The sequence below is a fragment of the Archocentrus centrarchus genome, unplaced genomic scaffold (genome assembly GCF_007364275.1).
Source record: "Archocentrus centrarchus isolate MPI-CPG fArcCen1 unplaced genomic scaffold, fArcCen1 scaffold_63_ctg1, whole genome shotgun sequence".
Lineage (NCBI taxonomy): Eukaryota > Metazoa > Chordata > Actinopteri > Cichliformes > Cichlidae > Archocentrus > Archocentrus centrarchus.
This window is the reverse complement of record NW_022060280.1, coordinates 1058516-1130339: the sequence shown is the minus strand read 5'-3', so window position 1 is coordinate 1130339 and position 71824 is coordinate 1058516. Positions and strand designations below refer to the sequence as shown.

The following is a 71824-nucleotide window of genomic DNA, read 5'->3' as shown; positions in this document are numbered from 1 at the left end:
AGGAGGCACACACCTGGAAGTGTCAGGCCTGTGATGGCGCCCTCTTTCTCTGGAGGACTGGAACTGTTTTTGGAGCAGCACAAATAATTTGTGTACAAAAAACCGCCTGAGGTGTTGACTGCACGTTAATAACACTGTTGTATATAACTTTGCTAAATTTTTACATAAAAATTACCACATATATTTTTATTTCAAGTTATAAAAACAGTTCAATCAACATGTTTGTGGTTTTCACATTTAAAAAATCTAATTTTTCTACTTGGATTTCATTTTTTTGTGTGTCTGATTCTAGATCCAAAGTGTTAATGCAGGATGTCAAAATGAAAAAGTAGTCGTATAGTCACATGTGAGGTTGTGCTGAAACAAACTATACCAAACAAGGCAAAGTAAACCGTTATTAAGGTGAACTATGAAGGTCAAATCAAAAGTAGTCAAAAAAAGCCAATTATATCTCCACATAGGACAAATTTTTTAAAATGATATCTTCCTCCAAAGCTGTTGGATTCATCTGATATTTGTGCACAGTTGTGGAGGGCTGAGAACTAGTGCCAAACTCATCATCTGGATTTGATCCAGATTCTGGATTTGCAGGCTATTTGGATTCAACATGAAACACTCCAATTAGCAGCTGAAAAAATGTGTTGCATAAAAAGAATATCACTGTTGTCCATGGACATGTAACATTTGCTATGACCCAGATACGTGAATATATCACACAACTTTTGTCTATCAATCTGTTCACTCAGTTCTCCTGTTATTGCACGCCAGAGAGAGAAAGCTTGTACAAGAAAAAGTGAAAAGAATCATAAAATGAAAGTTACTTTACTTCAACTTTTTAAACCTTGGACAATTATGGGCATGGACAACAGGACCTCTGTGTTTGGAGAGAGACGTCTGCCGGGGGCGGGTCTTGTTGGTACCACTTCTTGTTAAATTTTCAAGCGTTCAGCTGATCTTTACTACTCTTTTCATGTGTGCAGGTGTGATCCTCGATCTGCACTGTGCTGAAATGGTGAGTACTTCCAGCATTCTTTTTGAAGGAATAACGGAGAAGCTGAATGATGCTTTGGGCTGTGAGAAGTCAATGACTCTGACAGTCAAGGACATGAAATAACAGACTCAGAGGGCACAAGGAGTAATTTGACAAGTCAAAAACTTGTTTGCATTTTCTGATTAAAGTTAATGAATACTTTGAATATAGAAGTAAATTCCACATCTTTTCTTAAGTTTGCCATTACTGGAAACAGCTCAAGAAAAAATATGCCACAGTTGGCATCACAAACAGATATGCCAACATGTGCCATCATCTGAAGATATCTTTGTTTCTGAGTTCAGGAATGGAAGAAGAGCTACAACAAGCCAATTTATGTAAAGACAAAATCACTCTCCTGCTCTGTCTCTCTGCACACACAGCAACACAACTACCCACCATCTATTGCATCTACTGAGCTGAGGATGGAGCTACGCAACAGCAGCTACAAAAAATGATTTTCAGTTGAAATGCTTTGTTTTGCTTTGAAAAGACCAAATCTAACTATGGGTACAAATACAGTCACCTGAAATCGACTGAAATGTCAGACTAAGAGTGAGGTCACTGACCACTCAAAATGTTAATACATATAAAAAAAATTAAATAAATAAATATTAAAATGACTCACAAAATATACGTTGGTGACCTTTAATACATCCACCAAAGTAATATTTGCATTTTATATCAAATTGCTGAAATCGCTACTAGCACAGTATAGAGTTGTTTTTGCTCCAGTAAATGTAAAAAGTAAAAATTATAACCAAAATTTTACGTTAATCAGTAGATGCTAAGTTAATAAATAATCAGTACGCATAAAAAAATGATAATATAGAGGTGATTAAAATAGACAACCAATATTTTTTGGGAACACAGTTTAAGTTTACATGAAACAAACGCAGGTTATTAAAGATTAATGAAAACCTCCATTAATCATTGTTGGTGGTTTTCATTAATCTTTGCCTAAATGCACTGAGTTGGTGCCGTGTGATTGACTGATTAGAAAACTCTATTAGCCATCAGTTAAAGAGAGTCTCTGATATGATGATTATCTAATCATAATCTATATGCATTGCTACACAACATCTCTAGATGTGATAAAGTAAAATATATACTACTACATTTCACATACAATTTTGTGCATGGGGCAATCTGTGTGGTAAGCAAAGTTTATATTATTGAAATAATATTTTCATGTGTAACAAATGGGCTGATATATGGACTGGACAAATGTGGATAATCTCTTCATCGGGGCATCTGTGGAGGTACAGCAAGAATGAAAGCCTGAAATGACTGATATACATAGAACACATGGAGAAATTGAATTCTCTCAGACTCCGAGGAATCTGCCACAACAGTGACCTGGTCAGCCTGCTGGTGTGGAAACAGGACAAGGCAGACCAGGTCTACCTGCTGAATGACTGAACTTTCAAAAATAAGAGGGAATAACAAAAATAAATAATCACTCACAAAATATCCAAAATACCAGGATGACCCACCCAGGGAAACAAAAATAATAAAATAATAACTATATTATTTGTAACAAATTGCAAATCATTAAAATCATAATTATTTGGCTTTAAAAAAAAAGACTAATCTTTAAAGAAAAAGGAAATAAAGAAGAATGCCTTTAACAGGATGCCATTTGCTATGTTACTAGAATGCCACTCAGTCATTGAAAGTGATGTATGTAACCACTTAAGTGTTACTATGTGGTTGCTTTGGTATTTGTACTGTAAACTACAGAAGCTAGTAAACTTAACTTTTTAGTTTTAATTTTGAGGCATTATAAGCATTAACCTTCCTATTTTTAATAAAATAATAATAATAATATATATATTAAACACCAAGATCCAAAATGTCATTAAATATTGGTGTATTCAAATGTTTGCTGTCATAGAGATGAGAGAAAGACAGAGACTGCTGGGTGAGCTCCACTGACTCATGTCAGCAGAGAGAGCCCGGCGCAGGCACACTGCTCTGTAAATTCACTAATTTATCCAATCAAAACCCGCCCGTGGTTTCAAGGAAAAAAGTGAAACAACTCTAAATTTTCAGCATACGGCTCAAGTCACTTTGACATTAAACACCCAAACCAAAAAGTTTCTATGTAGACAGTTCTAACAGTGCAAACATATCTGCCATTTCTTTTATGATTTTTAATGTTTAAAAGTAGCTGCACAAACTGAAATAACTTCTTCTTATTTTCAAAGAGGCCTGAGGGGAACTTCCCAAAGTCTGACCTGCATCGACCCTCCGCTCAGTGTCCTCCTCAGTCATGCTGGTTTCCACAATTGCTGCAGAAGCCTGGACCCCCAAAGCTCATTCATAATGCTGATGCTGCAACCTGTGACCCGCATGCTATGCAGCCAGGATAATTCCTACTGTAAATAAATTTGAAAAAAAACCCCACAAAAAAAAACCACGTCCATTAATTATTGGCAATCTATTTCTTGACAAAGGTGCCTACCCTCCAAACACATTTTAATAACTTTGAAGAAATATGATAAACAAGACAGCAGCAGAGGAACATATAAAATGGAGACAGTCAAATGTAATCCAGGGTCCACCCCACTACAGACTTATACTCTGACTCACCACTGTCAGACACTGGGACTCTGCTAATACTGTTTACTAGACTGTACTAGACTTTACCAGTATTTTACCAATCATAATACCTTTGGTTTACATAGGTCATTTTTTGCATTCTGCCACCAGACTAATAAACCCTCTGTGGGGCATACCTGCTGTGAGTATGAACATGACCTCAGCTCTGACACAGGCAGCAGGAATTATTAAACCAGAGATAAGTTATCAGATCGTTAACATATTTGGGGTGGCTTTAGCACAGGAGGAAGAGCAGGTCACCTACTAATCGGAAGGTCGGCGGTTTGATTCCTGGCTGCTCCGGGCTGCGTGCCAAAGTGTCCTTGGGCAAGGTACTGAACCCCAAGTTGCTCTTCGACACAAGCGTTGGAGTGTGAATGTTAGACAGTAAGCACTTAGCGTAGATAGATATACATGGAAGTGCTTGTATGAATGGGTGAATGCAAACATGCTGTATAAGCACTTTGAGTGCTCAATTAGAGTAGAAAAGCGCATATATATATATATATATATCAGTGACGTGCAGTCAGGGGAGGCAGGTGAGGCACGGCCTCACCTGTCATCGTGGAAATATAAAATTAAAAAATAAATTAAATGGTTATATTCATTCAGTGATTTGTATTTTAAAGTTCTTTTCCATTTAACTACACCATTTTTAGATTAGTTTTTCAAAATCGCTGAATTTTCGCATTTGCCGGTCAAATACTAAGAGTCGACCGGTGAGGCACCAGCCCGGCGAGCCGCACCACGGATTGCGCAATCCGTGGTGCGGCTCAGTATAGTCATTGCCAATGACTACTAACTGTGTTGGCATGCTATGCAGTGAGACCGGATTACTTTCCGGTCTCACTGCACTTTTACTATATGAACTAAATTTCCATATTTTAGCTGGTGTATATAATGCACAGTTTATTTTTTGTTTTTTTCATTAACAACTGTATGTGTGTGTAATGCATTCTTGTGTTGAGCGATCATGAAACTGCTGCGAAGAGACACTAGGTGAGGCACGCAGTTCTCGTGCCTCATGGTAGGGGGCGCTGGTGATCCCAGGGACTCTACGACTCCTCGGTGGCAAGCTACCATAAACAGTTAGCAAGGCCAGTTAGTTTTTCCTGTTGCTTGGCCTTATGTTCAACATGGAAGATTACATAACTCAACTGAAAGAATTTTCTAAACTGGACTTTCAATCGAAGCAGAAGATAATAATTAAAGGAAGACCAACACCGGAGCTAAAAGGTTTGCTTCAGACTATGTTAATGTTAAACAAAACAACTGTTGCCAATCAAATGGTGAATAAGCTATATGTTTGTAAATCTGATGTGATGACGTCAGTGCCTCACCAGTCACGACCCTCACCGCACGTCATTGATATATATATATATATATATATATATATATATATATATATATATGTGAGATAAGTGAGATAAGGTGGTGATACATGAGGGGCTCAGAGTAGAGCTGCTGCTACTCCACATCAAAAGCAGCCAGTTGTGGTGGTATCTGAATATGATGCCCCCTAAATGAGGTGTTTCAGGTATATTCTATTAAGTAAATAGGTAGGTGGACAGGTAAGTAATCAGGTAGTCCATCCAACCTCAACCCTATTGAAATTTGTGGACTATGCTTAAAAGTTGGGACTGTGCAAAGAAACTGAACAATTTGAATGAACTCAATCAATTCTGCCAAGAAGAGAGGTCAAATATCCAGTCAGGATTATTCAGTTTATTAACAGGACAGGTACATATTTTCCCTGCACTGCAACATGCAGCTCAATGAAAAAATATAATGCAATGTTTAAAGTTGTGCTTCATTTTAATGTTTTAGTTTAGTGTGTGTTCCCTGGTCACACACAAACACCTGCCCTCTCCTATTCCTGGTTTTTCCTGTTTCTAATATTGGATAATATCAATATCTAATATTTATGTTCATTTTATTCAGCATGCAGTCACTACAGACACAAAATATCATATATATATATATATATATATATATATATGGAATAAATGTTTTGAATTGTGGAACACATTCAGGATAATAACTCTAAACATATTTCTGAAGTTCTGAATGCTGTTTCAGAATAATAGCTTTTTGTTTCATTTATGGAACTTAAAACAAAACAATGACTGTATATTGATAACCAAATAGAAAAGACCAAAAGTACTTTTCTTGTTGACCATTAGAACTTGAGCATTAAAGTTTTTGAATGGTCCAGCCAGAGCACTGATCTGAATCCAAACTAAATCTGTGGAGTGACCTGAACAGTGCACAGGGGAGACCCTTGCTCTCTTGAATCAAAGCTGAAAGTCTGCATTTCAATCTCATCTTGATTGTTTGACTCAAAATCCACTGTGGTCGTGTGCTGAGGAAAAATTACAAAAGAGGTCACAAGAGGACGCCTTCGTCCAGCCAACAGGGATGCAGTAGGGTCACAAAAACATGAGCATGAGCAGACTTGGATAGAAACGAAACTAATAAAGCATTCCCTGTAAATGTCCTTCTAAGTGGCTACAGGCAAAGACTGTACTAATTTTCAAGACAAGCATAATGGGACTGATACTTAATTTCAGTTTCTCTCCTCCTGTTCATCAGAAAGTAGACACATCTGCACACTTATCTCCTCTCTCTCCCTCTCCCCTTCCCCTGCCCTGCTGTGTTTTGTTGTCAGCTGCATTGTGCAGAATAGGGAACCCTTCTCTGGCCAGTCGGATTTTTTTTTACATTTATGAACATAAGTACAAGCAAACATGGCAGTAACAATAGTGATTCATAAGATCAATATACATAAAGATAAGCATGAAAGAGAAAAAAAGAAGAAGAAAACGATAAGCATGAAATACGAGAAAATTAACACAGAAAAAAAGACAAGTTGTGAACTATGTCTCAAGAGAAGGAAAATAAATAGAGTAAAATAAAATTGAATTAGATTGGGGTCATCTTAAAATAGATAGAACCAGGGTTATTATAGTTAACGAAAACGAACGAAATAACGAAAACTGAAATTGAAAAAACATTGTCGTTACCTGAAATAAATAAAAACTATAATTAAAAGGAAAAAATTATAACTAACTAAAACTGAATTGTGAGTTTACAAAACTAACTAAAACTAACTGAAATTATCGATAAACTGACTTTCATTTACTTGTTTTTTTTTTTTTTTAAGCCTTGTGGATTGATATGAAATCATTTTTTCCGCTCTCCAAGTTTAAGCTGGGAGCGCCATCGGACAACTGTGTGAGTGTGTGCGCATGTGCGTGCGCTCACCGCGCTGGTCCGCAAAGTAATGGCTGCGGTCTGCCGAGAAAGCGGCAGCGTCCCGTATGGAGGCTCTTTGAGTACAAGAGCACAGATAGAATCAAAAGTCTTGTTGTGGATGATGAAAAATGTGCGGAACATTTCTCAGTCAGGAAAAACCAGCAACATCAAAGTCCACCTGAGAAGCGCACCACGGCTACAGAAACCGCTCTGATCCTACCAGGTAACCTGGCCTGCGCCTCTGAGAAACGGGACTACTTGTCGGGTCCACGCAGCCCAGAAAGTTGTGACTAAACTGTTTAGTCCTTGTGCGTTTCCGGCTACTTTATCAGTGAGAGAATAACAATCAGGAATAATAATCAAAGCATCAATATAAGGACTCACAACTGTCAGCAAATTCCTGGTAGGAGACTGCTGAAACTATGAGGATGGACGTGAAGGAATGAAGAAAGTGAAAAAAAAACAGGGACAAATATGTTTGCAGCCAAAAAACTGAGCACAAAGAGTGAGGACCAAAAAAGAAGTCCCAGCCTGCGCTGCATATAAAACACCTGCACACGACCACAAGGTAATAACACACACAATCCAGCTACACAAGCATAAATGTGGACATAAGGTCGGCAACTTCCGTGGGTTGTGTACAGAGGCCGCAAAGACCCTGCAAGTTTAATTAGCGAGCATCTAACCAAGCTAGCTCCAAAACAGAAGCAGCATCAGGTGGTGAGAACATCAGGATGCAGCTGGATTTGAGCTTTGACTCCTTCAAAGAGTTTGTTTTTGTCAAACAGCACATGTAGGTGGTGTTAATCTACTGCACTGATGCTGAAGTTTATTGTGGAGTTTATTGTAGAATTTATTGAGTTTGGGAATTCATGTTTTTCTTTGTTTCTCCCTGTTGATGTTCATGTGTGTCCTTAATATTACACACATTTAGCATGTCTTGTGAACAGCTGGTTGTTGAATATATTTCTTTAAACGGTATCTTTTGTCAAGTTTTCATTACACAATAGTCACTTTTGCGCCTTGAATCTTGCACCTGATTAGGTATGAAAATACTAAAACTAATACTGAAACTAACTGAAACTAACTAAAACTAAGCATGAAACCAAAAATAAAAACTAATAAAAACGAGAAAAACCACTCTGAAAACTAATTAAAACTAACTGAATTAGAGAAAAAGAAGTAAAAACTAACTAAAACTAAACTATAATGTAAAATCCAAAACTATTATAACCCTGGATAGAACGTATTGCACTGAGCAACTAATTTAAGGGCTTTCTTGTCATTTGCAATTTTTAGCAATTTACCCAGGAGTCTAAATTCGTTAAGCCATCTGTTTATACGTGGTTTAGGTATCGACATTTGTGAATATAAAATTTCCCTAATAACACCGTCCTGACAACAAAGTCCAAATTGGAATTCTCAATGAATGTTCCATATTTAACTACAGTAACTGATAACGGTGGTCATTGAATCCCCTTGGATTGCAGCCAGCTCCACATGTCATCCCAGAAAGTCTGCACCACCCCACAGTAGAAGAATAGGTGGTCCAGGATTTCAATATCACTTTCACAGAACACACAGGAGTTTACATCCAGATTAAATTTCAGTTTCATAAACTCATTGGTTGGGTAAATCTCATTAATGATTTTGAAGTTAACTTCTTTAACTTTAGGGGGAAGGGGAAGTCCAATGCATTTTCTTCGTATAGGCTTGACCTGCTCAATCTGAAATTCTTTCAGAAGATAATTTCTTTTAACTGGGTTAGGATAGCCATCATTCAGCAAAATAATTCTAATCATCTTGTTTGTGAATCTGCTATCACAAAAGTGAATTCCTGCTATGCAGAGCTGTCTCACACAATATCTTCTTTAATCATTGATCTTAAAGGGACTGGGATGACTTTGGTTAGTGCTTTATGTTTCTTAGCTGTACATCTGACATTAAACTTCTCACAAAAACACCTCATGCTGTAATAGATTACCCTTCTCATCCATAAAATGAGCTACGGCCCAAATCCCTTTGGATCTCCATTCATCAATGTACAGAGATTTTTTACAAAGTCGAATGTATCTGTTGTTCCAAACTGGTGTATTGTGAGGAGTAAAGTTATGTTTATAACAAAATCACAATGTAACAAAAAGTCTATTCCACCCATTGTATCAAAAATTGCATTAGTATTAATGCTCCAAAAAAGATTGCCTGTCCTTAATAAATGATCTTAACCAGTTTAGTTTTAACACGCCATTCATCAGAAAATGCTGGATAGATTAATCTGGACAAGCTGTCCATTTTTGGATAACAAGATCCTGCCAAATATTATGTCCCTCTGCAGCCACCTGTTTAAAATTGATTTACACGTTTCCTGTTTTCTGTTAATAACTTATCCTTTGAACTTACAATGCCCAGATGTTTTACTTCCTTTTTAATCTGCATATTGCATGGCTGCAGGGGACAGGTGCACAGCTAATATCTCACATTTATTTATATTCAGTTTTAGACCTGATCGAATAGAATCTTTATTGTCGTAGTACACGCAAGCTGCACAGTGACAGTTAAAGTGCAGTCCTTCCAGGTGCCTCAGACAATAAATGAAAGTATGAGTGGTAAAAGAATTAATAAAATACAATGCATAATAATAAATTAAAATTAGAAGACTCCAGCCCCGATACACACACACACACACACACACACACACACACACACACACACACACCCACACACACACACACACACAAAAGGCACTCCAGCATGCGCTTTCGAGAACGCGCTCGATCAGGACTATTTTATTTGAATCATCTCTAGCTACCTAGAGATGATTCAACAGGTAGATGGCTAGCCAGAGATGGAGAGGCAAAAAAGAAAGGGCACAAAATATAAAATGGAAAAGGGAGAAGGAGGATAAAAACGTTGTTAGGATGAAAAAAGCTTTTCAAAGTGGTTTAAAGACAGTCGGTATGTTATGTCAGTTGAAGGAATTTAAATAATAAGCGTGTGTGCTGCTTAAGCCTCTAGGTTTCTGCGTGTTCGTTTTATCGAACAGGAATGACACAAAACAACGGAATAAGGAGTCCAATTATTAAATTTAATAAAGCCATTTACAGATTAATCTGGTAGTTACAATATAACAGATCATAACAAGAAAAATAAAATAAAATAAAAAAGCTTGTGTGTGCGTGTGTGTGGATTTGGATGGAAGCGGGGGGTGCGCCTGAAAATGACTGAGAATCTTCATTAAACCAACCCTACGAAAAGCAAACTCATGCATAAGGAAATGAATAAGCTAAAGAAATGGATCATTTTGTGATGGCTCAAACTCTGCCTCATGGACAAGCTCCTGGATTTTAATTCTCATCCATGACTGCTTTGGTGGCGCAAACTCCTCGTGGCTGGAGTTAATTTGAGCAAGAAGTGTGTTGTGTCATCCCTCCGGGCTCCCTCCTTCTCTCTCTCTCTACCTCCTTTACTTCCTTCCTCTTCAAATACTCCTCCAACATCTCGTCACTACTCTTCCTCTGTGCCTTGCCTCGTCTGGGGGTCACTGCAACCTCTCTCCTGCACTCGCTGCCTGATCAGATAGCTCCCCTGCTGCTTCTACCTCTGTCTCCTCCTCATCCTGGCCATGTGGATTGCTCTATGTGGCCAGGATGAGGAGGAGACATGATGGACTGCAGACTGCAGCGCAGCTAACTGCCAAAACATCTACTTTCATAGGGCTGCTCATGACTTCTGGTGAGCAGTTAATCAAGTGTATTTGATTATCAGCTTCTGGCTGTCACTTTCCCACTTAATTGCCATGGAAAAATGAAGGCTATACTTATTATGACCCTACATTTTAGCTTTGTTTACTAAATAATGACACAGTCTAATGTCATGCTGTTAATTTGAACTTGGATTTAAAGAAGTTTACAACCTGAAAAAGACCAGAGGATTTTTCTTTTTTTTTAGAATATCCTGACATGTCAAACCTTTGAACTGAAAGAGGATGTTTTTCTTATTTCACATGAATATCTGTGGCGGCATCAAGCTTCAGCACTGCATCAATCCAGCTTTGTTTTGTGTTTGTTTTCTGTCTACAGAAAGGATCATGCCCATCCACAGTGAAACCCTGATGGTTAACATGGGTCTGCAAGCTGAACTGGTGACAACACGCAGTTTAAGTTCCAGCTTCATGAACATCATGTCCATATGTGACTCCATCCCATCCTGAGTACGCTCTTCAGTCATACCTGGACTCTGACACTCTTGATCAGACAAGCAAGTGGCTACTTTTTTCATGTTTGTTCAATGCACCATGGATTTTATTCATATTTATGCAGACACAAACTGTTTTAAAGAAGATCTCAACACTGCGGTACCTTCATACTTTAACATTCCGGGGTTTTTTTGTCAAAAACGCCTAAAAATGTAATCACAATTTTAAGTTAAAGCTGTTCCTAAACCCTTAAGACTGTGTGAAAAAGCTTGGGCATTTTGGAAAGGTAACATTCTATATTTTTTAATACAAGAGTAAGATTTTCTCTAAGTGTAACTATCAGAAAGTTATACTCTTTGGAACAGACAGATTTGAAGATTTTTTTTCTCACCTAGATTAAAAAAACAAAAAAACAAGAGTGTAGACAGTTGAATTTGGTACTTGTGGACTAAAACACATCATGATTGCAAAGAATAAGGTCTTGGCTAGTCCCATTTCAAATTTGAAAGCAATAGCTGTAAAACTGAGTATTTTACAGCATATTTCATAAGGTATAGGTTGTGCGTTTTTCAGAGTGACATTTTTGGACACTATAAATGGACACTTGGACAACCCTGAAAAATGCAATAACTTTTGAATGCTTCATCCTACAGACATCAATGAGGGCTCTAAAGAAAGCTTACACTTAGAGGAATTAGAATATAGAGCCAAAGCCACTCTCCCTGTTTTAGAAATTCATATTTTATCATAAAAAACAATAAAGAGTACACTAAACTTGTGCATTATAAAAAGTAGTCCAAACCAGTGCTATAGTAAACAAACATTTTAATAAACACACAAATATTACTATATTTTAAATAAAAACATTAAATAAAACTATTTACATATTTGTACATATTGTACATACATATCTGTGCCAGTCATTGTAACAGTCACGGTTTACAGACAACCGTCACAGTGTCCCAGTTGGTCAGGTTAAGATAAGATAAGATAGTGTTTATTTGTCACATGCGCAGTTATTCACAGTACAATGCACAGTGAAATGTATTTTGTACCTGCAACCATATATACAAACACATATAAATAAGAAGAATAAAAATAAGTAATTCACGCTATACACTATATACTATACACTATACACACTTTTACATGGAATTATAGAATATTATATTTACATAGTGCAATAATAGTCCAGTTAGGGCTCAGAGTTGAGCAGACGGATGGCTTGTGGGTAAAAACTCTTCTTCAACCTTTCAATCTTAGTCCTCAGGCAGAGGTAATGCCGGCCTGATGGGAGCAGGGAGAAGAGAGAGTGTCCGTGGTGGCTGGGCTGTTTTAGGATCTTCATGGCCCTCAGCTTGCGCTGCTTGGTGTAAATGTCCTGCAGGTTGGGAAGGGTGGTTCTGATGGTCCGTTCAGCTGAACGAACCACCCTTTTTAGGGCCATGAAGTCCTGCTTAGTGCAGTTTCCCATCCAGGTGGTGATGCTCCCACCTGCACAGTGATGGGCCCAGGCCCAGGTCCAGCAGCTTAGAGACCAGCCTGGAGGGAACTATGGTGTTGAATGCTGAGCTGTAATCTACAAACAGCACTCTCACATAGTTCCCCTTACCGGTGTCTATGTGCGAAAGGGTCTTGTGGAGGAGGAAGGTTATGGCGTCATCTGTGGATCTGTCTGGCCGGTATGCGAACTGTAGTGGGTCGAGGGTGGTGGGCAGTGAGGAGGTGATGAATGTCTTGATGAGTCTCTCAAAGCATTTCATCACCACAGAGGTGAGTGCTATGGCCCTGAAGTCATTGGGGCTGCTGGGGTGTGGTTTCTAGTTAGGTGTCAATCTAGGTGTCTAGTTAGGTGTCAATGAAAGCCTAAGACTCCGGGCTGCCATCTTGAAGCGTAAAGCTAGGGTAAAGCAGGGGCTACATCAGCTAAAGTCGGCAACAAAGTGTGTTTACGTTTTTTCAAGAAAAGTTTAGGCTCTGTTTTTGGTGCCCTTGTGGATGCGACTCCTGTTTTTGACCTCATGGATGTATTGGATTATATTCACTGGACTGTTATGGACAGAATGATGCCAAATTTGTGGGGAATTATGAAGATTTGGTCTCGAGACAAGCCTTCGTAGGGAAGTCAAATTACTAGTTTCGGGTATTAGTTTAAAATACCCTGTGCTGTATATGCTGTGATTGTTGTGCCTGGGAATGGCATACATGGTTGGAAAGAGGAGAGCCGTAGCTTTCTTTTGATGTGTCGCATGTGTCTTTTGACCACACAGGGACGGAGAAATTTGACTGTATATTTAAAAATGCTGCGTGACGGCCCGGATCCGGGCCACGGAATGTGAAAGGGGTGGAAGAGTGATTGGATCAGTTAAAACTTTTTCGCAAAAAAGTTTTTTTAAAGTTTAACAGTGTGTCTTTGAGTGCACTGGGCTTTATCTGTTATTTTCTTCTTAATTAACCAGAAGCAGTTGTTGGTTGTAAAATGCAAGCCAGCCAGGTGTCATTTCTCATTGTATTGTACCATATTTTTAATAGTGAAGTTCTGGCAACCACAGCTGCCGGTATTTTACCATAAAACAGGACATTTTTTACAGTATATATGAAAACATTCACACAGATACTTTGAATTTTTTTTAATTTATTTATTTTTTTATTAAATTTGGTCTCAGGGTCCTAAAAGTCATATTTATAAATAACCAAACGTGACTTAGCAAAGATGTTTTAAATGGATGATTCCTGACATCATGACAGTGTAATGTCATGATTGTGAGGAGTCATCCGTTTACATATTTGCTGAGTCTGAAATTTAATGCCAGTGATCTGATCAGTGGTTGGTTTAAAGAGCCCCCCCAACAATCAGAAGATCCCCTCTGAGCAAGCCCTTGGCGACAGTGGGGAGGAAAAACTCCCTTTAACAGGAAGAAACCTCCAGCAGAACCAGGCTCAGGGAGGGGCAGCCATCTGCCGTGGCTGGTTGGGGGGGCGTGATGGAAAAAAGGAATGATTTGTTACCGTACCACTGAGACGTTCACTGACATATTTAGCTGTGTATAAATGTGATTTTTAGGACAAAAAAATCAGATTTTTAGGACTTGTTTCTGTTGAAGAGCCTAAGCAGCCAATTGCGCTTCTTCTTCTTCTGTTTGGGTTGTTCCTCAAGCTTCTCCAGCTTGGCGATGAGGATCTTCTCATTTCCTTGTTTTGTTTTCAAAGACTCCTGCAAAGATCTCACAGTTTCCAGCAGTGAGTCTCCTTTTCCTGCCTTTTCTTGCTCCGTGCCTTGCTTCTCTTTAGCAGGCTCCTGCAAAGACAAGGAAGTCTGCGGCACCAAGTCCACTTTTCCTTCCTTTCCTTGCTCCATGCCTTGCTTCTCTTCGGCAGGCTCCTGGAGAGACAAGGAAGTCTGCAGCACCAAGTCCACTTTTCCTTTCTTTCCAGTCGAGTTCCCATGCTTCTCTTTAGCAGGCTCCTGCAGAGACAAGGAAGTCTGCAGCACCCAGTCCACTTTTCCTTCCTTTCCTTGCTCCCTGCCTTGCTTCTCTTCGGCAGGCTCCTGCAGAGACAAGGAAGTCTGCAGGCACCAAGTCCACTTTTCCTTCCTTTCCTTGCTCTGTGCCTTGCTTTTTCTGCAGAGGCTCCACAGTCTGCGGCAGTAATTCCTTCTCTGCCTCTGCTTTTTCCAGTCGAGTTCCCATGCTGCTCTTTTCTTCATTCTCCTCCTTCATGATTTTTAGGTAGAAAGCATGAAGGTCCTTGTAGTTAGCGAGCAGGGATTTTACCTCATTCATTTCAGACTGGAATTTCTCTCGCTCCTGTCTGTGTTGAATTGCCTGCTCCTCCAGTTGTCTCTGAGATTCCTGGAGCTGCTGTTGGAGCTGTTGGTTCTGCGCTTGTTGTTTGCCACACTTGAGCTCAAGGTCAGCCATTTTGGCAGATTTGAAGTCAGTCTGTGAAGCCTTCGTGGCTCGGCAGGAAGGCTCTGCACTCAGTTCTGCAGCAGGTTGGCTACTTTGTTCCTGCAGGTTTTGTGGTAAACAAGCCTCTGCCAGTTGTTTCTTCAGGTTATTAATGGTGATCTCTGAATCAGTTTTGTAGTTGTAGGAATCCATTGCAAGCGTATGATGCTTTTCTTTCAGATCATTAATGGTATTCTCTAAAATTGTTTTGTTGGCTTCGAGCTCATTTACTTTCTTCTCAGATTCGGCCAGTTGGGTTATCAGATTGTCTATGTTCCCTGAATTATTGGTGCTAAAGTAACATTTCTGAAGTTCTTTTAGTTTATTCTCAGATGCCTCCAGTTTCATCTTGAGACAGTTAATATGTACCTTTGTCGCTTTTTTGTATTCACTGGGATAGTACCGGCACCATTCTTCCGATTTGTACGACATATAACCAGCATCACCCCTCCTTTCACCGTTAAAATCTTCTGCCTTTTTCTGGGATTCCGGCATGTTTCGTTTCTGTGGTCTTTGTGCATCTAACATCGTACGTGCTTCAGAGTTCTGCCTTCTCATGTTTTCTTCTGTGTTTTTAAGCGTCTGATTGCTTTGAGTCTGACAACCGTCTTGTTTTGTGTTTCGTCGGCGATTACTAACTTTGTCTGAATGCTGAGCCTATTTATACCTTCTAAGATCAAAGACTGATGACATCATCTCTTCATATGTCTCTGACGTGCTCTGGAATGAATCTCTTTGATGTGATTCTTTATTCCTTTCAAAATAAAATGCCAACAGACCAACTGTAAGGAAGGGCCTTTATTTTGTAGTATATGCTGAATTGCCACTATGAAAACCACTCTACCAGAATATAGTAAAAAACAAAATCAAACCATAACACTCAATAATTGGTTCTTTAACAAGCCTAACCAAAGTAGAAGAAGAGTGTTTAGTGGAAAAAAAATAAAAAATCAAGAGTAGGGTTGCCACCCGTAAAATACGGAATCGTCCTTTATTTGGCAATTAAATGTTGCGTCCCGTGTGGAACCGATACGGGACGCGATTTGTTCCATATTTTTAAAAATGTCCAATACTCATGTCTGTCACACACAAATCAACGCTAAATGTAACAATTAAGCATAAAATACAGGAAAATACTAAGGCCAGCAAAATTGTCGTGGATCCTCTTAGGACCCCCAGCCTACTACGGACCGGTGTTGCCAGCTGACGCTGCCATAGACAAATGTCTATGGGTGCTGCTGTCACCGTTTCCTAGCGACAGAGGCCACACACTCGCGCCTTTTAAAAATGTCCGCTACTACACCCGACGCTCCACCACGTCCCCAGAAACGAGAACGTATGCAGAGATACAGACATGAGTGTGAAGACGCACATCCATGGCTGAACAGCGTCAGTGGGGATGTGTTTAAAGCAGACTGTAACATTTGTCGGCGAGTATGTTGAGTGCGCACGGCGGGCTGTCTGATATAAGGCAGCGTGAATCAGGAGAGCAACACTGCAGAAACATAAAGGCTCAGAAAAGCCAGGCAGTTCTTTATACCGCAGTCATCTCCGGACACTGATATGGTACAGAAGAACATTGTTATTATTGATTCAGTTTCCTATTGTGCTTTGGCAGACTATTGTGGTTTGACTGATTGTTTAGGGTGTTGAGTCTGAATGATCATTAATTGAATATACAGTAGTATTACTATACATATATGGCCATGGAAAGAACAAATCATGCCAATAGATTAACAGTAAACTCTGATTCTTGAGACTTTGGCAAAAATCATGTCCCACCAAATTGTCACCATGTCATGACAATTAGGGTGTAATCTCTTATTATCCCAAGAGATTACACCCTAATTTGGATTAAATTAGATTTTATTTATATAGCACCAAATCACAACAAGCAGTCGCCTTATACTGTAAGGTAAGGACCTTACAATAATTACAGAGAAAACCCTTGGCAACATTTGGAAGGAAAAACTCCCTTTAAAGAGCCTCTGAGCTCTATGCTGGCCATTTGTGGCCACTTCACTCTCTTTTTTTAACCATTTTAACTGTGTTAATGCATATGGAATAAAATTTTACAAGGGTCTAGATTTCATTCAGATTTTTAAATTTTCAACTTCAGCTACTGAAATATGTCAATAATGTAGTGTATACATTAAATTGTTCCTCTTGGCTCTATCGTGGCCACTTTTGGCCCATTAAAACCCATTGAAACTACATTTTTAAATCTCTTGTTATATGCAACATAAAAGCATGCATTTTGGGCACAACTGCTTTCATTCTAAACCCAAGACATGGAATTTGTAATTTTTAACAGTTTCTACCAGATTAGATAATTTATTAATTTTTGGCTGAGCAGGCAATTTTATGTAATATTCTTAGTTTCCAATGGGGCGTATGATGGCTTACAGTACTACACTCCAGTGGAGCAAATAAATCACACAATTTTGACATAGGAGTGATGTCACATAATTTTTTGTGTGTGTGCATGAAAATAATTATTCCTTTATGTGACATTCTAGCAGAAATATGTATTTGAAAGACAGACTGAAATAGATTATGACCTCCAAGTTACCAGCTATTCAGCTTTGAGTTTCCCAGGTAAACTTGGCTTTGATGCACATGTTCAAAGCACTTGTAGCTTTGTTCTTTTCATTAAAAAAAATACCACACCCAAATATCTAACCTCTAAAAAAAGTTATAAAAAAATTCACTGGCCATCTTGCAGAGTTCAAAGTTGCAGCTGCAGGGTAAACAACAACAACAACCTCTGGCACTGTTTGTAATCTGTCCCGGAGTTTGTGCAGGTGCAGCAAAGACTGCTGCCAGAAGTAAACTTAGCAGCTTCAAGATCATATTTTCTCCAGCAAGAAGGTCATATTCACTGCTTCAAGCACGTGACTATGTAATGTGCTCAAAGAGCGAAGATGGGGAGAAATCCTCTGTACTTGAAGACACATCAACTCCTGAAGATGAGGGCACACCTTCCTCAGAGGTTGACAGCATCAGCACTGATGATGAAGAGTACCAGCCAGTGCCTGATTCTACTTCTTTAGGGAGTGAGGACAATACAGACACAGCAGTTGGATCAGTGGATGTCTCATGATTGGAAACTTATGTGGTTTCCCACTGCTGAAGAGACCCTGCACTACAATCAAGTACCTGCTGGTCTCACCCCAGGGCCCACCTTGTATGCAATTGCCCACATCAGCAACTTGAAGTCTGCCTTTGACCTGTTTGTCACAGAAGAGATCATTCATCTTCTGTGCACCCACACAAACCTGCATGGGAGGAGGAGGTGTGAGGTTTGGGAGGATGTGGATGAAGTGGAGATGAGAGCCTACATTGGAATTCTGATTTGGGAAGTTAACCATGGAATGAGGGTCACATTCCAACTGACGGGAGCTACAAGGACACACTGTCACATGTGAAAACATCTTTACTTCATTTTTCTTGAAACTCCTCAGAAGACAACTGGCTCTGGTTGGTACAATCAAGGAGAAACAAACCAGAGCTACCTCCCCACCTCCTCCAACTGTGACAGCACAAGATTCTGTGCTGTCTTTCCTTTCACAAAAGGAAAGACTGCCATGTTAGTTTTCACAAAACTAACATGGCAGTATCCTACACGCCCAAGTGAGGGAAGAATGTGCTTCTTTTGTGCACAAACCCCAGGCAACCAGCAGTCAGCGACGGGGAATATAGGAAGCCTATAGCAGTAATATGATATAACTGGGATTTAAAGGGTTAAAATTCTGCGTTTGAATGAAATTTTAGTTTTAATGACAAGGACTGATGCAAATTTTAAAATTCAATTTTTGAAAATGAGAAAATCAGTTAAAAAATATTTATTTTAGAGCATTTTAGAACATAAAAAGGAGGTGGCCATTTTTGGCCACAAACAAGCTGAGAGGGAGTTTTTAGGTTTTTTTCATCACTGCACAAAAAGTAATGATTCATACAAATCAATGATACTGCTGATAATTGACATGCATTTAGCTGCAATGAAGGTTAAAAAAATAAATCAGGTTGCATGTGTTATTTGGTAAAAAAAAGTTTAATTTATAATTTTCTCATTTTATAAATTATTAGGACTACATGATATAACTGGGATTTAAAAGGTTAAAATTTATAGTTTGAATCAAATGTTGCTTCTAATGACAAGGACTGATGCTAATTTAAAAAATCAAGTTGTGAAACATGTTGTTTGCCACACTTGAGCTCAAGGTCAGCCATTTTGGCAGATTTGAAGTCAGTCTGTGAAGCCTTCGTGGCTCGGCAGGAAGGCTCTGCACTCAGTTCTGCAGCAGGTTGGCTACTTTGTTCCTGCAGGTTTTGTGGTAAACAAGCCTCTGCCAGTTGTTTCTTCAGGTTATTAATGGTGATCTCTGAATCAGTTTTGTAGTTGTAGGAATCCATTGCAAGCGTATGATGCTTTTCTTTCAGATCATTAATGGTATTCTCTAAAATTGTTTTGTTGGCTTCGAGCTCATTTACTTTCTTCTCAGATTCGGCCAGTTGGGTTATCAGATTGTCTATGTTCCCTGAATTATTGGTGCTAAAGTAACATTTCTGAAGTTCTTTTAGTTTATTCTCAGATGCCTCCAGTTTCATCTTGAGACAGTTAATATGTACCTTTGTCGCTTTTTTGTATTCACTGGGATAGTACCGGCACCATTCTTCCGATTTGTACGCCATATAACCAGCATCACCCCTCCTTTCACCGTTAAAATCTTCTGCCTTTTTCTGGGATTCCAGCATGTTTCGTTTCTGTGGTCTTTGTGCGTCTGACATCGTAGGTGCTTCAGAGTTCTGCCTTCTCATGTTTTCTTCTGTGAAAGTGTGAAAATCTGTTAAAAATGTTAATTTTAGAACATTTCTAGAATATAAACATGAGGTGGCCATTTTTGGCCACGAACAAGCTGAAAGGGAGTTTTTTCAATTTTGCCTTGTCTGCAAAAATATATTAATGCATAATAATCAGTGTTCTTATTAATCAGTTACATATCTCAGGCTGTACTTTTGATAATACAAGAGAATCCCATAGTACTGAGAATATATAAAGTATTCAGTTTTGAGGTAATTTGCCAACGAGTGCATTGTTCAAACAAGCTGGCATTTGAAGGGTTAATAAATAAAAAAGGAATGAACATTTTACATTTACATGAAGAACTGATGTTAGTTAAAAAACGTTATGCAAAAAAAAAATCAAAAAACAAGAAAAATGTAAAAAATTATGCCCTCTGTTTGTTAGTGGCCATTTTTGTCCACAAACAAGCTGAAAGGGTAGTAAAAACGAACAAGTTCAGAGGGTTAAAGAGGAAGAAACCTGCGGCAGAACCAGGCTCACCAGGAACCAGGAAATACTTGTGTTACCTGCATACATCTTGTTCACTCTGTCAGTTGTTTAACACCTGCTGCTGATTTAGGAAACACAACCATATTACCCAGTGATAATCACAGATTAACATGGGTAGCTGTCCTCAATATAAAGTTGTGCCATTATTTTGTATGAAGTAAGCAAATGTGCCTTATTTTTCATCAGCTCAGACAGCTGGGCTGCTGAAGGCTTGTTTTTACTGTTAGGGTAACTTATCTGATTTAAAATTGAATGACGTGATTTAAAATGAGGGGGTGATGGACAGTGAGCAGTGTATGAGTGAAGATTGAAAAAGGAAAGCAAAAATGTAATAAGGAACCAAGTTGATATTTTTTGTTTCCAGGTGATTGTAAGTGCTGTTTATTTAAGTAAAGCTATGACCTGCCTCCACATGAAACACATACCATCGTAAGTTTAGAGCACTTGCAGCGTCTTATAATAGAACTGCAGTGACTGTCAGTGTGTCTGAAGTTCAATGAGATTAAAGACTTCATGATCAAAATTCAGGAAACACACCTGTGTTAACTGGTGATACCCACAAGCAGTGGATAGTTATCATCAAAAACAAATGATTACCTTAAATAACCAAACCCAGGTGTTATAGGGAATACACAAACATGGAATCTGAAGGTGTTAGATTATTTCTTTTTACATTTATTAAGTAAATGAGTTGAGGGCACTGAGAATCTCATTCAGAAAATATTTGCTTTCACAATTCAGATGTAAACTGGTGCGTCCACTACAGCCACCTCAGAGAAAAAATATGAATTCTTTTGATGTATTTCAGTTAACATTCAGGACTGCTCCTGTTAATTAGTCAGTTCATGGGCATTTAAATATCTTTAAATCCTTTTAGCTGATCTTCAGGTTGGCTTTTTTTTTTCTTTTTCTTTTTTTAGCACATAGCAGTCACTCCCTTGCTGGACTTATTCTATCCTCCACAGTGAGAGTATCTCTGCTGGCCAAAACATTTTGCTCCTTTGAACAGATCAAATCATTATCTCCACTTCAAGCTTGTTTTAATCCACCCATACCATTCATTTTAATTATATTATTCAAAAGTACAGTGTCTTCCACTAGTGGCTGTGACTGTTAGCATCTCTTCAGTGAACTGTTGTATGGGACTATATAAAGAGAAGAAGAGGACTTGATGTCTGTAGAACATGACACTACAGCCAGCTTAATGTCTCCAAGCCGTCTGGTCCAGAGGGTAAAAAAAATGAAGGTTAATTACAGGCTCTGTCAGCTGCTTCTTTAGTTAGACAGAAGCGTCATTGTGCATTTTGTTGTGCCACAAAAAATGCAGATGAAATATCAAAAGCATAAAAAAAATCAACACAATCTTGGTGATATTCTTTATTTTGAATCACTGATGATATCACATATCAAAGACAAGGCTACAATGTGCAAGACTTTAATATAACTTTGTTACATTGTGATAAAAATTTGCAGTAAAAAATTAGACTTTTCTTAAATACAAGTATTGCTGACACATATTCAGCAAAGAGTGCACATTATTATTTTCTTAATTCCCTAAGAGTTAAAAGAGTTTGTAACAGTAACACACACACAGTCTATTTGAGTTATAAATAGCAGTGCTGACACACTCAAAGTGTTTCAGTGAATCAAACCCAACTATGGATTTTGATGAACATCAAGCAAGTGTCAGTACTAATAAAGATTGGACTTTTTTTTAATTTTACCTTATAGAAATACAGAAAAAGTCCCACAGTTTAAAATATTTCTATTAAAAAGTACTACCACAATTGAAAAAATGTAAAAAATAAAAATAAAAAATTAGGGATGCTGTGTAAATGTAAATAAAAACAGAATGCAATGATTTGCAAATCTCATAACTGCATCTACAAATTGTGGAACAGTTTCAGAGTAATGTTCCCAAACATAAAGTTGCAAAGACTGTGAATATCACATCAGCTACAGTGCATAATATCATCAAAAGATTCTGAGAATCTGGAGAAATCTGTGTGTGAAAGGAACAAGGCCAAAAATCAATACTGGATGCCTGTGATCTTCACGCCCTGAGGCACCACTACATTAAACACAGGAATGATTCTGTCATGGAAATGACTGCATGGGCTCAGGAACACTTCCCAAAATCACTGTCTGTGAACACAGTTCACTGTGCCATCCACAAATAAGGTTAAAGCACTATCATTTAAAGAAGAAGCCATATGTGACCACTATCCAGAAATGCTGCTGTCTTCTCTGAGCAAAAGCCCATTTAAAATGGACTGAAGCCAAATGGAAAACTGTTCTGTAGTCAGACAAATCAAAATTTGAAATTATTTTTGGAAAATATGGATGACACATCCTCCGGACTAAAGAGGAGAGGGACCATCAGGCTTGTTATCAGTGCTCAGTTCAAAAGCCTGCATCTCTGATGGTATGACGGTGCATCAGTGCCTATGGAATTGGCAGCTAAAAATGACAGCCCATAGAGCATACACATAAGAAGCAGTGTTCCCCTAAAGCCAGCCCCAGGCATAAATAATTAGCAATTAAGCCTTAATTGCTAATTAAAACTCTCCAAGAAACTCTTGCACTACCACAGCATGGCGAGCAGGGGTTGCAAACAGGTGTAACACTTCTCCTCTCAAAAGGGTTCTTCCAGGAGTGCTAAATAAAAGACTCCAGAGTGTCTTCTGGTCCTCGATTTCCCAGATCTGAAAAACAGAGTGGTGAAAGCTGGAAGACAAATTCAGCATGGATCAGCCATTAATGAATAACTCCAGCAGACAAATCACCAACTGAAGCAAAAGTCTACCTTAAAAGGAAGCCTGAGCCATGGAACTACAATATGTGAGAGATATAAATACTAGATATATTAAATATAAATAAATATATATTAAATATAAATATATATTAAATATAAATATAAATACTAGAGACAACTGCTTTGAATGTTTTAGTGTTTCCCAAAGACTTGCTTTGCTCATTACTAGACTCCAATTAGCTGCCAAGTTTTTTATGCATTGCAAGTGTAGCCGGGTGGAAAATGGGTGGGAAGATGTTTTCTTTTGCCACTAGTGGGCAATGATGTTTTCCGGGGAGTCTTCTTTGGTTTGTGAAGGCTGTAGCTGAAGGGGGAGAAAAACTACAAAATACCTCCACAGGAAACAGGAAATTAATTTGCTCTGCCTCATCAGACTAAGCAGAAGGCCACACTCAAGGCTTGTGGAACAAGCAGTGATTTTGAGGTAAACAGTAGTGATGATGAGATGAAGCTTCAGAAGCCTTGAAGCTTTCCATTCAATCAGTGAACCCATGGTTCATTTGCTCTTCTGCGCCATCAAGTGGACAGTCAATGTAAAACAGGCAGACTGATTATAATCACACCAAGGTTTCGGTGCATGAAACTTGGAACAGAATAAAGGATTTTTGTGATGTAATAAATAAATCCTGAACTTACTAATGGTGTCTGTCTTTATGATACAATGCTGGGGACAAGATGGAAAGTGGAAATAAATTGGGGAGAGAGTTGTGATGTGAATGTGATTGTGTTACTTGGCTTGTAACTGTGCTTACTAGGGACATTTTATTTATTCGTTTTTATTTAGAAATAACAGCTTTGCCACAGTGCTGGGCTTCAGGAGGTTTCTTTGGTTTGAAACACTTTCACCTGCTTTAGAAAATGCCCTTTCACAGGGCCAGTGGCACAAAAAGTGGGTGCATAGGGGTGCCGTGTGTGCGCGCGTGTGTGTGTGTGTGTGTGTGTGTGTGTGTGTGTGTGTGTGTGTGTGTGTGTGTGTGTGTGTGTGTGTGTGTGTGTGTGTGTGCGTGCATACACCTCAGTAAGTATATAGCTGCGCTCCTGCACAGAGCACAGATGAAGCTGGGGTAATAATTTATTACTATGGGCACACCTTATTAGGAGAGATCAGCTCAAAATGTTCCCAGGGGCAGTCATCTGCTGTGACCAGTTGGGGCTGAGGGGAGAGAGAAAAAGACATGCTGTGGAAGAGCGCCAGAGATTAATAATAATTAATGATTAAATACAGAATGAAGCATAAACAAAGTAATTAAGGTGAATGAAAAGAAACATTATGGTAACCCCCCAGCAGCCTAGGCCTATAGCAGCATAACTAAGAGGTGGTTATGCTGCTATAGGCACCACAAGTAAGCCAGCAGTCTGAGAGCGAAGTGCTCTGTTGGGGTGATACGGGACTATAAGGTCTTTGAGATAAGATGGTGCCTGATTATTCAAGACCTTGTATGTGAGGAGAAGGATTTTAAATTCTATTCTAGATTTAACAGGGAGCCAATGAAGAGAAGCCAATATGGCAGAAATCTGCTCTCTCTTTCTAGTCCCTGTCAGTACTCTAGCTGCAGCATTTTGGATCAGCTGAAGGCTTTTCAGGGAGCTTTTAGGACAGCCTGATAATAATGAATTACAATAGTCCAGCCTAGAAGTAATAAATGCATGAATTAGCTTTTCAGCATCAGTCTGAGACAGGATGTTTCTAATTTTAGAAATATTGCACAAATGCAAAAAAGCAGTCCTACATATTTGCTTAATATGTGCATTGAAGGACATATCCTGCTCAAAAATGACTCCAAGATTTCTCACAGTGTTACTGGAGGCCAAAGTAATGCCATCCACAGTAAGTATCTGGTTTGACACCATGTTTCTAAGATTTGTGGGGCTGAGTACAAGAACTTCTTAAATCAGAGTAATGAGTAATATCACGAGTAATGGCCTCTCGCTGTATGGAGTTTGCATGTTCTCCCCATGTCTGCGTGGGTTTCCTCCGGGTACTCCAGTTTCCTCCCACAGTCCAAACACATGAAGTTACTGGGGTTAAGTTAACTGGTCACTCTAAATTGCCAATAGGTATGAATGTGAGTATGAATGCTTGTCTGTCTCTCTGTGTTAGCCCTGCGACAGGCTGGCGACCTGTACAGGGTGTACCCTGCCTCTTGCCCTATGACAGCTGGGATAGGCTCCAGCCCCCCGCGACCCTGAACAGGATAAGCAGAGGAGAATGGATGGATGGATGGATGGATGGATGGACAAACTAACCACCTCCTATTACTGTTTTAAATTGGATTTTTTTTACATGCACATGGACTCCTTCAGTTCAGAAAATCACAGCCCATAAAAACAGTTAGACTTGCCCTTTCCTCACTGGTCCAGTGGCTGGTCCCAGCCTCTTGGCACAAGCTTCTTTCAATCAGCGGTGAAAGCGCCCTGAAAGAGGAAACGTCTACTCGCCCTGACCTTTCCCTAATAATGACATGGCAGTTTTATTCTACTTAGTAACAGGGCGCCATGACATCTATTCATGCTCCTTAGATATAGACATACATGTTTTGGCTAAACCGTCAAGGATGCACATAAGGGCAAACATATTTCATATTACATATTTCTCAGAGATTGTGAAGGTCAGTCTTGCAACTACTGGCCTCTTTGTCTGTCCTCTCTCTATTTCTCTGTTAAATTTAATTATTTAATCATTGCTTCAGCTACTACTTATTATTTAATACTTATTTCCTTCAATTTACCCTTAAGTGTTATCATTTTGTTCATAAAGCAGAAATAAAACCTAACATATTCATACAGCTTTCTTTATCATCTGGATTTGTAGATTCAAGATGGTGGCACTGTCCGTTTTTTGCCAAAGATGAGTGAAGTGACCTATCGGATACCTCATTTTATGTGAGCATGTATAATCCAGGCTATTCAATGGAGTATCAGATTTCCTATTATTTTACAGTTGTAGGTAGAGGTACTGTGTGCAGCTCTGCAACTTTCTTACCTCTTTACCCTGCTGTCCTGCTGGTGCCTGCAGTGCTCTTGTTTCCTCTGCATGCTGGAAACTTGGGTATTTTTAATATGAGTTACTGATAAACTTACAAAACTGTTCATATTAGAAACTGATACAGTAAGTTTTAATGTGTTGTTAGAGTGAGTAGTCATGTAGCTGTATGCACTCTGAAGCTGAGCCAAGTCCAACAGGCACTCACCAATAGATGAGCTTCTTTGGTTACTTAGCTTTCACTGCATGTTCATTTTGAATGCTGTCTGTTATGCTGCAGTGAGATGATAAAATCTTAGCAGGTTAGTGGCTAAACAGGCATGGCTGTCCCCCTAATATGGTGGTAGATGAAAAGCCAATCACAATGTGGTTATCCCTGAGAAAAATGTTTAACAACTGTTGTGTTTTCTGTTTTCATTTTCATATGAAGAAGCTTTTATGATGTTTGTTATGAACGTGGTGAGCTATGGAGTCAGTAGAGTTGAAAACCATAAATAAGCTTTGGTGAATTTCCCTGCACACATGTGACCCACACAGGTGCCCCCCCCCCCCCCCCCCCCCCCCCCCCCCCCCCTGTTTGTATAGGTATGTGAACGAAAAATTAAAACTCAGTGGATTGTTATGAAAGTGGAACCACTGGAAAGCCCTTGAAATACCCTTGAATACCCTTTCAATGACACCAAGATCAACCTCACAGGAGAATAAATAAGGAAGTTATCATATTTCAAGTTCCGCAATAAGTGCAGCTTCTTCAAACACTGATTTCACTGTACTTGATTTAACCTGCTGTAACCTTCTTATTTCTAGTTCAATTTTCATGATTCTGGTACCACTGGAAAGGTTCTTAGGAGGACTATACTGGGCAATATATAATAGTTTCATCTAAAACAGCTGAAAATACATGGCAGGGAATAATAAACAGATTGGTCACATGACCACATATTGCTTAATCACTGGCTGCCCCATGATGAATTCTGCATTAAAGAAAACAATCCATCCATCCAGCCATCCATCCATTTTCTTCTGCTTATCTGTGGCCGGGTCATGAAGGCAGAAGCCTAAGAAGAGAAGCCCAGACCTCCCTCTCCCCAGCCACCCCCCTTATCCAGGGGGACCCCAAGGCGTTCCCAGGCCAGCTGAGAGATCTAATCTCACCAGCGTGTCCTGGATCTGCCCTGGGATTTCCTCCCGGTAGGACATGCCCAGAACACCTCACCCAAGAAGCACCCAGGAGGCATCCTAGTCAGATGCGCACCTCAACTGGAGGAGCAGTGGCTTTACTCTGAGCCCCTCCCGAATGCCTGCACTCAATTCAATTTTCAACTCAATTTTATTTATATAGCGCCAAATTACAACAGTCACCTCAAGTATAGTATATGTATACTAAAGACCCTACAATGACCCTACACTCCTCACCCTATCTCTAAGGGAGAGGCCAGCCAGCCTACAGAGGAAACTAATTTCTTCTGCTTGTATTCACGATTTTGTTCTTTCAGTCACTACTGAAAAGGGGCCTGAGCCACTGCATGAGGTTGAGAGATACTGGCTAGGGTAACGCTTTCTTTTATGGACCGCCCCGAAACCTAATTACACATAATTCACATATAATGTAATATAATACATATAATACACATTATGTCTCTCAAAGTCAAAGTGTACCTACGATAAAAATACAGACCTCACCATTTTTCTGGGAAAACTTTGTCATGGTCCTGGGTGTGACCCCTTGTTTCTTAGTTTATGGTCTTTTGTATTTATGTTACCCTAATTGTTACTGTTTTGTTATATTTCATTTGTTCCCCTCATGTATTCCTAGGTAGTTTCCATTGCTTTATACCTTAGTTCTCCTTGTGTTCCATCCCGTAGAGTTTCCCTTCTGTGTGGAGCTTCCTTTGTTTATTTTTCACAGTCTGTCTCCCTGTGTTGTGTCTAGTCTGCATCCTCTTTATGTGGTGTCAAGTTTGCATTTGTGTATCCGTCTTCTCACTTCCTGTTTTATTATGATATGCCATCTCTTGTGCTTTGTGTTTTGATTTAATTGCCTGAGTCTTGTTGATGACATTATGTTCAGTTCTTTACAATTAATATTAAATAAAAATGTAAAAAAACCAAAAAAAAAACATGTATAGTGAAGGTTATTTGACTCCAGATTACAGCCTGCAAATAAAGCATATACAGAATGTAATGTTGGGAAATAATGTTGATTTTCCTGCTAAATTCCCCTAAATGATGCAGTATTTTAGGGGAATTTAGGGTATTTAAACACTTACAGGGTATTTAAATTAAACTTACCTACAGGGTAACTAGGTTTACTTAAATGGTGGTTATGATGTACGAGAGGAAAGTGTTTTTTTCTCTAAATAATGCAGAATTGTACTTAGAGGGCATGTCCCTGTAAAATACAGAAATTACGGCCTTAGTCTAAATAATACAGCCTTAGTCAAAATAATATGGCCTTATTAATTACAGCCTTATTCAAAATAGTACGGTCTTAGTCACAGCAATTATGGCCTTAGTCACGGGATTACAGCCTTAGTCCTGGAAATTACACAGAATTTAAATTTACTTACAGGGTTAATCCCTGTGAATTATGTGAAGTTACGGCTTTGGGGCAGGCCATAAGAGAAAGTGTTACCAATTTGCTCACGTTTTAGTTCAATGCCACAACATACTGAAAAGTCCTGAACATGTATTCAAAATTTTTATTAAATTAATTCCAGTCAGGAACTCAATCCAAGAACATGGAGGCTGTCCCATTACAGCCCAAACAGAAAACATGTTCTGCTTCAGAATAAATCAGAATTATTCCAGCCAACACAGAAAATACTAGTTATACTGGCAAGGGTGTGAGCTTCAGCCAGTTGAACAGACTGGCTGCATTGCCGAATGGTGCAAATACCACCGTGCAGCAAATCTGTGTTCATTTATGTATTAATCAGCATGCGGTTGTGTCCCAGTGTTTTATACGCGGTGCCGGCTAATATAAACAAATAAAATGCTGGGACATTTTCCCTCCTGGGTCCTCACTCTTTGTGGACAACTTTTTTCTTTGCACATTCCCTCACAACCATTCCGATAGTTTCAGCAATCTCCCTTCAGGAATCTACTGACATTTGTGAGTCTTTATTTTGATGCTGTGACTACTGATTGTTATTCTCTCACTGATAAATTCAAAATTCTGGGGAAAACTAACCAGAAATGCACGGGAGGATTTATGGTGCTGAGCCGGTCAATCAGAATCATTGCAGCTGCATCGACCCGACAGTCGACCCAACCTGTAGCTACATTTCTTGGGAGGTGTACATCAGGTTATGCCAAAACATAGAGAGGGGATGTAAATAACCTGATTGAGTCAGGACATAACCACACGGTAATTAACAGATAATGCACCTCGCACAAGCATAAATGTTGCTGACAACTTACACAGGTACATTGTAGGCCCAGAAGAGATTCAACACTGAAGCATAAATCAGTAATGAGAATATACATGCAGATCTTAACGTAACAAAAGAATTTTTAACTTTAATAATTTTTTGTTTATTACACTTTTGTGAATTGTAGTCTCTTGTCAGTGAAATTGCATGATTTGGGGCTTAAATACTGTAGTGAACTTTTGATAGCACAGGAAATGCCAAAGTCAACAGTCCTGATTTCCCAGTGTTAAAGCTGATGTGTTATAAGGGCACAGCGCCTGAAGCAGAAAGCAAGACTGAACAAAGTAAGTTTAGAACAGGGCTCTTCAACTCCAGGCCTCGAGAGCCCCTGTCCTGCAGGTTTTAGATGTGTCCCTGATCCAACACACCTGAATCAAATGGCTGAATTACCTCCTCAGTATGCAGTCAAGTTCTCCAGAGTCCTGCTAATGACTTCTATATTTGACTCAGGTGTGGTGAAGCAGAGACACATCTAAAACCTGCAGGACAGGGGCTCTCGAGGCCTGAAGTTGAAGAGCCCTGATTTAGAACCACTGTCTTAATAACCATTGATTCTGACTGCGGTTTTTGTAAACAGAACATCTGTCTATGGCAAACTTCAGCACGGCAGATGATTAGACTGCAATATATGTTTGTATTTTGGCTTTGTTTCTCTCTTTACTGATATATCATCATATTTTGTGCATGTAGTTGAGACTATTATAACACCTCATTTGACTCCTGAAATAACTACATTTTTATTATGTTAACACACAGAAGGTGGAGTAAAACACAGAGAACAGAAAGTCTTGGCAGGTGAGTTTTATTTTCGTATTTATAAACATATGTATAAAAATGTAAAAAGTTCAAGTCTATACAGTATATATACATGAGGGGGACAAAAATAGCAAAGTGATCATTAAGATCATTGCATCTCCAGTATTTGCTGTGAGGCTGAAGGAGTCCTTCTAACAGCAGTGGTTCACGTCTGCAGTGCAGTCCTCCAGTTTGAAGGCGGCGTCTTGTTTAGCTTGAAGCAGTACTCTGACCAGCAGTCGTCGTGCTCACAGCTCCGTTCTTCCCGTCCCTGAATAAACAAGTGAGTTGGTCAGTGAAAAGCAGCACAGACCCTTAGTTTGTCATGTTCACACAGAGTTGTGTGATGTGTGTAGTGGGAGCATTCAAGCTGAACTTAGCCTACCTGTTTTGATTTTTAAGAATGAGTCGTCCAAGTGGTGACTCTGGATTCACACACTTCTTTGTATCGGTTTTATGGTAACACTGAAAAAGAAGAAAGAGGTAAATTAGGAAGGAGCTGAAGAATGCAGCAGAATCATGGCTCAGGTCATCTCGTGAACTCACATGATCTCTGTACGTGGACAGAAGATACTCGGGTGGTAAATGACCGGCTCATCCTTGATGAGCTTTGGGCTGATCCTGCCAATGTAATTGTAACACTTGCATTTGTTAGATCTGCTGGCTGGTTGTGCTGTGGAGGGAAAAAAAGATCATTACCTCTTGATCCTCTTTAAGTCAGACAACAGCCAAAATACTCATTAATATAAACAGGGTAAGAAGAAAGAAGAAAAACTGAAGTTTTCACAGTACCTTGTGCACAGAGGACAAGCAGGCAGGTTAGGAAGGCAGTGATTGAGTTCATAGTTGCAGCTGGAGGCAGATTCACTGTTCACTGTCTGTCTTGAGTCTTGACTCCTGATGGTGTGAAGCTGGAAACAGCCTTCTTATATACAGTGACTGCACCAGTGACCCTCACCCCAACCGGAAGAGCTGTTTTGCAGCATCACACACTGATTTCACTTTCTTCTTCTTCTTCCCTCTACAAAGCCCATTTCCCAGAATCACAGACTCTGCGTCTGCAGCAGCTGTGGCTCAAGAACAAAAGCTTGCAGAGTTGTATCATTTGGGCACATAAATTACATTAATATGAATATCACTTTAAAGCTTCCAGCTACAGTTTTAATATGAGATATGATTAGTATATGAGAGGTTGATTTTAAAAATCAGCTGTGTTGCACAGAGCCATGAGTCAGGCCTTTCACTGTGTCTTCCTTTTTTTATTCAACAAGCCCATTTCCCAGAATCACAGACTCTTCTAGTTCAGCAGCTTTGGATAAAAAATATTATGCAGAGTGAGTTCTCTGTCATATTTTCTGCTCTTTTCCTTTAACATTTCATTTTTGGCATTTTTCTTTTTTTTCCCTCCAGTTCAGTTTCAGTTTGCATCAGAGAGTGGGCATGCAGGTGAGTAACAGGTATTGTTTCCTTTCTTTTGCAGGACATGATGGCTTGGAAGTTCAGGTGAGTGATTTCTGACAAAAACATTCAAGTTTGCAGGTTCCAGAGAATGAGTTCCAGTCTTTTTCAAAAGGGGCTATTTCACTAGGGATCAAATGAGAAAAAAGGATTTAGAAATGCACTGAGCAAGAGCAAAGAGTTAACACCAGGGGTGACAATGATCTGAGAGTGAATGAGCAAATGGAAAAAAAAAATGGTGCCTCCACCTAAAATTGGGGAAAAGCAGGACAAAGCCAGCCTAACTCTGCACCTGAGAAAAGAGAGAGGGAAAAAGAAGTTAGAGACAGAGGGAGAAAAAGGGGAAAGCCAGACCCGCCAGGACCATGGCAGGCTGACACATAATCAGCCATGTCAGTCGTTGGCATGTGTCCAAAGACACAACCAACATACCAATGATTTATTCATTCAGAGACCAGGTTGCCAGTCATCATTGTACGGTCATATGCTAATCTTAGTGCATAGTTAGCTCATATATCAGTCACTAACAACAGAAGCATTGCATTGTAAATAAAAAGACTGTGTGTTTTTTTACTCAGATACTGCAAAAGCAAAAAAAATGCATATATATATATATATATATATATATATATATATATATATATATATATATATATATATATATATATATATATATATATATATATATGTATATATACACATATATAAATTAATGACACTAAAATTTATTAAAGGTTTCTGCCAAACAGTTAGTTTTTTATATTTTCATGACCCTCTCCTTTAAAAAAAAAAAAAAAAGAGGATGGGCAGTCAAGCTCAGAATGGCAAAATAACCATAAATTCACCTTGGACATCCCTATAATTCTCACAATCAGATGTTGCAGATTTAGCACAGTGTTTACCTCACATTCTTGTCCAGTCCATTTCTGCTTTATTAAGTCTTCTCACATCTCTTTTCCCTTTCCTTTTTTTTTTTGAATCCATCCATCCAGTCTCTTCAGTTGGAGCCTATCCCAGCTGTCATAGAGCAAGAGGCAGGGTATACCATGTACAAGTCACCAGCCTCTCACAGGGTTAACATAAAAAGACAGACAACCATTCACACCTATAGTATAGGCAATTTAGAATCACCAGTTAACCTAACCCCACTAACCGCGTGTCTTTGGACTGTGGGAAGACACCGGAGTACCTGGAGAAAACCCACACAGACACAGGGATGCAAACTCAACAGAGAGAGGCCAACATGGTTTTGAATCCAGACCTTCTTGCTGTGAGGCAACAGTGCTAAACACTGTGCTGCCATGCTGCCCCTGTTTGAAGCAGAGTGTCTTTTTCTTTCTTTTTAACAAGCAAAAAGTCAAAGGCATTAAAAATGAGCCCATCTTTATGTACAGATCCTGGAGGCATTAAGATTAGTGATAATAATTTTCAGACATACATTAGCTACAATGAAAAAAATTATGTCAACTCTGCCTGAAAAACACTGCCATGCCTTGCAAGCTAAACACCTGCTGCACCAGCACTGGAAAAAACAAACTTCAGACTATCCAAGAAAACCTGCTGTGACCTGAGGTCTTCCTTGAGTGGTGATCAGATGCTGTCCACAAAAATTTACAGGAAAACAAACTCAACTTCAGTTCTTTATTGATTAAATCTAATGTTGTCAGTACTCTCCATATTAATAAAATTAATTAATTCATCCAAGAGAACACACAAAAGGTGGCGCAAAACACAGAGAACAGAAAGTCTTGGCAGGTGAGTTTTATTTTCATATTTAAAAAACATATGTTCAAAAATGTAAAAAGTTCACGTCTATACAGTATATATACATGAGGGGGACAAAAATAGCCAAGTGACCCTCACCCCAACCGGAAGAGCTGTTTTGCGGCATCACACACTGATTTCACTTTCTTCTTCTTCTTCCCTCTACAAAGCCCATTTCCCAGAATCACAGACTCTGCCTCTCCAGCAGCTGTGGCTCAAGACCAAAAGCTTGCAGAGTTGTATCATTTGGGCACATAAATTACATTAATATGAATATCACTTTAAAGCTTCCAGCTACAGTTTTAATATGAGATCTGATTAGTATATGAGAGGTTGATTTTAAAAATCAGCTGTGTTGCACAGAGCCATGAGTCAGGCCTTTCACTGTGTCTTCCTTTTTTTATTCAACAAGCCCATTTCCCAGAATCACAGACTCTTCTTGTTCAGCAGCTTTGGATAAAAAATATTATGCAGAGTGAGTTCTCTGTCATATTTTCTGCTCTTTTCCTTTAACATTTCATTTTTGGCATTTTTCTTTTTTTTCCCTCCAGTTCAGTTTCAGTTTGCATCAGAGAGTGGGCATGCAGGTGAGTAACAGGTATTGTTTCCTTTCTTTTGCAGGACATGATGGCTTGGAAGTTCAGGTGAGTGATTTCTGACAAAAACATTCAAGTTTGCAGGTTCCAGAGAATGAGTTCCAGTCTTCTTCAAAAGGGGCTATTTCACTAGGGATCAAATGAGAAAAAAGGATTTAGAAATGCACTGAGCAAGAGCAAAGAGTTAAAACCAGGGGTGACAATGATCTGATAGTGAATGAGCAAATGGAAAAAAAAATGGTGCCTCCACCTAAAATTGGGGAAAAGCAGGACAAAGCCAGCCTAACTCTGCACCTGAGAGAAGAGAGAGGGAAAAAGAAGTTAGAGACAGAGGGAGAAAAAGGGGAAAGCCAGACCCGCCAGGACCATGGCAGGCTGACACATAATCAGCCATGTCAGTCGTTGGCATGTGTCCAAAGACACAACCAACATACCAATGATTTATTCATTCAGAGACCAGGTTGCCAGTCATCATTGTACGGTCATATGCTAATCTTAGTGCATAGTTAGCTCATATATCAGTCACTGACAACAGAAGCATTGCATTGTAAATAAAAAGACTGCGTGTTTTTTTACTCAGATACTGTAAAAGAAAAAAAATGCATTTATATATATATATATAAATATATATATATACACACATATATAAATTAATGACACTAAAATTTATTAAAGGTTTCTGCCAAACAGTTAGTTTTTTATATTTTCATGACCCTCTCCTTTAAAAAAAAAAAAAAAAAGAGGATGGGCAGTCAAGCTCAGAATGGCAAAATAACCATAAATTCACCTTGGACATCCCTATAATTCTCACAATCAGATGTTGCAGATTTAGCACAGCGTTTACCTCACATTCTTGTCCAGTCCATTTCTGCTTTATTAAGTCTTCTCACATCTCTTTTCCCTTTCCTTTTTTTTTTTGAATCCATCCATCCAGTCTCTTCAGTTGGAGCCTATCCCAGCTGTCATAGAGCAAGAGGCAGGGTATACCATGTACAAGTCACCAGCCTCTCACAGGGTTAACATAAAAAGACAGACAACCATTCACACCTATAGTATAGGCAATTTAGAATCACCAGTTAACCTAACCCCACTAACTGCGTGTCTTTGGACTGTGGGAAGACACCGGAGTACCTGGAGAAAACCCACACAGACACAGGGATGCAAACTCAACAGAGAGAGGCCAACATGGTTTTGAATCCAGACCTTCTTGCTGTGAGGCAACAGTGCTAAACACTGTGCTGCCATGCTGCCCCTGTTTGAAGCAGAGTGTCTTTTTTCTTTCTTTTTAACAAGCAAAAAGTCAAAGGCATTAAAAATGAGCCCATCTTTATGTACAGATCCTGGAGGCATTAAGATTAGTGATAATAATTTTCAGACATACATTAGCTACAATGAAAAAAATTATGTCAACTCTGCCTGAAAAACACTGCCATGCCTTGCAAGCTAAACACCTGCTGCACCAGCACTGGAAAAAACAAACTTCAGACTATCCAAGAAAACCTGCTGTGACCTGAGGTCTTCCTTGAGTGGTGATCAGATGCTGTCCACAAAAATTTACAGGAAAACAAACTCAACTTCAGCTCTTTATTGATTAAATCTAATGTTGTCAGTACTCTCCATATTAATAAAATTAATTAATTCATCCAAGAGAACACACAAAAGGTGGAGCAAAACACAGAGAACAGAAAGTCTTGGCAGGTGAGTTTTATTTTCATATTTAAAAAACATATGTTCAAAAATGTAAAAGTTCAAGTCTATACAGTATATATACATGAGGGGGACAAAAATAGCCAAGTGATCATTAAGATCATTGCATCTCCAGTATTTGCTGTGAGGCTGAAGGAGTCCTTCTAACAGCAGTGGTTCACGTCTGCAGTGCAGTCCTCCAGTTTGAAGGCGGCGTCTTGTTTAGCTTGAAGCAGTACTCTGACCAGCAGTCGTCGTGCTCACAGCTCCGTTCTTCCCGTCCCTGAATAAACAAGTGTGTTGGTCAGTGAAAAGCAGCACAGACCCTTAGTTTGTCATGTTCACACAGAGTTGTGTGATGTGTGTAGTGGGAGCATTCAAGCTGAACTTAGCCTACCTGTTTTGATTTTTAAGAATGAGTCGTCCAAGTGGTGACTCTGGATTCACGCACTTCTTTGTATCGGTTTTTATGGTAACACTGAAAAAGAAGAAAGAGGTACATTAGGAAGGAGCTGAAGAATGCAGCAGAATCATGGCTCAGGTCATCTCGTGAACTCACATGATCTCTGTACGTGGACAGAAGATACTCGGGTGGTAAATGACCGGCTCATCCTTGATGAGCTTTGGGCTGATCCTGCCAATGTAATTGTAACACTTGCATTTGTTAGATCTGCTGGCTGGTTGTGCTGTGGAGGAAAAAAAAGATCATTACCTCTTGATCCTCTTTAAGTCAGACAACAGCCAAAATACTCATTAATATAAACAGGGTAAGAAGAAAGAAGAAAAACTGAAGTTTTCACAGTACCTTGTGCACAGAGGACAAGCAGGCAGGTTAGGAAGGCAGTGATTGAGTTCATAGTTGCAGCTGGAGGCAGATTCACTGTTCACTGTCTGTCTTGAGTCTTGACTCCTGATGGTGTGAAGCTGGAAACAGCCTTCTTATATACAGTGACTGCACCAGTGACCCTCACCCCAACCGGAAGAGCTGTTTTGCGGCATCACACACTGATTTCACTTTCTTCTTCTTCTTCCCTCTACAAAGCCCATTTCCCAGAATCACAGACTCTGCCTCTCCAGCAGCTGTGGCTCAAGACCAAAAGCTTGCAGAGTTGTATCATTTGGGCACATAAATTACATTAATATGAATATCACTTTAAAGCTTCCAGCTACAGTTTTAATATGAGATCTGATTAGTATATGAGAGGTTGATTTTAAAAATCAGCTGTGTTGCACAGAGCCATCAGTCAGGCCTTTCACTGTGTCTTCCTTTTTTTATTCAACAAGCCCATTTCCCAGAATCACAGACTCTTCTTGTTCAGCAGCTTTGGATAAAAAATATTATGCAGAGTGAGTTCTCTGTCATATTTTCTGCTCTTTTCCTTTAACATTTCATTTTCGGCATTTTTCTTTTTTTTCCCTCCAGTTCAGTTTCAGTTTGCATCAGAGAGTGGGCATGCAGGTGAGTAACAGGTATTGTTTCCTTTCTTTTGCAGGACATGATGGCTTGGAAGTTCAGGTGAGTGATTTCTGACAAAAACATTCAAGTTTGCAGGTTCCAGAGAATGAGTTCCAGTCTTTTTCAAAAGGGGCTATTTCACTAGGGATCAAATGAGAAAAAAGGATTTAGAAATGCACTGAGCAAGAGCAAAGAGTTAACACCAGGGGTGACAATGATCTGAGAGTGAATGAGCAAATGGAAAAAAAAAAATGGTGCCTCCACCTAAAATTGGGGAAAAGCAGGACAAAGCCAGCCTAACTCTGCACCTGAGAAAAGAGAGAGGGAAAAAGAAGTTAGAGACAGAGGGAGAAAAAGGGGAAAGCCAGACCCGCCAGGACCATGGCAGGCTGACACATAATCAGCCATGTCAGTCATTGGCATGTGTCCAAAGACACAACCAACATACCAATGATTTATTCATTCAGAGACCAGGTTGCCAGTCATCATTGTACGGTCATATGCTAATCTTAGTGCATAGTTAGCTCATATATCAGTCACTGACAACAGAAGCATTGCATTGTAAATAAAAAGACTGCGTGTTTTTTACTCAGATACTGCAAATGCAAAAAAATGCATATATATATATATATATATATATATATATATATATATATATATATATATATATATATATATATATATATATATATATACACATATATAAATTAATGACACTAAAATTTATTAAAGGTTTCTGCCAAACAGTTAGTTTTTTATATTTTCATGACCCTCTCCTTTAAAAAAAAAAAAAGAGGATGGGCAGTCAAGCTCAGAATGGCAAAATAACCATAAATTCACCTTGGACATCCCTATAATTCTCACAATCAGATGTTGCAGATTTAGCACAGCGTTTACCTCACATTCTTGTCCAGTCCATTTCTGCTTTATTAAGTCTTCTCACATCTCTTTTCCCTTTCCTTTTTTTTTTGAATCCATCCATCCAGTCTCTTCAGTTGGAGCCTATCCCAGCTGTCATAGAGCAAGAGGCAGGGTATACCATGTACAAGTCACCAGCCTCTCACAGGGTTAACATAAAAAGACAGACAACCATTCACACCTATAGTATAGGCAATTTAGAATCACCAGTTAACCTAACCCCACTAACTGCGTGTCTTTGGACTGTGGGAAGACACCGGAGTACCTGGAGAAAACCCACACAGACACAGGGATGCAAACTCAACAGAGAGAGGCCAACATGGTTTTGAATCCAGCCCTTCTTGCTGTGAGGCAACAGTGCTAAACACTGTGCTGCCATGCTGCCCCTGTTTGAAGCAGAGTGTCTTTTTTCTTTCTTTTTAACAAGCAAAAAGTCAAAGGCATTAAAAATGAGCCCATCTTTATGTACAGATCCTGGAGGCATTAAGATTAGTGATAATAATTTTCAGACATACATTAGCTACAATGAAAAAAATTATGTCAACTCTGCCTGAAAAACACTGCCATGCCTTGCAAGCTAAACACCTGCTGCACCAGCACTGGAAAAAACAACCTTCAGACTATCCAAGAAAACCTGCTGTGACCTGAGGTCTTCCTTGAGTGGTGATCAGATGCTGTCCACAAAAATTTACAGGAAAACAAACTCAACTTCAGTTCTTTATTGATTAAATCTAATGTTGTCAGTACTCTCCATATTAATAAAATTAATTAATTCATCCAAGAGAACACACAAAAGGTGGAGCAAAACACAGAGAACAGAAAGTCTTGGCAGGTGAGTTTTATTTTCATATTTAAAAAACACATGTTCAAAATTGTAAAAAGTTCAAGTCTATACAGTATATATACATGAGGGGGACAAAAATAGCCAAGTGACCCTCACCCCAACCGGAAGAGCTGTTTTGCGGCATCACACACTGATTTCACTTTCTTCTTCTTCTTCCCTCTACAAAGCCCATTTCCCAGAATCACAGACTCTGCCTCTCCAGCAGCTGTGGCTCAAGACCAAAACCTTGCAGAGTTGTATCATTTGGGCACATAAATTACATTAATATGAATATCACTTTAAAGCTTCCAGCTACAGTTTTAATATGAGATCTGATTAGTATATGAGAGGTTGATTTTAAAAATCAGCTGTGTTGCACAGAGCAATGAGTCAGGCCTTTCACTGTGTCTTCCTTTTTTTATTCAACAAGCCCATTTCCCAGAATCACAGACTCTTCTAGTTCAGCAGCTTTGGATAAAAAATATTATGCAGAGTGAGTTCTCTGTCATATTTTCTGCTCTTTTCCTTTAACATTTCATTTTTGGCATTTTTCTTTTTTTTCCCTCCAGTTCAGTTTCAGTTTGCATCAGAGAGTGGGCATGCAGGTGAGTAACAGGTATTGTTTCCTTTCTTTTGCAGGACATGATGGCTTGGAAGTTCAGGTGAGTGATTTCTGACAAAAACATTCAAGTTTGCAGGTTCCAGAGAATGAGTTCCAGTCTTTTTCAAAAGGGGCTATTTCACTAGGGATCAAATGAGAAAAAAGGATTTAGAAATGCACTGAGCAAGAGCAAAGAGTTAACACCAGGGGTGACAATGATCTGAGAGTGAATGAGCAAATGGAAAAAAAAAATGGTGCCTCCACCTAAAATTGGGGAAAAGCAGGACAAAGCCAGCCTAACTCTGCACCTGAGAGAAGAGAGAGGGAAAAAGAAGTTAGAGACAGAGGGAGAAAAAGGGGAAAGCCAGACCCGCCAGGACCATGGCAGGCTGACACATAATCAGCCATGTCAGTCGTTGGCATGTGTCCAAAGACACAACCAACATACCAATGATTTATTCATTCAGAGACCAGGTTGCCAGTCATCATTGTACGGTCATATGCTAATCTTAGTGCATAGTTAGCTCATATATCAGTCACTGACAACAGAAGCATTGCATTGTAAATAAAAAGACTGCGTGTTTTTTTACTCAGATACTGCAAAAGAAAAAAAATGCATATATATATATATATATATATATATATATATATATATATATATATATATATATATATATATATATATATATATATATATATATATATATATATATACACATATATAAATTAATGACACTAAAATTTATTAAAGGTTTCTGCCAAACAGTTTTTTATATTTTCATGACCCTCTCCTTTAAAAAAAAAAAAAAAAAAGAGGATGGGCAGTCAAGCTCAGAATGGCAAAATAACCATAAATTCACCTTGGACATCCCTATAATTCTCACAATCAGATATTGCAGATTTAGCACAGCGTTTACCTCACATTCTTGTCCAGTCCATTTCTGCTTTATTAAGTCTTCTCACATCTCTTTTCCCTTTCCTTTTTTTTTGAATCCATCCATCCAGTCTCTTCAGTTGGAGCCTATCCCAGCTGTCATAGAGCAAGAGGCAGGGTATACCATGTACAAGTCACCAGCCTCTCACAGGGTTAACATAAAAAGACAGACAACCATTCACACCTATAGTATAGGCAATTTAGAATCACCAGTTAACCTAACCCCACTAACTGCGTGTCTTTGGACTGTGGGAAGACACCGGAGTACCTGGAGAAAACCCACACAGACACAGGGATGCAAACTCAACAGAGAGAGGCCAACATGGTTTTGAATCCAGACCTTCTTGCTGTGAGGCAACAGTGCTAAACACTGTGCTGCCATGCTGCCCCTGTTTGAAGCAGAGTGTCTTTTTTCTTTCTTTTTAACAAGCAAAAAGTCAAAGGCATTAAAAATGAGCCCATCTTTATGTACAGATCCTGGAGGCATTAAGATTAGTGATAATAATTTTCAGACATACATTAGCTACAATGAAAAAAATTATGTCAACTCTGCCTGAAAAACACTGCCATGCCTTGCAAGCTAAACACCTGCTGCACCAGCACTGGAAAAAACAAACTTCAGACTATCCAAGAAAACCTGCTGTGACCTGAGGTCTTCCTTGAGTGGTGGTCAGATGCTGTCCACAAAAATTTACAGGAAAACAAACTCAACTTCAGTTCTTTATTGATTAAATCTAATGTTGTCAGTACTCTCCATATTAATAAAATTAATTAATTCATCCAAGAGAACACACAAAAGGTGGAGCAAAACACAGAGAACAGAAAGTCTTGGCAGGTGAGTTTTATTTTCATATTTAAAAAACATATGTTCAAAAATGTAAAAGTTCAAGTCTATACAGTATATATACATGAGGGGGACAAAAATAGCAAAGTGATCATTAAGATCATTGCATCTCCAGTATTTGCTGTGAGGCTGAAGGAGTCCTTCTAACAGCAGTGGTTCACGTCTGCAGTGCAGTCCTCCAGTTTGAAGGCGGCGTCTTGTTTAGCTTGAAGCAGTACTCTGACCAGCAGTCGTCGTGCTCACAGCTCCGTTCTTCCCGTCCCTGAATAAACAAGTGTGTTGGTCAGTGAAAAGCAGCACAGACCCTTAGTTTGTCATGTTCACACAGAGTTGTGTGATGTGTGTAGCGGGAGCATTCAAGCTGAACTTAGCCTACCTGTTTTGATTTTTAAGAATGAGTCGTCCAAGTGGTGACTCTGGATTCACGCACTTCTTTGTATCGGTTTTTATGGTAACACTGAAAAAGAAGAAAGAGGTAAATTAGGAAGGAGCTGAAGAATGCAGCAGAATCATGGCTCAGGTCATCTCGTGAACTCACATGATCTCTGTACGTGGACAGAAGATACTCGGGTGGTAAATGACCGGCTCAGCCTTGATGAGCTTTGGGCTGATCCTGCCAATGTAATTGTAACACTTGCATTTGTTAGATCTGCTGGCTGGTTGTGCTGTGGAGGAAAAAAAAGATCATTACCTCTTGATCCTCTTTAAGTCAGACAACAGCCAAAATACTCATTAATATAAACAGGGTAAGAAGAAAGAAGAAAAACTGAAGTTTTCACAGTACCTTGTGCACAGAGGACAAGCAGGCAGGTTAGGAAGGCAGTGATTGAGTTCATAGTTGCAGCTGGAGGCAGATTCACTGTTCACTGTCTGTCTTGAGTCTTGACTCCTGATGGTGTGAAGCTGGAAACAGCCTTCTTATATACAGTTGACTGCACCAGTGACCCTCACCCCAACCGGAAGAGCTGTTTTGCGGCATCACACACTGATTTCACTTTCTTCTTCTTCTTCCCTCTACAAAGCCCATTTCCCAGAATCACAGACTCTGCCTCTCCAGCAGCTGTGGCTCAAGACCAAAAGCTTGTTGTATCATTTGGGCACTTAAATTACATTAATATGAATATCACTTTAAAGCTTCCAGCTACAGTTTTAATATGAGATCTGATTAGTATGTGAGAGGTTGATTTTAAAAATCAGCTGTGTTGCACAGAGCCATCAGTCAGGCTTTTCACTGTGTCTTCCTTTTTTTATTCAACAAGCCCATTTCCCAGAATCACAGACTCTTCTTGTTCAGCAGCTTTGGATAAAAAAATATTGTGCAGAGTGAGTTCTCTGTCATATTTTCTGCTCTTTTAAACATTTCATTTTCGGCAGTTAAAGCCAGAGTAAAACATTTCTTGGATATTTTATTTTGTTGTAGTTAGTTTTGTAAGTCCACATTATTGTTTCAGTTTTCATAGCTGAAACATATCGTGTCCATGTGTCCATTTGTACAAGAAATCATTTCGTGCTCTGATATGAATGCTAGAAATGATCAAATTTTTCAGTTTTAATTTCACTGAGGTGACTTCATGCAAGGACCCAATACTACAGACTATGACTCATACTGATGCCATGCATAGTGAACAAAAGGCTTTAATACTGACTCCTAATATTTTTGCCCGACTCAAATTAAATTCAAATTAAAAATTGTTTAAAAATGTTAAACTATTTTCTGTATTTCACTGGTAACTAGTGTGACTGCACCAACACAAAAGTGTTGTTTTGTTTCCTTATACTAGTTAAAAGCATGTAAGACCTGGTGGTACCATGTACAAGGAGTTGCAGTAGTACAATTAGGTTTTGATAGGCTTGGATAACTCTATGTATGTCCTTATATGATAAAACTAGCTTGAATTTAGCTGTGGTTTTCAGCTGATAGAAGTGACCCTTCACAAAATAGTATCAGGCATCATAAAAAGTAGTAAGATCAGATTTTTGGTATATTAACAGATGGGGTCTACTTGCACTACTGTGAACCTGTCATGACACAGCTGCTCTACTAGCTCACACATTATTTCTCTAGCTACTATATTTAAAATGTATAAAGGCACATATACTGTTACTACTACAGCTGCGAATAACTAGTAAAGAGTGTTCAAACCCATCATTAATACAAAGCATATTATGAATACAAACTTTTATCATAAAATTTATGTCATGATAAAAGTAATGTGCCTTTGATTACAGTGTGTGCTTAACCAAGAATTCCCACAGATACACAGATGAGACTTTAATGAGTGATTTATGGCAGTAGGCAGATTTTGCTCAGTAACAACATCACCTCTGTTGTTTATTGGGTGTGTTGTTCTCTAACTTCTGATGATATATAATTCCCTGTTTGTTTGTTTTTATTTTCAGCAGATCCCTTAATGCCTTTAAAGAAAGGGAAGTGAAATTGAAGGAAACATGCTGAGGGAAAGCACCATTCACAATAAACTCTGCATTGAAAGTACTAACATGATGATGAAATCTGAATGGAGCTGACTTTTCACAGATGATGAAATCAGATGGTCACAGGTTCTGACAAGAAACCAGAGAAACGTGACTTATGAAATATTATGGCACCTGCTTTTCATGCAAATGTATAATTTCTGATTGGGGCATGGAAATGTGTGATATCAGCTTGTAATCCCTCTCACCTTTACTCAGCTTTTACCACTTTAATATAAACAAACTGTGAAAATCTTCCATGAAATAATAAAAAACTATTTAGCATTATCAGTGTTATTTTAAGCTTCATTTACAGTATACAACACCACAACACAGCACAGTTGTTTCTAAATGCTTTATATTGTACTTTTCAGAAGTTATATCTCCAGCTGTTGCACTGTAGCCCTCAAAATAAAGGCTCTACCTCTTTGTTTTCAGAAGGTGCAGTAAGTATACAAGTGAAACAAGGCAACACTATGATCTCACACCACACTTGTATCACTTGTATTGGTTGTTTTGATGCTATTTAGAATTTTGTAGGCGATTTTAATTGAGTAACAATTATTTAATGATTTTACACTAAGAGGTGCAGCACATTATTTTGTCTTATGACCAATGATGACAATAAAAAACTGTTGACATATTAAAGAAACGCTCTGCCTTTAAATAAGTGTTCTGGATTACAAAGTAACAGAGCAGTATTTTATTTACCTGTTTAAGTGCAGCTAAGTGGCCATAATTAACTCATTTAGGAAGCTAAAACAATTAAACTTCTCATGGTATTATCACATGAATCTATATTAATCTACAGCACAATAAAAAAGCATTTCCCCATAATAAAACTTACATCTTACTGATCTACACAAATTGTCTGATTATTTGGGGTGGCTGTAGCTCAGGAGGTAGTGCAGGTCATCTACTTATCAGAAGGTTGGTGGTTTGATCCCTGCCTACTCCATTCTGCATGCCAAACCCTAAGCTGCTTTCTGACGTATCCTCTGGAGTGTGATTGTTAGATTGTATGCACTTAGGCATAGAAATACCGTAAGTGCTTGTATAAATGGGTGAATAAGGCATGTTGATTAAGGTGCTTTGAGTGCTCAAATTAGAGTAGAAAGGCACTATATAAAAACCAGTCCATTTACCATGTGACAGGCTTGGCCTTGATGACCTTGTGCACAGAGGACAAGCAGGCAGGTTAGAAAGGCAGTGACTGAGTTCATAGTTGTGGTTTCACTCCCCCACTGTTGTGCAGGATGGCACACTGTTTTCATTTTCTCCTTCGTTTTCTCTCTAAGAAACCCATTTCCCAGAATCACAGACTCACTAGTAGCTTTAGCTAAAAAGAAAAAAAAATCTACAGACTGAATCTTTATCATATTGTCCACATGACAAGCAGAAGTCAGTGTGGAAAATAAATTATATCAGTTCATAATGCAGAATGAATAGCTTGCACATTTGAAAAGAGCCAAGTGAGATTTGCCTTGTACAAATGTCCATTTTCACATTTGTAAATCCATTGACACAAACTTTGCATGTCTTCATGCCTCAACAGCTCTTATAAGGCTATTCTTTAACTTTCAGTTGAGCGACTGACCAACCATATCATATCATGATATGGTTGCACCATGGGCCTGCTGTTTTGTTACTTTTTCTGTCTGTTTTCTGGAGGTGGGCTGGTGTCATTGTGGTGCTCTACTGCCAGACCAAGCACTGTAGAGTGAGTGTTATGTTAAAAGGTAACAAAGAACTGTGTGTGAAACTATAGCTAACTCTTTACACAGAGGAAAATCCTTTGATAGCTTAGCCATTGCTACACTAATTGTAGTGTTTTCCCCATTTATTCTCCAAACAACAGTTGACTCAGGGCGCTTTAGATTGTAAGGTAAAGACCCTACAATAACAAAGAGAAAATGACATCAATCAGATGACCCCCTATGAGCAAGCACTTAGTGACAGTGGGAAGTAGAAACTCCCTTTTAACAGGAAGAAACCCCTGACAGAACCAGGCTCATGAGCATCCATCTGCTGCAACTGGTTGGGGGTAAAGGGAGGGAGACAGGACAAAAGACACACTGTGGAAGAGAGACAGAGATTAATAATAACAAATGATGAAATGCACAGTGCATCCTCAGCAAGCCTAAGCCTACTGCAGCATAACTAAGGGAGGGTTCAGGGTCAAAAAGTCCAATTTTAAGCCAAATCTTAAAAGTGGAGAGGGTTCCCTGAATATGTCTCCCAACCTGGGATCTGGTTCCACAGAAAAAGGGCCTGAAAACTGAAGGCTTTGTCTCCCATTCCAACCACAACTTTGAGTTGATAGATAAATATGCTGGGGCAGCAGGTTAGCATGGTGGTTGACACTGTTGTCTCACAGTTAGAAAGTCTGGGTTCAAATCCACCTTGGCCTGGGAGTTTGCATATTCTTGGCCCAGGAATTTGCATATTTTGCCCGTGTTTGTGTGGGTTTTCTCTGGGTGCTCCAGTTTCCTCCCACAGTCCAATGACATGCAGCTACTGAGGTGTACCCTGCCTCTCATGCTATGACAGCAGGGATAGGCTCCAGCCATTACCTTCACATACATGGTAATGTGGTAAACATGGACACGTGTGTGGATTTAATGTGACTCCCACTTGTGATTATGACATGTACTTTACTGAGCAAGAGGACATGTTAGTTTATCAAAGTATTCATTTTTACATAAATACTGCATAAAAAGACACCAAGGACATCCCACCTTTGCTTCAGTTGCTTTAATGTTGTTAAAATCAACTTTTTGCTCAGTGATAAGAAGTATATGCACTTCTCTTCATTCATTCATATAGTATACAATGTTTACACTTACCACACTGTGTGTGGTTAGCTAGGAAACCACAAGGATGCAAAGTCAAGACTTCACTGCATTCCAAAGCAATTATTTCTCTTATGCATTGTCAATATGTGTCCCCCATTTCAAATTATTAGCATAGATTTCTGTGGAAATGGGATGTGAAACTGAAACAAACTGACCGAGAAAAACACCATCCCCATTACCTCAAATAAACTTTGTATAAACTCTATGAAATTAGGTTTGGACTCACAGTGCCTTGTGGAGAGAGAAAAAAAAGGAGTTTGACAGTTGAATCCAAAAATCTGACTGCATCAAAAATCTTCATTCAAGCATGTTTATTACAAAAGCTAAGACAGATGGGTTGAGTGATGAATTTTTAGGTACAGGTTAGATTACTTCCACATTGAAGACCTCTGATACATAGCAGATTAATAAAGAGAGATTGATCATATTTAAGAAATAAGCATTAATTAATGGTAGGACTTCTTTGAGCAGTCTTGTAGAAATGGAGTCTAACAGACAAGTTGATGGCTTGGAGGAAGCAACTACTGAAGTTAACTCAGAAAGATAAACTGGAGAGAAAGAGTCTAAATAAATATCAGTAGTACTGAAAGTAGCTGTGTGAATAATGTGCATAATGATATATCTGTGAGATGGTTATGAATATTATTTTTTCCAATGGTTAATTTTTATTTGTAAAGAAATTCGTGAAGTCATTACCATCCATCCATCTATCCATTTTCTTCCTCTTATTTGGGGCAGGGGCAGCAGCCCAAGAAAAGAAGTCCAGACTTCCCTCTCCCCAGCAACCTCCACCAGCTCGTCCGGAGGGGTCCCAAGGCGTTACCAGGCCAGCCGAGAGATATAATCTCTCCAGCATGTCGTGGGTCTACCCCGGGGCCTCCTCCTGGTAGGACATGCCCGGAACCCCTCACCCAAGAGACGCCATAGACCATAGGTGAGGGTAGGAACATAGATCGACCAGTAAATCGACAGCTTCGCTTTTATGCTCAGCTCCCTCCTCACCATGACAGACTGGTGCAGCGTCCTCATCACTGCAGACACTGCCCTGATCTGTCTGTCGATCTCCCATTCCCCTCTCCCATCACTCGTGAATAAGACCCCGAGATACTTAAACTCCTTCCTGAGATGGAGAGGGCACTCCACCCTTTTCCAGCTGAGGACCATGGCCTCAGAATTAGAAGTGCTGATTCTCATGCCAGCTGCTTCACACTCGGCTGTGAACCGTTCCACTGCGAGCTGGAGGCCACCCCCCGATGAAGCCAACAGGACCGCATCATCTACAAAAAGCAGAGGAGATTCTGAGGCCACCAAGGAAGAAGCCTTCTGCTACAGTACATGGCTACACCTAGAAAGTCTGTCAATAAAAATTATGAACAGAATTGGTGACAGGGCAGCCCTGGCAGAGGTGACCCCTACGACGCCTCCTGTGGGTGGTGGGCCTACAGAAGGGCGAGCCCATGTCGTCTCTTCGGGCTGCGCCCAGCCGAGCACCACAGGCTAATGACCGGCCATCAGACGCTCTCACTGGAGCTCCCTCCATAGACCTGGCTCCAGGGTGGGGCCCCAGTAGCCCTATCCCAGGCTGAATAAACAGTTCCCTCATTGCCATTTCCATAGGGGGTCTTCTGAATCGCTCTTTGTCTGCTTACTAGTTAAGTTTAAAGGACTATTTGGCTCAACAGAGCTCTGACTCATTGTCAGCCTGGCTATAGTGCTTTAAAAAAACCTGGGGTTACTCTTATTTTCGTCAATCAGTGATAAATAGTAAGGTGTCCTACCTTTACGGGGAGCTTTTTTTTTTTTAATAAAAAAACAAACTCTTTTTCCAGACTAAATGAATATCTTCTAAATTAGAGAGATGCCATTTCCTGTCCAAACTATGGGTTATCTGCTTTAAGCTGTGCATTTGTGAGCTGTACCAAGCACTTCTGATTTCAGGGTTTCTTTTTTCAGAGAAGCCACAGTATCCAGATTCTTACGCATTGAAGATCTAAAACTACTGATGAGATAGTTTACCTCTGTGGGAGTAGAGTTTAGATAGCTGCTCTACACTATGTTGGCGCATGGCATTGAAGAAGCCAATAATGGATTTAGTTACAGCACTTTCAGCAAGACATCTACTGTAATAAAATTTACTTCCACTGTTGTGTAATCCATTAAAGTAAATGTAAATGCTATTGAGAAATGATCAGACAGGAGGGAATTTTCAGGGAATACTGTTAAATGTTCAGTTTCTATGCCATATGCCATAACAAGATCCAGAGTGTGATTAAAGTGGTGAGTGGGCTCCTTTACAATTTGAGAGAAGCCAATTGAGTCTCATAATCAATTGAATGCAGTGTTGAGGCTGTCATTTTCAGCATCTATATGGATGTTAAAATCACCCAATATAATGATTTTATCTGAACTGAGCACTAAATCAGATAAAAAGTCTGAGAAATCAGATAGAAGCTTTAAATATGGGCCAGGTGGACATTAGATAACAACAAAAAGCTGTTTTTTGAGTTTTCCAATTAGGGTTTAAAAGGCTAAGTGTCAAGCTTTCAAATGAGTTCAAACTCTGTCTGGGACTTTGATTAATTAATAAGCTGGAGTGGAAGAGTGCTGCTACCCCTCCTCCACAGCCTGTGCTTCAAGCATTGAGGCAGAATAAATCAAAGCTTTGATCAGTTATTAAATAATTTACTAAGAGGGACCTGTTAGTAAAGACTTAATGTTTAATAATCCATATTTATCTGTTTTCCTCTTACAGTTGAGGATGCTACATTGTTCTTTCTTTGTAAATTTGAAATGCTCATAAAGGTTGTTTTGGAACAAATAACTGATATTGTCATTCGGATTGGAGGAGATGTTGAAATTTTTATTCTTAACCCTTTACCCCTACCCATTCTAGAACATGCACTTCAACTGGTAGCAGCAAAGTCTGGTTGCTCTGATTTTTACATTACTTTACATAACATTACTTTATTTTTGTTGCATTTTTATCAATTTGTCAAGTGCTGATGGATACTTCTGTGGGTAGAAGAGTTTACTCAAGAGCTTTTTTCCTTGAAATGGAGCAAATCTGGAAGATACCACCCTGTTCCAGCTGAAATAAAGAGGTGTTTTTGTGGTTGCCTTACTGGTGCAAGGCAAAAAGTGAGATATAAGTCCTTTCTGACAACAGTCATCATGGCCAATGTCAACTCTGCCCAACAACAGTGATGAGCTGGAGATATTGGTAAAGACTCAGAAAGTATACCACGAGTGTAGTCTTATGAGTTTTACTGAAACGCGGTTGAATCAAAACATCTCAGACTCTAATGTGGATCTACTTGGTTTCACCCTCGTACAGTCAGACGGAGATGCTAAAGCTAGTGGCAAGAAAAAAAAAATTGAGGGTCTGGTTTGTTTGTGAACTAGAGATTAGTTTTCTCTCAAAGATTCTTGACAGAGTAGTTGTAAAACAGCTAACTGATCATCTGCAGAGGAACCGTTTATTTGAAGAGTTTCAGTCAGGTTTCTGAATTCATCACAGTACAAGAACAGCATTATTGAAGGTCACAAATGACCTTCTTACAGCCTCTGACAGTGGACTCATCTCTGTGCTTGTCCTGTTGGACCTCAGTGTAGCTTTTGATACTGCTGACAATAACATTTTATTACAGAGATTAGAGCATGCCATAAGCATTAAGGGTGCTGCGCTGCAGTGATTTGAATCATATTTATCTAATAGACTCCATGTATATGGACCAGTTTTTTCACACTATATGCTTCCCTTGGGTGCCTAAGTAATTCAGATCAGGTTTCGCAGCTGTGGGTAGGCTGCATGGTTATTTTCTGTATTTTTATCATTTTAGTCACTTAACTATGCTTTTGTTTATAGCTTGCTCAGTTTTTAATTTCCAGCCATTGCAGATGGAAAAGTGATCATTATCAGTGGTTGTAATACAGTGTCCTTTCACCCTGGTAAGTGGTTCTGGAGAAAGTATGTCCACCTGTTATTTGATAAATATGCAACAATGTGATTTTTATTTTTAGGGGTCTGTCTCAAGGGCCGGATAGTGCCGAACACCTTCTAGCATTAGGTTGTATAACCTGCAGCGGCAGGTATTCCTGAGGGGTGTTTATATTGTTTCTGTTTACAGTATTTTGCTGCCAGTGGACAGCCCAAGGTTGCCCACTAAACTGTCTGGTTGGGAAGCTGTCTCGTTTGAGCAACTTCTTGTCAGAATTGGTCTGCGGGCCCTGACGGTGTTTCCATCAAGAGCCACAAGAAGTGCCGTTACCCCAGGTTCTTTTGTAGACTGATTGTGGTGTTGGAGCCACTGGGGTGAAACTGGCGTGGTTGGTCTTTAGCTTACAACAGGAAGTGCCTTGAGGTGACTGTTGTGATTTGGCACTATAAAAATAAAACAACTGAATTCTTCAGCCTCTGTTTCTCAAAAACAATCAAGTTTTTGTTGCAACTCATTTAATTTCATGATAAATTAAAAGTTCACATTCATCGGTGAAGACCCATATTAAAAGCACTTAAATAGCATTTAAAATCATGAAAAACTGTTAAAGTTCAAGCTTTGATTCCATAAATATGCACTTATGTTTTCATGTTCTGTTAGTGGATTAAAAGAACATTAGACTCTGGCTGTGCAGCAGGAATGTGAGTATGAGGAGGAGGATCAGTCTTCATCTGCATCATCAAAGGCCACGCCGGTCGCTTGCTGCTTTCTGCAAACACAGACAAGAGCTTGTTTTCATTCACACAAATCAGCACAATGAGTGTTCTGTTAGAGACCCACAAGAGACATGCCATACTTTTTAGCCCCTGGGTTGATAAGTGAAGAACCTGGAAGTCTTCTTTTCACTGTCACTGATGGAGCACTGTTCTGCTGCTGCCTGGGCTCAAACTCTGAAGGGGGAAGAAAACGTTTAATTACACGATTATATTTTTTAACATGACATCTACATGTCCTCCTTTACTGAAAACAATGGATCATTTTTGTTTAAACTAAGAAAATCAGCATTTATTAAAATCACTTCTGAAAATTTTAATAAAAATGTCAATTAGAAGAAATTCCCATTACTTCTGAAAATAAAGGCTACTTCATACATCATTTTATCATTACGATATTTGAGAAAACTTGAGCCAAAGGTCTTTCCATGACTGTCCATGTAGAGCTATTACTCTAGTTTATATTTGTGCTATTTTTGGACCTTTAGCTTAGCCCCTGCCACATCAAAGACATAAAAAACTAATAAAAAACTTCTCTGAAGTAAAACTGAGTGTTAAAAACTATTTGAAATCGTCCACTGTTTGTGCTACTCATGTTTTGCTTTCTTTGTTTCTTTTCTTTTCTTCTTCGTCTTCATGGTGAACTTTGGAAACAAACCTCTAGTATTCTAATTTGTGGTTTCACAGAGCGCACTTGTAAAATGGTCCAGAATGAAAATGTTAATTTACTTCTGACAATTTTCATTTTGTCTTGTTGGGGGTGAGACAATAAATCCTTTTTTTAAAAATATGGATTTTTGATGTAGTAAAACACTTAATACTAAGTAAGTACTCAGCATTAGGGATGTCACAGCAGCATTATCACTTTATGGCCTCTCCTAGTTTTCCACCACCATATCAGCTGTTTTATACACACATTATGGATTATGCACACATCAGAGAGTGCATCCTGTTTTAAATTCTCAACCAAGACCATGCATTAATGGAATACTAGCATTTTATGGGTAAACATCCATAGGCTGTATACAAAACATAGACAGCACCCATAACATTACACGCAGATATTGAACGCTGCATTCTGAAGTCTTAAAATTAGTGTGCGGTTGCTATATTGGGTTTTTTTGGAGCCAAAAGCCATTTCACAAATGTATACCTGTGGGCCGCCTTTGGTAATTTTTCACTGGGCTGACTGAAGGGGGTCCACCTGTGAGAGGACATGTGGCATGTCACAGTCAGCACTGATTTGATAACAAGTGAGTTTTAACTGCAAAAAATGGGAGTCAAGTTGCATTCACTGTCAAGCTGCGTGAGGCTGTCAGCCATCCTGAACAGCAGCTCCCTCAGCTTCTCTGTAGCCTGTGGACCTTCCAGTCTGGGCAGGGCTACACTCAGTTCTCCTGGACTGGAACCAAAGTGCAGCTCTGCACCAACCTCATGCACTGCAACAGACACATTTCCACTGCTGCAAGATGCCCTGAAGGAACAGAAGAATATTCAGCCTCACACACCTGACCACAGCTTCATCTAATACCGTATAAGAGGTGATTCATGCAGGAGATCAAAGTGTAGTCTCACCTGAGTTTGAGGATGTAATCCTCTGTAGATTTTAAGGCAAACCTCTGTCTCTGAACAAACAGACAGAGTTAGAAACAACAACAGTACACTGACTGAATGAGAAGAAACCAGAAGACTTACAAACTGCTTCAGGCTGTCTTCAGTGTACACCACACTCCAGACGTTTACAGCATCTGTCAGACTACAACACACAATGAAAACTGTTACACTGCACACGTGTGCCTACACACTGACATCTGGTTTTGACTTCCGCGCTCAATCTTTGTAGAACATACGACGTAACCTACACAAGTGGCCGGCGTTTATGCTTGTGCTACTGCATTATGTGTCAACTAGTTACCGTGTGGTCGTGTCCCGGTAGAAACAAATAAAATGCTGGGACTTCCCCCCTCCAGGTTCCTCGCTGTTTGGTTTTGGATGCAAACATATTGGCAGCTCTAGTTTTTCCCACTTCTTTGCTCATTCCCTCACTTCCATTCCGATCATTTCAATAATCTCCCTCCAGGAATTGACTTAAAGTTTTGAGTAGGCTACTTGTTTTGATGCTGTGATTATTAATATTAAGGTCAAATATAGTGCAGTTTCCGTCCTAGTCTATGGTCAAGCACAAACTTTTTTTTTTCCGGCTATCGTCGGAATAAGAAAAAGTCGGATTTTACATGAATTCTGGCTAACAGCAGCCTCTGACTCACCAAACACTAAGCATTCCGTCTTTCCTGCGTGTGTAACAAAGAAATTTAGACTGGCTCGTTCTATCCAACACGGTGCAATAGTAATTCACACTCACATCCATTTTCCTCCACGGTTCACTGGCAGCTAACAAAACCAAGGAAGAACAACACAACACATCCTTCTGTATCCTGTATCCCCGAGAGCTGTCTGTCGCATAAGGGCCAGACTGCTCTGTTCAGCGCCACCGTCTGGTGTGGATGATTACTGCATTGCCTTACAGACTGCTGTGCATAAAGTAGGCGCTTCCACTGATTCTTTGCGTACGTGCGTGTAATTCACTTCACTTCAGTTTTATAGAGCCAAATCACAACAAGCAGTCATCTCAAGGTGCTTTTATTGTAAAATAAAAACTATACAATAATTATAGAGAAAAAACAACAGTCAAAGCCCCCCAATGAACAAGCACTTGGCGACAGTGGGCAGAAAATCTCCCTTTTAAGAGGAAGAAACCCCTGACAGAACCAGGCTCAGGGAGGAGCGGTCGTCTTGGGGGTGAGGGTAGAGAGACAGGACAAAACACATGCTGTGGAAGAGAGCCAGAGATCAATGATATGTCATGTATAAACAAATAGAGAGTGAAAAATGGCGAATGAAAAAGAAACAGTGCATGATGGGAACCCCCCAGTGGTCTAGGCCTATTGCAGCATAACTAAGAGATGGTTCAGGGTCACCTGATCCCACCCTAACTATAAGTGGTCCCTAAATTAATGGCTCAAAAGAATACAATATATGAAATGCCACAAACAGCTGCCACTCAACAAGCTTTCAAACAGAAAGGAAAGAGATGGGAGCCCCAGCTAAAACAAACAAAAAAGGAAGGAGAACCAATCACGCAACGGGCTGTCAGATTCAGGCTTCTCCTTTAAATTAATTCTGACAAACTAAACTAATGAAAACCAAAACTGAAAACAGTCATGCACATAACCCCCTCTTAAAATGCGTACAATAAACAAAGCTGTATGACCAACAGATAGGTGATGCAGATGGAGATCTGGTAGGAGGAGAAGAGAAGAGCCAGGACACTGGTTGCCGAACATCGGGAAGAAGAAAAATCTGATCTCCATCTTAGCTACAGAAATGGAGACTGTGTGGAAAGGGTCTCAAATTACACATACCTGGGAGTATACATAGACAATTACCTCTCCAGGCCACACTCATCAAGTTGGCCCTGCAGCAACAAAGTGCTTCAGTGGCTATTCCACAAGAAAGCCATCCAGAGGGTCATCATTAATGCACGAAACATCATTGGCTGCCCAATTCCCTACTTCGAGAATATCTGCATACAGAACTGCATAAATACAAAAAGAGTATCACTCACATTCTCATGGATTCATCAGCCTGAGGTCAACATCTATCACAGCTTCTGCCTTTTTGTAAGCTGCAGAGGGCCATCAAGTTACTGACAAACAGACTAAGGAACAATTTTTATGCTAGAGCAATTATCACACTTAACTCTGCCTAATCACAAGAAATAGTCATTATACTATATTATAATGGTAATAATATAATAATAATATAAGCCTTTGTTATACTAATACAGAACACAAATGTAAGAACCCCTAACACCTACTACTGCATTTTCCATCCATTGCCTTAATGTTTTATTCAGTTCAGGGGCATGAACATGCTATCCTGTCAATAAACATCTCTGAGGAATGTTTCCAGCACCTTGTTGAACCATGAAAAATTAATGTAGTTCAGATGGGAAAAGGGACTAGCAAAGTGTATGAGGACCTCTAGTGGTCAAAAGTTGGATAAGGCTACCCTGACACTTACCCAGAAACCTCACCAGCAATGAATGGGGGCATTTTTCCAAGTGGTCCACGTACCTTGCAGATTGGACAGGAGAAACCTGACCTCCTGCCTGCTCTGGGTCTTGATGAAGAACCTCTTCCTAGAAACCAATAATAACTTTGTCACAGACAAGAATCTCAATATTAATCCTAGTTTATATCAATATTTTTCATGTCCACTGCCAGTACTTTTAAATTATACCTAAAGACACTTACATGACTACTATCATATGCCAGGTAGCTCATGGATACAGTTAATAAAAAAAAAGTTCTTTCCTTGAATTTACAATATGAAAAAGCTGTTGCCATGGTTGTGCTAATATTAGTACCAGTGAGACCAAGAACAACTACATCTTAACTCCATGGCTCACACAAAAAAAGAGTCAAAATGTAAAGTATGCAAACATCACATCTGTGGTGCTCTTCCTCAGCATGCTGCTCACTGATCATCACTGCTCTTCTTAACCTAGCTTCAGCAACTCCTGCCCATGTCTTCATTGTATGGCACATCAACTTTATTCCTCTGCAGTTATTCTGGACATTACCCTTGTTCTTGAAAATTGGTATCAGTACGCCACTTCTCCATTCCTCACTTTCCAAGATCGTGCTAAATAGTCTTGTTAAAAAGTCCCTGTTGTGGAAAAAAATAATTGAGCACTGACACCAAACTAATTTTCTGAGATTTATTGAAAGAAAGCTTTGCAAAGGGATCAATACAGCATGAACAGTCTTCGTACAAGGAGTGATACTGAAAAGGAAAACTAACACCTCATTTATACTCTAGTGTGGATAAAGTCTTCCTCTATTTCTCTATTCCAGCATCCCACCATCATATAGGCACCAGCATGATAATGACCTGTACCATGACCTTGGAACCAGCTTACAATTTAGTCATTTTCTCATCTTCCCACACTCAGTCTTTGTACAAGAAAACTGCAATTACATATCCACAAAGGTACACAGAGGTTATAACACTTTTCAAGAAGACAAAGTTGCTTTACAAATTTAATAAAAGCTAGAGATTAAAGATTAGTATATGTGTTTGAGCATACAGACAATATAAACAGATAAACAGACACATAATATTCACAGCGTCACACATTCATTCCAACATACACACTTCCATACATGCAAATAATTCAATTCAGAGCAATTCAAATTATATAGCACCAAATCACAACAACAACAGTCTCAAGGCACTTTATATTGTAAAGTAAAGACCATACTGTAACACAGAGAAAACCCCAACAATCAGAAGACCCCCTATGAGCAAGCACTTGGCGACAGTGGGAAGGAGAAACTCCTTTTTGATAGGAAGAAACCTCCAACAGAACCAGGCTCAGGCAGGGGCAGTCATCTGTCATGATCGGTTGGGGGTGAGGGTAGGGAGACAGGACAAAGACATGGTGCAGAACAGAGCTGGCGATTAATAATAACTAATGATTAAATACAAAGTGATGTATAAACATATAATGAGTGAAAAGAGGTGAGCGAGGATGAAACACCCAGTGCATCATGGGAAGGCCCGAGCAGCCTAGGTCTAAGAAATCGAACAAGTATTCTCCCAGCTGCTGTCCATTACCTTGGCCTTGTCGGAATGGAAGAAGTTCTGTCGTTGAGGACAATTAGACAAGAAATAGTACAGCTGAGGGGAGCAACTGTATCCTTTAAAGTGTCCACTTTGACAAAGAGAGGAGTGCAATACGACATCCACCAGGCCTTCACTGCTGCAGAATTAACTCTGACAGAGCAGTCATGTGCAGCCGAATTCCTGACCAAACGATACAAACATTTGAGAGCCACTGCAGCCCTTTCACAAAGTCAAGCCCATGGTGCTTATCCGGTCTGACAGTCCTCACCTGATAATACCTTCCCACCCAGTGCGTGCCACTCCAATCGGGGGCCCAGTCACCTGATCCAGCCCTAACTATAAGCTTGATCAAAAAGGAAAGTTTTAAGCCTAATCTTAAAAATAGAGAGGGTGTCTGTCTGCCAAATCCAAGCTGGAAGCTGGTTCCACAGAAGAGGGGCCTGAAAGCTGAAGGCTCTGCCTCCCATTCTACTCTTAAGTATCCTAGGAACCACAAGTAAGCCAGCAGTCTGAGAGCGAAGTGCTCTATTGGGGTGATATGGTATTATGAGGTCTTTGAGATAAGATGGGGCCTGATTATTCAAGACCTTGTATGTGAGGAGAAGAATTTTAAATTCTATTCTAGATTTAACAGGGAGCCAATGAAGAGAAGCCAATATGGAAGAAATCTGCTCTCTCTTTCTAGTACTTGTCAGTACTCTAGCTGCAGCATTTTGGATCAGCTGAAGGCTTTTCAGGGAGCTTTTAGGACAGCCTGATAATAATGAATTACAATAGTCCAGCCTAGAAGTAATAAATGCATGACTTAGCTTTTTAGCATCACCCTGAGACTAATTTACAAATAGTGTGCAAATGCAAAACAGCAGTTCTACATATTTGTTTAATATGTGCATTGAAGGACATATCCTAGTCAAAAACGACTCCCAAGATTTCTCACAGTGTTACTGGAGGCCAAGGTAATGTCATCCAGAGTAAGTATGTGGTTAGACACCAAGTTTCTAAGATTTGTAGGGTCAAGTACAATAACTTCAGTTTTATCTGAATTTAGAAGCAGGAAATTAGAGGTCATCCAGGCCATTAAGTCTTTAAGACATTCCCGAAGTTTCACTAATTGATGTGTGTCATCTGGCTTCATTGATAGATAAAGCTGGGTATCAGCTGTATAGCAATCAAAATGCATGCTTTCTAATAATACTACCTAAGGGAAGCATGTGTACTGTAAATAGAATGGGTCCTAATTAACCTTAGTGTGTGTAGAAGACTCCCCATTTACATGAACAAATCAGAGTCTATTAGATACATATGATTCAAACCACTGCAGTGCAGTACTTTTAATACACTACATTGCCAAAAGTATGTGCTTGTCTCCCTTCACACACATATGAACATGATTGATATCCCATTCTTAATCCATAGGATTTAATGTGATGTTGGCCCACCCTTTGCAGCTATAACAGCTTGAACTCTCTAGGAAGGCTTTGCACAAGGTTTAGGAGTCTGTGTATGTGAATTTTTGACCATTCTTCCAGAACTGCATTTGTGAGTTCAGACACTTATGTCAGACGAAAAGGCCTGGCTCGCAGTCTCTGCTCTAATTAATCTCAAAACTGGTATATCAGATTGAGGTCAGGACTCTGTGCAGACCAGTCAAGTTCTTCTAAACCAAACTTGTTCATCCATGTCTTTATGGACCTGCTTTGTGCACTGGTGGGCAGTCATTTTGGAACAGGAAGGGGCCATCCCCAAACTGTTCCCACAAAGTTGGGAACATGAAATTGTCCAAAATGTCTTGGTATGCTGAAGCATTAAGAGTCCTTTTCACTGAAACCACTGAAAAACAACCCCATACAATAATCCCCCCTCCACCAAACTTTACAACTGGCACAATGCAATCCGCTAAACCCAGACTCACCCATCAGAGAGCCAGATGGCACCCAGTGTCCAGTGGCGGTGTGTTTTACACCACTGCACACCGTTGCATTGTGCTTGGTAATGCAAGGCTTGGATACAGCTGCTTAGCCATGGAAGCCCACTCCTGTCTACACATCATTCTTGAGCTAATCTGAAGGCCACATGAAGTTTTGAGGTCTGTAGCAACTGACTCTGCAGAAAGTTGGCAATCTCTGTGCACTATGCCCCTGCTGACCCCAATCTGTCATTTTACATGACTTATCACTTTGTTGCTGAGTTGCTGTCGTACTCAGTCACTTCCGCTTTATTATAATCCCACTAACAGTTGACTATGGAATATTTAGTAGTGAGGAAATTTTACAACAGGACTTGTTGCACAGGTGGCATCCTATCACGTTAGTACACTGGAATTCACTCAGCTCTAAGTGTGACCCATTCGTTCACAAATGTTTGTAGAAGCAGTCTGCATGCCCAGGTGACAAAAGTACAGATATCCTGTACTTAAGTAAAAGTACAGATACTTGTGTTAAAGAATACGCTGGTAATAGTTGAAGTACTGATTCAACTTCTTTACTCAAGTAAAAGTGAAAAAGTACAGCCTCTGAAATGTACTCAAAGTAAGAAAGTACAAGTACTGTACATTATGACTAAAAAGGCCCAAAGTGAAATTTGATAAAATATCTATGAGCTATTTAGAATTTGTATAGTTTCATTTTTTGCCCAGTTTAAATAAACACACACACACACACACACACACACACAGCTGATTGTCAAACTTGGGCTCCTTCACGCTAGAGTTCATCAGACCTTTTCAGGCTTGTATGCCCAGCCTGCTGCTCTTCATGCAACCATGACTGCATCCCCTCACATGGAAAGAGGTCTTTTGTGAAGTTACTCTTTTTGAGCCTCTGAAAAACGGGGGACTCTGTTTAAATATGGTTATAATTCCTAAACAATTAGTGCAATACTTTTATTGAACCCCTTGAATTAAAGCTGAAAATGTGCATTTGATTCAGAATCCACTGTGGTGGTGTACAAGTACAAACTTACAAAAAAAGAACGTGTCATTGTTCATGAAAATGCAATAGAATTAAATAAAGGAGGTCTTAGTTATTGGGCCACACGGATCTGAATAACAGCCAAACTGCTTCATTTTTGAGTATATTTGCCTGTTTCTGTTCCCTGTTGTGATACACAACAGCGTCATTTCGATGGAAGCGAGTAGAGGAATCTACAAACCCATCAGGGTATGAGAGAGTTTTTGTTTGTACTGCATTTAAACATTTTAAAGAGGTTGATGTTTTTTTAAAAGCTAACAAACTGAGACTCAAATTAACTAATGAGTAACTTCTTATTTCTATGCCAGGTGTTGTTTAACACACCTATATATGAAACAGCTGTTAACACCTGTTGGCATGTTCAAGGCTACAAGACTCAGGTAAGATCCACTATCCATCCAAGCACAAACTGACATCAAATATGTTGAAGTCTGCAAAACAGTGTGGTCTTGATTGAATATCTTCTATTTTTAGATTGCAATAATGAGGGAGTTCCTTAGACTGCAGCAGACAAATCAGATCCCACCTCACATCACTGTGGAAGATCTGAGCAACCTGTTGGTGGAGAAGAGCAGAGAAACACTTAGAGAGCAGTGAGTTACTGAGACACCTACAGAGCATCCAGCTCACACCTGATAGTCTGTTTGTAACAAAGTGTAAATGCTGAGTTAAAACCTGTTTTGTTTCCTTTGAAGGCTCTGGCAGTTTAAATTGGAGGATTTGGAGGAAACAGAGGCCAAACCTCTTCTGAAACTAGTAAGTCTAGAAAGCTGATGACACTTGTATTGATTTGTAGATTTTTTTCACTAAGTTCACAAAAGCTCAAAACAAAAGTGCACTTTATGTGTTTTTGTTCCAGGTGTGGGCAGTAAACGTCATCAATAAAATGAGAGACGTTGAATTTCAAGCCCGGATGCTACTCGAATTTCCGAAGGCCACACCTCCTACATTTCAGTGAGTCACATTTGATAAACAATCATTACAGTTCAACTACAGTGTTTCACTATTTCTGGGTTTAAAACAACACATATAACCTTCATCTACAGAACACCTAAACTCCTCCGCCTGGCCAAAACATACATCGAGCTCCTGAAAAAGAAGCAGCAGGAAACCCAGACCTCCAGACTGCACACCGCAGAGGAAGTGGTGATAGAGGTTGTTCCCCGAGTCCTGCAGGGCTTCTGGCAGCTTCCTCCCAAACCCCTCTTAAATATGGAATCCCAAAGTCTGAGCATAGTCTGCACCAGTCTTACAAAGGCCACTTTGGACAAGGTCGCCAAAACTGTCAGAGTAATGGAAAGCCAGGCCATCTTCTCCCGCTCCATTAGAGAAGATGTGGTGTAATATGTATGAATTAAACACAGCACGGCGGGCTGTAAGTGAAAGGGCTTCCACTATCACTGCTCCTCCTGGTGGATATACAAGACTTTACCACCAGTTTTCCCAAATGCTGCTTAGGGGCGTTCCCACTCCTGGCTGAACTGCTACGTCATGAGCGGGGGATTTCATTTCGGCCACGTTCCGGCCCCGAATCGGCCACGGACCGGCCAAGGTCCCGTCACGGATCGGCCGATCATTTTGAGTGGCTTCATCTGTAGCTCTTTGGAAGATATTTCTGCCATCTATTTCTGTGTGAAAGCTAACTGAACCTCATGCTATATTAATGTGATAATAAAACAATACAAACTTTATTTCAATTTAAATTCTAATTCTAATGAATGCACTCAGCTTAAACACTGTTATGAAGAACATGAGCAGAGAAAAAGAAAGAATTTAACCAAAAAGCTCTATTTGCTGTTGCCTAAATTATACAGGGTGACTCTCCTTCATCACCTAAACAGAAAATGAGTACAGTCAAGGGTTACAGTGGGATTCAGCAGGTGAGTGTGTGTGTGTGTGTGTGGGGGGGGGGGGGGGGGGGGGGGGGGGGGGGGACTCTAAGATTGGTTGTAGTGGCTCAGCGTGGGGAAAAGAATCACCACTCAATAATTTCGATTGTGGACTTGTAAATTTTCTTTGTGTACAGGCTGTGATCAGCTGCTGCTGTTCTGAGGTTTACTGCTCTTTATGACTGTCTTATTGTCTTTATATTGACAGTATAAAGTTGGTATGAAGGTGGAATCTAAGCATCATCAACTTAAATTCAAACTCATCACTGCTACACTGATGTAACTGTGATCATGAACACCACAGGTATGTGCAACAGTCCAGCACAGAAATTTACTGTAAATTCACCACAGTACAGCAAACTAACCTGTTGATCCTGCACTAAACTGCAGTATTTTCATGCAACCTTTGAATAACACAAAGTTAGTGTATCTCAGGATGTTTTGCAGGACTTTTCACAATATATAAAAATATATATATATATATATATATATATATATATATATATATATATATATATATATATATATTTTAAAAATGTAAGCTTTAAATTTCCAGCTTGTCAAATGCCACTGAGCAGTCCTTATCTTTAAATCTAACCTCTCGTCTTCCTCTCCTGCCTTCTTTCTTCCATCTTTCTCCATCTCTGAGTGAATGTTTCTCTCACTCTTTTCTCTCCCTGGAAATACAGCAGCTGGACCTTTTAGCCAGCAGACATACTGTGTGGCAAACTGCAGACAGTTTTTGTGTTTCCTGATATTTGTTGAGTATTTAGAAATGCTGCATTTGAAATTACCTGCCACAACATGTTACTCCCTTTATTTTCGCTCCTCTTCTGTAGTGCTAACTAGATGCTGAAGTACCTCACCCACAACTTACAGACATCATTTTAACCCCTGAGTACAGCACCATAAATTATATATAAATTATGTCATTTTAACTCTTTCATGTCTTTGTATGTGATAAGCCCCAGGGATGGATACTCCAGTATGACGGTCCCTTATGAGTTATTTAGGCTCAGTTTGGCTTGTTGTTTGAAGGCGCGCAGTGACTGTAAATAAAAACATCCCTCAGATGTGTAAAATCTACAGTAATGAGCCTGTTTTGAAAATGTAAGGAGTAGAAAGTGCAGATATTTGTGTGAAAATGTAGGTAGTAAAAGAAAAAGTTGTCAGAAAAATAAATACTCAAGGTCTCACAGCTGGGGCTGTACGCAGGAAGGGGTGGACACAAACGCAGGAGACAGAATTTAAACTAAAACGGCTTTATTACAGGTGACTTAGATAATACAAAAACAAAATGCAAAAACCCAAAATCTCCACCAAAGCTGAACCAAAAGGCAGAATGCCAAGCCTGTGAGAAAATACAAAACATATCACTAAACTTAAGAACACACAGCTAAGGGGGAGTAACACTGACAATGCTGCAACAAAGAACAGAGAAAAACTGAGGACTTAAATACACACAAGGAAATCAGGGAGAATGGAAACAACAGGGAACAACAGGTGAACCTAATAACACATAGGAAGCAAAATTAAACACAAAGCACAGGGAGCATGAGACTGTCAAAATAAAACAGGAAGTGACTCACCACGATGCAGACTTAAAAGAACACAAGGACTAGAAAACAAAGGGAACCTAAACACCACATAAGGAGCCACCTGAATGAAGAGCCCCCCTCCTGTATGCCCTCTACACATATGACTGTGACCCATCCACTCCTCAAACACCAAAGAAAGAAAGAAAGAAGTTTGTTCCTAACATCAGCAAGACAAAGGAACTGATCAAGGACATCAGCAGCAGAGGGACTACCATCACGGGACCTGTCCTTGACTCATCATATTCCCATCACTGTGAAGAAGGCCAGACAGCATCTCTACCCTCCTCAGGTGGCTGAGAGACTTGAGCTCCCACTCAAGGTGCTCAGGAACTTTTTTACCTGCACCATCGAGAGCATCATGCATGGGAGCATCACCACCTGGATGGGAAACTGCACTAAGCAGGACTTCATGGCCCTAAAAAGGGTGGTTCGTTCAGCTGAACGGACCATCAGAACCACCCTCCCCAACCTGTAGGACATTTATACCAAGCAGTGCAGGTCGAGGGCTATGAAGATCCTTAAACAGCCCAGCCACCCCAGACACTCTCTTCTCCCTACTTCCATCAGGCCAGCGTTACCGCTGCCTGAGGACTAAGACTGAAAGGTTGAAGAAGAGTTTTTATCCACAAGCCATCCTTCTGCTCAACACTGAGCCCTAAACTGGACTATTATGCACAATGTAAATTGTTATATTATTCTAATATTCTATGTATAGTGTGTATAGTGTACAGTGAATTACTTATTTTTATTCTTCTTATTTATATATTTGTTTACTACTTATTTTCGGCTGCAGGTACAAAATACATTTCACTGTACAATGCACAGTGAAACACATTTCACTGTGCATTGTACTATGTATAACTGTGCATGTGATGAATAAACATTATCTATCTATCATTAACTATCTAGACTGGAAAGTTTGGGGGGGGGGGGGTGGATGAAGCAGAACTCAGGGAGAGAAAATGTGGACTGGCAGAGCCAAAAATTGTTACTAATCAAATGTCTGGGTGTCAAACGTAGGGTAGACCCAGACCTATATCAACCCCCCCCCCCCCCACCCCGAGAACAAAACAACAGACCATCACAATAAACATCATGTTATCCAGTATCAGACCAGGTAGAAAGGCCTAACAGACACACCTTTTACCAAATGCTAAGCTCATCCACTGCTTTGAAACACTTGCTACTGAATCAGTGATCACTCTAGCAGATTTAAATCCAAAACCAAAACTTAGTGGTAGATATATTAAAACTATAGGAGCAGGCTTTCCAATAATTGAACAATACACAAGAAATTTACAATGTGAAGACATTGAAAGTGGATCTTACATACATTCCAGTTGTCACCATGCTGTCCTGTCAACTTGTTGGGTGAAGATTTTATGTGTAAAGTTGTTGATTGTTTCAGGGAAAGATGGCTTGACTATAACACAAGTGAAAAGAATGTTGTAAATGATTGAAAACAAATCAGATTCACTACTGTATGCATATGAGTGGAGACTGCAACAGTAGTGAATCTGAACTGATGAAGCACAACAGCACACACACATCTGATTACATGAAAGAAAGCTCACTAAGAGTGAATATTTTTGAGGGCGCTGATGAACAGTTTGAGAAAAGCGGTACAGGTAGAGGTAGGAAACTGAAATGGTATGGATAGTGTATATTGCACAGAAGATAAATGTGCACTTATTTTATTTTTTACAGTGTCCGTGAGAACATTCCACGTCTGTCTTTCAAAACCTGAAGAAACAAGATGATGTTTAACAATGCACTGAAAGAAAACCTGTCAATTTTTATCCCATCGGAGGAGCCGACATTGTTGCAGATGTCGGTGATTTAATGATCTGTTCTCCTTCTAAGCAGGCCTGCGAGACTGACACAATAGCGTTGTTGAATAATCAAAACCAAAACAAACTAGGAACATAACAGAACTCACTGCAAACAGAACCTAAAAGAATAAAACACAACACATGGCCCAGGACCACGACAGGAGCAGCTTTTGTCAGCACAGCTTTGAAACAGGTAAGCGACTACTTTGGAATAGACGTCAGACATGACTGCGCTTATCATCCAGCTAGTACCGGGGCAGTAGAAAGAAAGAATGCTTCTATAAAGAGCAAACTGAGCAAATTTTGTGCAGAAACAGGACTCAGCAGGCTAAAAGCCTTACCCCTTGTGTTAATGCACATGAGGACAAGAGTAAGAGCCAAACATGACCTCAGTCCTTTTGAAATTTTGTTTGGACGTCCACCAAATTCTGGGATAGGGCCCCCAGGTCATCCTCTTCCAACCACAGAACACTGTGAGGATGAAAAGTTATGCTACTGTATATATCTCTCATTTAGTCTGTCCTCTCTCCATAAGCAGGTTAAAGCAGCCTTTCCACAACCAGCCCAAACAAACCTACATTCTCTCAGACCAGGAGACTGGGTGCTGATATCAAAGATCCGGAGAACCATCTGGAAGCAATAACAGTGGCAGGGACCATTCCAGGTACTACTGACAACACAGACAGCAGTTAAGGTCAAAGGTCACACCACTTGGGTTCATGTCAGCAGTTGCAAGAGGATCCCAGAACCAAAGTAATAACAGCTAGCGTCATTAGAGCTTTAGCTCTCTTGACACTGTGTGGGTGCTGTGTCATCCCCTGCGTTAGAAGTCCGATTGTTAGAAACACTGATACGTAAATCTGTCTCACACCAAATGGCTTCTTTACCTGAAACAACTGGAGTTAAATCCGTCATGAAAATTATGATGTGTCACTTTCTAATTCTCTTTACTGTTGTGATCATTAAGATGCCTGTTTTACTAAGCAGCTAAGACTATTTCACCTTTCAATTTTTGAAGTGTTTACTTGAACCCCAGGTGTGTAAACACCGATGTTTCATGGAAGTTTTTTTTGTTATTATTACTATTAATTAGTGTTGTAGTACTCGAGATCGGTCTTGGTCTCGAGACCGGTCTCGAGACCGCTTTTTGATGGTCTCGGTCTTGTCATGGACTCGACCGCATTTGGTCTCGGTCTTGTCATGGACTCGGACCTTGCGGACTCGGGATTTTATTTCAAGACCAGTCAAGACCACAGCTGTGGAAATATCACTAAATTGCCAGAATACTGTCCAATTTATTTGTTAACATCTTTGCTTTTATTGGATGCAAAACGTACTGATTCAAATCCCACAAATATTGCGCTCCTCTGCCTCTCAAAGGAGCGCACCTCACAGACTCCGCCCCGGCTAGGTCGCTGCTATTATCGCTGCTTACGCCTGTATCATTTCACCGCAGTTTGCAATCTACCACAGAGCACGGACAGTTTCATTCACAATGTGTATGTTTGATCTCACTATGGTCACGCATGTGCTGCATAAATCGAAATAACTGCATGAACACGAAGAGAAGTAAGAGGGAAAATGAAGATCAAAGGAAAATTTCAGGCTTCCGATTCAACAAAAAAATCCCAGCATGAAAGGTAAATACCAACCTTCATGTATTTTGATACACAAACTAAAAATTTAATGCAAGTTTTAGGGCTGCAACGATTCTTGGAATAACGCAATTCGATTATTAAAAATCCTCGACACAAATTTGTTGCTTTGATGTTTGGTTTCAGCTCTGCAGCTCAGGTGTCTCTGTGTAAGCGGAGCATTTCCCAAAAAACAAAAACGAGCCTTTAACGCGAGTGGATCGCTGAGATGTTTTTTCACGCCCCTACTTCTCTGTGCTGTGAGTGCGCATGTTTGAATGTGCGCGTGTTGTGCAGAGGATGTCAGCTGTTATTTTTTTCTTTACGTCAGCTGTAGCCACCAGAACAGATCTATAACCACAGTGTACTGGGGAAAGGGGGGCTGCCATTAGCACTAGCAATCGTTCGGTGCCCCCTCCACCACCATCATTACAGAGGGGCTCCTTCAAAATGTTTTTATCAACCACCTGATCAGCAACATGAAGAACAGAGAACTTTGTAGCTGCTCCATCCACCCTGTTTGTTTCACACAGAGAAACATCTGCAGTACGGAAGTTAAAATATGCTGATGAGTTGTTAAAATGAAAAATTATTTCTTATCCAATTACTTGATTAATTGACGGAGTAATCAATTAAATACTTGATTACTAAAATAATTGATAGTTGCAGCCCTACTTGTATTCAGAAAGCCATAGTCAAACATTAATTTTCAGCACCAGTAGAGCTATGAGAGGCCTTCAAGAATAAAATACTACAGTTCCCAGCAAGATGATGTCACTTCCTATTGTTGCATTAAAAACATGATAGTTTATGCTCACAATATGGTGGCTGATATTCAAATGTAGCAAATGCTTTTAGCAGCCGAGGAATCTGGATTATGTTTTTGTTGTGTATTTTTTTATGTGATTTCTGCAAACACAGTGGAAGGAAACGGCACTCTGGGACACATTAAATGCGTGATGTATAAATGTAACTTTTCTGGATTATATGTAAAATGATCATTCTATCAATCTAATAAGGCCTGATTTAGAGTTCTGCATTGATCCTTTGTGTATAACTGAAAATCCTCTCTGAAGCAAACCTGACATGCACCTCGAGAAATGTAACTACACGTCCAAAAAAACTGATTACTGCTTTCTGGTTATGTCTTAGGCCCCATCACTCAATTAACAAGTGGGAGCGGCATTTAGTGGTTAGTATTAGCTTACTAATTAGCATTAGCATTAGTGCTGGGGTGAGAAATATTTCTTGCTAGAACCCGGAAGTTACCATGGCCACCACCAATGGTAACAGCAGAGAAGTAAGTAAGTTGTTTCTCCGCCATCAGTACATTGAGCTAGTGGTGGGCAGATTGATCCTGATATCGATAATATGGATGCCAACGTTGTATTGGTATTGATCAATATCAGTGTGATGAGATCGATACTTTGGCTTGAGTTTCTCTCCTGTATGCAGTACTGCGGTTTCATCAAAGATGCGAGCTGACTGTCTAAGTGTCGCTCCTGTCACAGCACAGAGCACTTTGCTCCTCCCCTCCCCACAGTGTTTTGTTATACTGTCATGTGATGCACACATATTTTATTTGGGAAAAAAAAGGATTTTGCTATGAAACATTTAAATCAAATTTAAATGTAAATTTGTAGAAAATTAGTGAATGAAGGAACATTTTTTATAAAATTTTTTTATTATACTTTCTGAAAAATCTACCTGGAAAAAAGTTTGCATTTGTTCTTGAGTGATGATTTTGTACACTTAATTTATGAAAAAAAATTCCAGACATCAATGTATGGGGAAAATTGTTTTATTCTATTGTTTCAGAACAATAACTTTTATTTTGATGAAGTATTTTCTACTTACATATAAACTTTGCCCAATTCTATCCTGGGTTTTAACTAATTAATGATCCAAAGGAAAAAAATCTCAAACCAGTTAAACTTCATGGAAATTCTTCATAATTATTAAAAAGTATTGGTATCAGTATCGGTGATAATGGCCCTGTGGCATAGGATCGATACCAAATTATGAAGTGTTGCACACAACTACATTGAGCAGCATACACCAGGAGTGATTGACAGTGCTAAGACCCTCCTCCTGGCTCTGACTGGTTGTTTTTGACTGGGAGCGGTTCAGGGAGGAGGTGGAGGAGCTCCATTTTTTTCGCAGATTATCGGTCTCATACTGTCTGACATGGTGACAGTTTTAACAAATATGTAAAAACCAGATTTTTTATAAAAGTTACATCCTGCAGCTTTAATCTGTATAAGATTAAAGGCTTTAGTTCTTACTGTCGATGAGTGTTTGCCATTTTTTCAGTTTTACACATTTAGCTATGTGGTTTTGAAAAAGCACCCATTTTTACAAAGGTTGTTGGTTTAAAAACAACACAACTTTATGCATAGTTTATGAAAGGCAGAGAATAGTTAAGACTATTGTGATGAACTATGAATAATTGTTTTACATTCTGTGATAAATGATCTTTATTTAATACCCAGGAGTATTAAATAAAGATGGTTATATTTATTTGAGCTGTGAGTTTTTAATATCAGGGTAATTTTATGGGAATGCGGATCTTTCAGATGAATTTGAGAAGTGATTTTGATCATTTTTCACATTTTATTGTGTCATGTAGTGTCAGGCACTGGTCTTGGTCTTGTCTCGGTCTCGCCCCCCCTCGGTCTTGGTCTCGACTGGTCTCGGACCCTAAAAGTCTTGGTCTTGTCTCGGTCTCGATACCCTCTGGTCTTGGTCTTGTCTCGGTCTCGGGTTAGGTGGTCTTGACTACAACACTACTATTAATACTACTATAATTTGATAAGGGTGATTAAAAATAATCAAAAGGATAGAAATGTGATGGAAATTTGTGTTTAAACTCTAACAACCCTTGTGCACCTCTTGGGTATGTAACTGCAATTTTCTTGTACAAAGACTGCCTGTGTGAAGATGAGAAAATAACTAAAATGTAATCTGTGTCCAAGGTCATGACACAGGTTATTGTCATGCTGATGCTACATGGTGGTGGAAACTGGAACTCTTCTGTGCAATAACTGGCAATATTTGGTATATTTTGTATATTTGTTACAATTATTTATTCCCCTGTAAGTCCTTGTGTTGTTTGATATTCGTACTGCTGCTCTTGAAGCATATACATGCTGGTTTTACAGTATTTTTCTTATTTTCTTGTTTACATTTTATAAGGAAAGGCACTGAATTGTGGCAGCTGCTACATTTTCATTGTTCTCCATGTTTGATGACAATAAAAGCCGTCTATTCTATTCTAATTTCTGTAATAAAATATTATGGTCAGCAGTATCAAACACTGCACTGAGGTCTAGCAGGACAAGCACAGAGATGACTCCACTGTCAGAGGCCTTACGCAGACCATTTGTAACCTTCATTAATGCTGTTTCTGTACTGCGATGAATTCTGAAACTTGACTGAAACTCTTCAAATAAACCGTTCCTCTGCAAATGATCAGCTGCCTGTTTTACAACTATAATTAGACATTACAAAGGTGCCTGATCTGAAGCAAAGGTTACAACAAATACAACACCCATCAATCTAACCAGTGACTGTCAGTCAACAATCTAGCACATATATGCAAATCAAATTCAATGTTAAAAGCAGTCACATTGACCACAGGACCTATTTTCATGTTCCCTTAAAATGGACTTAAACTCCCCCATCGTAACCATTTCTGACAATTTCAATTCCTTTCAATTCCTTCCCTAAATTATTCCAGGAGACAGGAGCGGTGTATTTAACAGCCTTTTTTCCAAATTCCATTCTGACTCTGGGGACAAGCATTTGTATAATATTATGAGAGCGAATTCTATGCTGGTTATGATTCTTACACACATAGACACTCAGATAAGAAGGAACCAGCCCAAGCAAGGTTAAGAGATACTTGGCCCTCGACCACACTATGAAGGCGGAGAATATGAACAGCTCACACTGTGGTAATGAGGACATGGTAACTCTGAAAATCATATGAGTTGGAATACTGCCATAACATTAACAGTGGCAATAAAATTACTTCAAAGGTAGCATCTTTAACAGTGAAGTTAATTTACAGACCACGAAGTAATGCAAAGAAAAAAACCCTAAAATCATCAGGATAGGAATCTAATACATTCTACCAGTGACTCAATGTCCAACATTCAAATTGGGATTCATCTTCTTATTCAGTTTGGCAATGATTTTAAAGTTTGTCCACAAAACAGTAATGCTGTACATAGTTACTAACGGTTGCATGCCCAGCTAATAATAACTCCCAGAGTCATTGTATATATATTTCTTTGAGAATAGTTGATAATTTATGGTTTATGCTAAGTAGAAAAGCATCAGTCGCAGGACAAGAACATGTGTTAGGATCCTGGTCAGATTCCTTGGGTTTGGGGCTTTTCTGCAGTCCTTAGGTTGTATATTGTTTCTTGTATATTTTCCAGTTAAGTATATTAGTCGTGTTCTCAGTTCTAGTGCCTTAGAGTTTAGGTCCTCCTTTGTGTTCTTTCCTCCAGTGTGTCTGCCTCCCTGCGTCAAGTCAGTGTTTCTGTCCGTTATGTTTAGTCATTTCCTGTTTTTCTTTGTGAGTCCCTCGTCCTTGTGCACTGTATTAATTTTGCTTCCCTTCTGTGTCATTGGTTTGATTAGGTTCACCCGCTGACTCCCCAGCT

At 39.5% G+C, this 71824-nt stretch overlaps 4 protein-coding genes across 5 annotated transcripts; all 4 read right to left on the bottom strand.

The window, feature by feature from the left end:
• Positions 1-14166: 14166 nt before the first annotated feature.
• LOC115777647 (DNA ligase 1-like) lies at positions 14167-19828 on the bottom strand. The gene is made up of 3 exons (XM_030725577.1): positions 19237-19828; positions 14663-14973; positions 14167-14550 (listed from the first exon to the last, which is right to left on the bottom strand). Exons 1-3 carry the CDS (start codon positions 19826-19828, stop codon positions 14167-14169), a joined length of 1287 nt encoding a protein of 428 aa, XP_030581437.1.
• A 16179-nt stretch (positions 19829-36007) lies between these two features.
• Positions 36008-36831, bottom strand: LOC115777670 (C-X-C motif chemokine 9-like). The gene is made up of 4 exons (XM_030725616.1): positions 36730-36831; positions 36484-36610; positions 36322-36402; positions 36008-36207 (listed from the first exon to the last, which is right to left on the bottom strand). The coding sequence occupies exons 1-4, from the start codon at positions 36779-36781 to the stop codon at positions 36147-36149; spliced, it is 321 nt and encodes a 106-aa protein (XP_030581476.1). The 5' UTR covers positions 36782-36831; the 3' UTR covers positions 36008-36146.
• Positions 36832-41503: 4672 nt separating this feature from the next.
• Positions 41504-42386, bottom strand: LOC115777668 (C-X-C motif chemokine 9-like). Its single transcript, XM_030725615.1, has 4 exons — positions 42285-42386; positions 42039-42165; positions 41877-41957; positions 41504-41762 (listed from the first exon to the last, which is right to left on the bottom strand). Exons 1-4 carry the CDS (start codon positions 42334-42336, stop codon positions 41702-41704), a joined length of 321 nt encoding a protein of 106 aa, XP_030581475.1. The 5' UTR covers positions 42337-42386; the 3' UTR covers positions 41504-41701.
• Positions 42387-51263: 8877 nt separating this feature from the next.
• Positions 51264-53963, bottom strand: paxx (PAXX non-homologous end joining factor). Of its 2 annotated transcripts, none has more exons than XM_030725600.1 (7): positions 53806-53963; positions 53234-53294; positions 53114-53163; positions 52834-53012; positions 52692-52742; positions 51622-51715; positions 51264-51534 (listed from the first exon to the last, which is right to left on the bottom strand). In XM_030725600.1, the coding sequence occupies exons 1-7, from the start codon at positions 53904-53906 to the stop codon at positions 51486-51488; spliced, it is 585 nt and encodes a 194-aa protein (XP_030581460.1). In that variant the 5' UTR covers positions 53907-53963; the 3' UTR covers positions 51264-51485. The 2 variants fall into 2 exon arrangements, with proteins under 2 accessions (XP_030581460.1, XP_030581461.1); XM_030725601.1 differs by having other exon boundaries at positions 53114-53157.
• Between the last annotated feature and the right edge of the window lie 17861 nt (positions 53964-71824).

Coding starts and splice junctions, on each gene's coding strand:
- LOC115777668 (XM_030725615.1), bottom strand. CDS start 42,336: ATGAACTCAATCACTGCCTTCCTAACCTGCCTGCTTGTCCTCTGTGCA. Junction 42,166..42,284: donor GCTTGTCCTCTGTGCACAAG/GTACTGTGAAAA, acceptor TTTCCTCCACAG/CACAACCAGCCAGCAGATCT. Junction 41,958..42,038: donor TGTCCACGTACAGAGATCAT/GTGAGTTCACGA, acceptor CTTCTTTTTCAG/TGTTACCATAAAAACCGATA.
- paxx (XM_030725600.1), bottom strand. CDS start 53,906: ATGGATGTGAGTGTGAATTACTATTGCACCGTGTTGGATAGAACGAGC. Junction 53,295..53,805: donor GACGGAATGCTTAGTGTTTG/GTGAGTCAGAGG, acceptor TGTGTGTTGTAG/TCTGACAGATGCTGTAAACG. Junction 53,164..53,233: donor AAGACAGCCTGAAGCAGTTT/GTAAGTCTTCTG, acceptor CTGTTTGTTCAG/AGACAGAGGTTTGCCTTAAA.
- LOC115777647 (XM_030725577.1), bottom strand. CDS start 19,828: ATGTCAGACGCACAAAGACCACAGAAACGAAACATGCTGGAATCCCAG. Junction 14,974..19,236: donor GCTCAAGTGTGGCAAACAAC/ATGTTTCACAAC, acceptor GTGGCAAACAAC/AAGCGCAGAACCAACAGCTC. Junction 14,551..14,662: donor AGGAAGGAAAAGTGGACTTG/GTGCCTGCAGAC, acceptor TTGTCTCTGCAG/GAGCCTGCTAAAGAGAAGCA.
- LOC115777670 (XM_030725616.1), bottom strand. CDS start 36,781: ATGAACTCAATCACTGCCTTCCTAACCTGCCTGCTTGTCCTCTGTGCA. Junction 36,403..36,483: donor TGTCCACGTACAGAGATCAT/GTGAGTTCACGA, acceptor CTTCTTTTTCAG/TGTTACCATAAAAACCGATA. Junction 36,208..36,321: donor ATTCTTAAAAATCAAAACAG/GTAGGCTAAGTT, acceptor TTGTTTATTCAG/GGACGGGAAGAACGGAGCTG.